At 47.1% G+C, this 60,948-nt stretch overlaps 2 protein-coding genes and 1 pseudogene across 2 annotated transcripts; 2 read left to right on the top strand and 1 right to left on the bottom strand.

Moving 5' to 3' along the window:
• The first annotated feature begins 13,388 nt into the window (after positions 1-13,388).
• LOC102717950 lies at positions 13,389-14,713 on the top strand. The gene is made up of 2 exons (XM_040529852.1): positions 13,389-14,171; positions 14,408-14,713. Exons 1-2 carry the CDS (start codon positions 13,389-13,391, stop codon positions 14,711-14,713), a joined length of 1,089 nt encoding a protein of 362 aa, XP_040385786.1.
• Positions 14,714-18,502: 3,789 nt separating this feature from the next.
• LOC102717670 lies at positions 18,503-19,749 on the top strand (annotated as a pseudogene).
• A 1,844-nt stretch (positions 19,750-21,593) lies between these two features.
• Positions 21,594-23,854, bottom strand: LOC121056015 (early nodulin-55-2-like). The gene is made up of 2 exons (XM_040529663.1): positions 23,580-23,854; positions 21,594-22,281 (listed from the first exon to the last, which is right to left on the bottom strand). Exons 1-2 carry the CDS (start codon positions 23,809-23,811, stop codon positions 21,818-21,820), a joined length of 696 nt encoding a protein of 231 aa, XP_040385597.1. The 5' UTR covers positions 23,812-23,854; the 3' UTR covers positions 21,594-21,817.
• Between the last annotated feature and the right edge of the window lie 37,094 nt (positions 23,855-60,948).

The following is a 60,948-nucleotide window of genomic DNA, read 5'->3' as shown; positions in this document are numbered from 1 at the left end:
GTAGTCTAGTTACAAAACAAATTTTAGATTCCGGCTGGAAACCGCGAGACGAATTTTTTTAGCCTAATTAATCCGTCATTAGCACATATTGGTTACTGTAGCACTTATGGCTAATCACTTTCTAATTAGGCTCAAAAGATACGTCTCAAGATTTCTTCCGTAACTATGCAATTAATTTTTTGATTTATCTATATTTAATGCTTTATTTAGATGTCCAAAAATTTGATGTGATGTTTTTGGAAAAAAAATTTGGGAACTAAATTGTGGTCATATTCATTCCCCCCTTGCACAATTTTCAAGCTGGCTCTTCTGGTTTATATAAGCCAATGTACCTATTGTTTAGTAGGAAGTTGCTCTACTTTTGGATGGCCGATGCATTCATTCCAGTGAAACTTTGTGGACTAGATATACTCCCTCCTTTCCAAAATGAAAAATTAAGAGATTTAAATCTTGTATTAAGATATGAAAATTTCTAGCACTATTTAAAGAACTACTTGCCTTACGAATCACTTTAATTCTAATTATTCTCAATTTATACCCACTCACCCTCTCACTCGTATGTATTTATAATTTATTAATGGGCACCATAGTCTTTTTTTCTTAATCCTAATCTCTGCCAAATAATCTATAAATACCTATATTTTAAAATGAAGGTAGTAAACCTTTTTTATTTCAAATTAAGTCACTCCTCTTGTATACAAATATTAAGAAGTTGAAAAAAAAATACTTGTCTCCAATCATTTAATTACGAGAGTGCTCATATTACTTCTCCTGGTTTAATAATACTTGTCTTTAAAATAACTTTTATTATTGTTTTCTATTACAATATATGCAGAAATATCAATAAACATATGTTTTATTGAATTATCTTTCAAGATTAATCTATACATATAAGTCCTACTGCCTCTAAAGTAAATATTTTAGAAGATATTGATAGTTAAAGTTTTAAAAGTTTGGTCTTAGCTTTGTCAAAAGAAACAAGTACTACCTCTGTTCCATAACGTAAAATGTTTGACTTTTTTAAGTTGCAGCGTTTGGTCATTCGTCTTATTCAAAAATTTAGTACAAATATAAAAATGATAAGTCGTGCTTAAAGTTCTTTTGATAATAAAGTAAGTCATAGGCAAAACAAATGATATTTCTATAACTTTTTGAATAAGATAAATGGTCAAACATTACAAGCAAAAAAGTTAGATAGCTTACATTATGAAACGAAGGAAGTGTAATGGAACTAGAGGGAATACAATGCAAATATGTTGAATTGAACATAAAAAATATGTAGGATCAAAACAGAGTTTAATACATCTATCAGAGATGGATGATGGATGGATGGTAGGTATATCACAACTCCAGATCATTTTGTGGAATTAAATGATTTACCTTGAATTAAAGACTCAACAGTTTGACCGTAGTTGATCGATCTTTCTGATAGCCGATTATGCACCAGTTGGATTGCCACTCACCCTCTGATCTGACTGTCCGCCTAATGCCGGTTAGACCATCGGGATCCTGTAAAACTGCTGGTTGATAAAACTCGAAGATATATATTGAAACTCTTTATTTTATTGCATCAACGATTGTTTACAAAGTGCACCAACAACACTTCTTTTAAAATTTTTGATCCAAATCAAAATCTAGGCTAACCCTATTTTTCTCTCATCAAAACTCATAAAAAGCACACTGGGGATATACCCCTCGGTATCTATTTATATTAAAAAGTCGATCACCAACAAGGAGTAGGACTCCTATCCTAATATGACTCAACTATCAATTTCCTAATCTAATACAATTTATCCAAACCAAATAACCATTTTTATCAAAAAAAAAATACAACCGTATCAACTTCTATGTCCAATACGGATTCTGCCGGCATGGATCACGTTGCCACCAATGTACGATGCGTACATGTGTATGTCTTCTTGCTACACAGTGATCGATGACACTGTAGCAACAATGAACTAACTAAATCTACTGTGCGGCTACAATGTCTTTTTGGCTGTTGGGTTGTCTAATGTCCTAGAGCTCATTAGGGTGCTTGTCCAGGGCACCACATCCCAAATACTATATTTAGTCCATTGCTTTGTTTAGTTTGTGGATTTTACTTAGATTAATTATGTCATCATAATTTTGCTGATAAATTGGTTTGTGAAACCCTAATTTTGAGTTCTTGATTAATCATTCATTTGTAATTGAGTTGATATCTTTGTTGTTCTTGCTTGTGTCAATTGGGTTTTGGCTCTTTTGATAACCAAATAATACGTGATGCTACCATTGCAGGGATCATTGCAGGGATCAGATCGTGTTGATCGAAAACCAGATTGCGTGTGTCAATTTTCCACCAAATTGATAGTTATCATCACCTAACGTAAGATTAGATACCTCGTTGCCATCAAAATATACTTTGAGAAGTGCTGTGGATTTGCATACATACACAAGGGCATGGCAGCCATAGTTGTTGCAGGTTTGGTTTGGAACAGCTGAGATGGGTTTTTTTTTAAAATAATAAACCTTGTGTTTTGTAGTACTAAAACTAAACCACTCAGAAATGTATTCCAAATCCCAACCATTAATTTAACCATGCTAACTAGACTGTCTCGGTGAGGGTTATACTATGCTAGCAAGATTGGGGTAGCAGAATATAATAATATCACCAAGCTCATTCTACATGACGTGGTAGTGTTGTTTGGCCATGCTACTTGCATTGTGACTGTTGATTTAGAGGTAGCTAGCAAGTCGTCACCTAGGTTGAGACGAAAGTGTGCGGCGCTAGGACACTGGTAGAAAGATCTGTCAGCAAAACACTATGAAATCCTACTCACTCTCTATCACGGTTAATTGTGTGGTTAACTGAAGAATTAAAACAGACGCGCTACAGGAGCTGACGAAACTGAATAACTGAACAATGTGAATATTGACAACCTGACGAAGGAAAACGGCACGTCTGATCATCGTCTAGAGTTAAGGAGCGTGCACGAGTCATGTCAAACTCGCTCCTCGTGTCCCAGAGAATTTGCCCAACTCATTTCTTTTTGGCTCGAGCAGCTTGATATCAACCAACATAAAATAATATTTCCGTCGTTCAATATTATAAAACTTTATGTCATTACCTATGATTCATATCCGTGATAATGAATCTAGACACACATTATATATATATATATTTTTTTTGATATTTCGATGAATCTAAGCAAATACAGAAAATCTTATAATGTAAAATGAAGACAGTACAGTTTATCACATGGCAAGCTAGCGCATTTTGTCAACGACGATATGTGACGAGCAGCCTTTTATTCATTACTGGGAATGGTTCCTAGCCTTACAAACACGGAGCAACAAAGCATTGCATCAAATGCATCAACTCATCGTCGATCGTCGATGCTACTAGCTAGCCACAGCTTGATGCACACACACACTGCACGTACGTACTATACGTCGCAGTGGGTGGTGCAGTAGTCGTGGCAGGACGTCAAGCACTCCTGACTCAACGCCCGCAGGCAGCTCTGGCACGCCTCCGGCGAGCAGCCGTCGCACTGGTGGGAGCACGCCGCGGTGACACTGGAGCTGCCGACGCAGGAACTGCATATGATATCGCAGTCGCCGCAGTGCATCTCCCCGGCCGCCGGCGCGACGGCGGACGACAGGACGAGCACCACGACGACGCAGACCGCTGCGGCGGCGGCGCCGGCAGCTGAAGCCATATTGTGTACGTGTTGTCTGCTGGTTGATATGTTCAGTTTTTGTTCATGGAAGGCTGGGAGAAAGCTAGAGTAAGGCGATCTCGATCGATATGATTCAGATCAGATGAGTAGCTAGTGTGAGTGATGACGATATTTATAGGAAAATTAAGCAGCGAATGCAACGCTACTACCGAGGTCATAATATGCATCTTCTATCACTCGCAATGCTATTGGAATTTGGAAGTAACATGCACCATCAATGCTAGAAGTTGGCTTTCAAAGGAAAGAATCTAATCGAAGCAACTAAATTGTGTGCTCGGTTCCCCATGTATTTGAATAAGCTAGCTAGATATATAGTATGATTTATTTAAGTCATTAAGCCCAAGTTTCGCAGGAACGATCGATGATCTGCTTAACTGCTTTTGAATGTGTCCATAAGTTCATTACGGTAAACTTGTCAATTAGTAAGTACCCACTCTACGTCAAATAAAAGTTGTTTGCACGTGACTATAAATAAAATTTAGCCTGATGGTGAGTTATGCGCATCCGGGATTGTAGCTAGCTAGCTTGATGTTTCCATAATTAAACAGCTGTGCTGTATACTCCTGTATTTTTCTATATTTTAATAAATGATGTCATTGACATTTTGTCACATGTTTAACCATCAGTCGTATTTAAAAATTTCATGCAAATATATAAAATTTTAAGCTGTAATTTAAATTCATTTGGTAACAATTTCAATCACACCAAATAAATAATACCGATATAAATTTTTTTTGAATAAGAGAAATGTTCAGACGTGTACAAAATCCATGGCGTCATCCATTAAAATACACATGTCTCAGGGATGCAGTGCTACACTATGGATAACGCCGCTAGCAAGAGTTGACTGATGGAGGCTTCCAATTAGACAGCGGCATTGCCGTCAGAGCAATGGTGGAAAGATCTGTTACAACAGATCAGAATGGTGAGTGAAAACTAGGGGTGAAATTGTTGGATATAATATTGACTTTAGTTACGCTCTGTTTAGATCCTTCAAAATGGCAAAAGTTTTGTTATGTTGGAGCACTTTTTGGCAAAATGGATCTAAACACTAGGGTAAGAAAATGACAACTTTCCATTTGACATTTGGCAGTCTAGAGTAGCAAATTTCGTCAAAAAACTCATAGGGATGCAGACCATCTCTCACTTTTACCAAAAAAAGGCATTTTTGCAATGTCTCTAAACACCAAGTTACAAAAATACAATGCCAAAACTTTTGTCACCAAAACTTTTATCATTCGCCATTTGGTATTTCAAATGGATCTAAACATGCCCTTAGTTGCTAAACGTTCTGTGTACGCTACCTGGCTAGCCATTTTCTTGATAATTGCATGAAGATAAGCTAGTGATTAGCCAACTATGTATGTGTTAACACCAAAATTTGGTAAATTTTCGTATTGGATTCGGATAAGGAAATGTGCAATTGCCAATAGATATTTTATCCGGAAGAGACCGAATTGAAGAAGGAATTGTGAAGACCAAGGCTTGACGGCGTAAATTATCTATTAATTAGAGTTAGTTAGGATTTTTATTATCAGTAAGGTTGTTAGAGTCCGATTGGGACATGTGTGTTCGAGATAGAATCAATCTAGAAGTTTGTTATTTCTTTTTATCTCTTAGGAGTTGTATGTCGTGTCCAACACGACCTAGCCTTAACCCGAGGGTATAAATATATATGCCCGGGGTCATTATTTTTTATCTACCAATCAATTAGATCAACTTCTTTCGACGCAGCGCTACCCTCCTAACTGAGGTTTCAACTCCGGCGGAACTTGGCACCTGACGTGGGGCTGCATCGTCTCGATCTCCGATGGAGGGGTAAGTCCTACGTTCCGCCGGGCCACGGTAATCGTTCGACTAGATTAGAACTGTCTCGGTTTAGTCTGATCTTCTAATCTAGTTGTGCGATTGCTAGTTATCGTATCAGTTTCAACTTAGATCACTTTCGTGTTTTGAATTGATCTGGTCGACCACTTTGGGCAATCTATGTTGGTTTGATATTCGCTATTTGACATATTCAATCTAGTACTGTCTCGGTTAGGTCCGATCTAGTAGATTGCGTTTATCAGATAGTTTATATCAGATTGATGTATAGTACTCATTGTTTTATTGGAGTACCAGCCGATAAGTTACCAGTCATCGGCTCATTGGCTTGATAGCAATCTAGATCTGTTCAGTATCTATCCTAACATTGCTAGGTATAATCTTGAACTGTCTCGGTTGGGTCCGATCTTCTATGATTATTCTTAGCAATCTGGGCTAGGTAGTTTATAGATCTTGGTTGTTTGTCCGCCATCTATAGCCGATGACTTTTGCCGATCTACATGCTTATCATATTTATATCAATAGAGTAGCCGATTGTTTTACTGCATTATTTTTATACCAATGGGCTTGATCTAGTTAGATCGGCAGTTGTTTATGTTGCATCGGCTTATGATAATTATATGCAAATTGGTTTTAGCCGATCGCAACACATGATTCATTGTTTATTCCAAGTAATTCATTAGTTTATTTGTTAGCCTTATCGATCTTCATGTTTCTTATAATCATATCGTGCCCGACTACATACTGTCTTGGTTAAGTCCAATCTCTTCACGTCTAGTTCGATCTGGTTATAGAGGCTTGTCCGATCGACTAAGATTAATAAGTAACTTGGCGGATTACGTTAGTCTAATATTTATTTCAAGTCTATTTCTATTGGTGTTTCTAGCCGATCCATGTTTTTTACAGCCGATCGTTTGTCCTATCGGCTAACCGTTGCAGTATCAACATTCAATCGGCTGGACTTATCGGCTCGATAGCCGATCGACTTGTTTTATTGTTTATCTTGTCAATTGTAGGATCAAACTGATTGGCACGCCCGCGCATTCTAAGATTTAGGTCCTGCACTGGAGTTGTCTAAGATTGACTCTTAGACATATGTATGTGACGTTTATTGTTATTTTCAACGTCAACAGTGTGCTAGTGTTATTCAATCATGCGGGCTGTATGCAGTGTATGCTGGAGTTAGTGCACAAAGAATAGGCTGCGGCAATGTAGTCATTTTGTGTATATAAGTGTTAGGGTTGGTTTTGTTTGCGCTGCTACTGTGTAGATTATTCATCAGCTTTTACGGGCCCACATTTTACAACCTACTGGTGTGTTATTTTTAAAATTTTCTATATAAGAGTTGATGAACTCGTATTTTCTAAGTAGATTTTTAGCTTTGTATTAATTAGTTTTATCGTTTATATGATTAAATAGCTATAAAAGACCAGATAATCTATCATCATTAAAATAATAGAACCTAGGTTGATGAATGAAAAACGGGTCTGCTTGACAAGAAAGCAAGTTGTAGTCTCATGCATGTGTTGGTGTTAATTGTCCGTTCCCAGCTCATTCCACCTTTTGTTTGTTGTGTTTTGTGTGAGACATAAACTATATAGAGAGAGAAGTTAGATGAGCCCATTGATTTGGCTCCAACAGGCTCGTTCTTGTCCGTTTAGAGATGTCGCTGTCAGATCTGGTAGGCTGTGCTTTTGGGTGAGAAAATGTTGTATGAAACGATAGCGTCCCCGGCAGCTGTAACAACTCATTGGCTTTCTTAAAAGATGGCCTTCGTCACAGCCTTAACTGAAAATATTAGTTGGGTCAAATCTTTTTAAATCGTGTGACAGAGTGAGTGTAATATTAATATATTCTCTTTATATTTTAAAAGATAACATTATTGACTTTCTGTTACATGCTTTGATAATTCAACTTATTCAAAAGATTTCTACAAATATCTAAAAATTTAAGTTGTAGTTAAAATATATTTGGTAATAAATCCATCCCAAAATAAATAATAATTATATATATTTTTAAATAAAGCGAATAACCAAGCACGTATCAAAAAGTCAATGACGTCATATATTAAAATACAAAGGGGGTATTTTTCATGATAGTATCCAAAACGAATAACAGAAACTTCCTTTTAATGTATGGAATCCAAATATGCATGCATTACAAAGTCTAGTAACATATCACAATCCACATACATATCGAATCATCCACACACACATATGCGGCTATAGAGGAAATACAGAGCGAGAGATCAAACGAAAATGCGGGCTGGGAAAATGACCAAACTGGTGTGATGTGTTCATGCAAATGGGCGAAATGACCATAGTTGTAGACATCAAAAGGAACGCTGCTAGCTCGATCGTTTTTGTTAGCTAGCTACCCTATCACTAAATTACATCTGCAAGTAACATGCACAATCAATGCTAGATGATGTCTTTGGAGGAAAGAATCTTGTTTGTTAACTAAATTGTGCTCTATTCCCCGTGAATCTCAACATGTAAGGTGGTGTTTAGATTGAGAAAATTTTTGGAAGAAGTGTCATGTCAAATGTTTGACCGGATGTCGGAAGGGGTTTTTGGACACGAATGAAAAAACGAATTTCACGGCTAGCCTAGAAACCACGAGACGAATCTTTTGAGCCTAATTAATCTGTCATTAGCACAAGTTGGTTACTGTAGCACTTATGGCTAATCATGGATTAGTTAGGCTCAAAAGATTCGTTTTAAGATTTCTTACATAACTGTGCAATTAGTTTTTTGGTTCATCTATGTTTAATGCTTTATTTAGGTGTCTAAAAATTCGATGTGATGTTTTTGGAAAAAAATTTTGGGAACTAAAGAAGGCCTAAATGTGCTACCCTAGTTTAACAGTTATTAATACTCTCTTCTAAATCTAAATCTATATGTGAGTAAGATTTTTATTAAAATAGATAAAAAATAAATAAATATTTGCTTTTATATAAATACATACTCTTTATAACTCATCTATAAATATTGTCCTAGTGTTTACAAGCTAAATATTTTAAAAGTTATTAATAGTCAAAATTATAGAACCGGAGGGATATTACTTATATATTCTTAGTTCTTTGAGCTGATTATGTGTGCATATGTTTGGTAGGAACGATGAATACTTTTGAATGGCCCAAGTCAAATACAGTGAAATTAATCACCTAATAAATTAATGCCTCGTCTGATTTTAATTGAGAAAAACAAAAAAAAGTCCACGTTCTTTCATCTAAACTACAAGGAAGAAACTGTGAGAACAATCACAACTAAAACAAATTTGCACACAGACACCCAAAATTATTTAGACAAATAAAATCAAAATTTTCAGACACCCAAACTCATTTACTCAGGTGGTTTGGAGCACCCCCCATGCAAAAACCATTTTTTGCAGGGCCCTACGAAGTGAAACGCCTGTGAAGATTGGTTGACGGAGACAGGTTGGTTGAGAAGCTTGTCCGAAAAAAAAATGGTGAAAAAAAAATCCAATTTTTCCCCCGAAACCCGAGCTTCCGGCATCGGTGAAGTTATCGTCCTCTGCCACATTGGAGGGAGGTTAACGCAGAGAAGCGTTGCCGTTGGATCCATGGCCTCGGTCGCGCGCCGCCCTTCGCACTCGGACCACTTACGGTTTGCTAATTTCCTCCTCCGGCCGGGGATCCACCTAATGCCTGGTTCGGTTAATTCTAACCATAAAAAGATTCAAAGGAATTAGATTTATTCCACACCTATTACGGTGTGGAATTATTCCTCCTCAATCCTCTCCAACCCCTTCCTCTTAGGAATAATCGAACAAGGTCTAATTGAGGTGCCCCTGGCCTAGGGTGGGAAAGATTTTCCCCTGTAGGGTCCCAAATTATATCGGCCCACTAAAATTTTAATTTTTAAACACAATCGGTCTATAGCCAAATTATTAGAGCATATACAAATATATAAACTGTCAAATCATAGCTAATCCTAGTTTCTCCGCTCCTTCCACTCAACTCACTGTCGCCGTCACCCCCTTGATTTGGCTCTTCATACATTATTTATGACCCTCGCGCACTTATCGGTCGTTAGTACAGTAGCCCCCCTCGTTTGTCGCATGCCGACCACCGCCACCGCCCTCTCCTTCACGCCGAGCATCATCAATCCATGGGGATCAGTCAAGGTCAGACGACCGTCAAGGTTAGGACCATTCTTAACCAACCTATCCCTAACTCTGTTGCCAACCGTAGGGCCATTGCTGTCTTTGCCCTAACCCAATGGGCCACCACCCTAGATCCGAGCCTCTATCGCCACTAGTGTTGGATCTAGGGCCCCAAGCCATTATTGATGTTGGCTTATTGCCCCTCCCCATCGTGCTAGATTCTGTGCCTCCTTCGCCATCTCCAGGGGAGGTAGTGAATAACCCGGTGAAACCTAGATTATTACCATTGGCCGGAGCATGGTAAAAGAACATGCATAATTACGAGTGGTGGTGAAACTATGCTACCAATGATATGAGAGTTTGTCTCAAAATTTAAATATTTTATATTTACTGGTGGGTTCATTAGGGAGTGTGTCCCAACGAAGGAAGTTCAAATTCAGTAGACAAATGTTCAAGTTTTAAATTTTTCAGAAACAAATTTATATTTTTGGAAATATTTTTTTTGAATTTTAGATCCTAAATGCATTTTCACGTTTCAAAATGTAACTATACAGTTATGTCTACTGGCTAGCAAATAGACTCTTCCTGATGGTGTAAAACCGTGAATAGCAATTTTCTGTCAGGAAAAGTCTGCCGTGACGGCCACCGTCACGAATACACCTCCATGTGTGGACTGTCAGGGATAGAGTATCTTAACGGTGGCAGAAAAGTGAGGACACTAATCCTGACGATGGTTGATTTTGCTGCTCCCTTGTCATCGGTGACAGTGAGTAGGCTCCAGGAATCATACAAATCACCAAATAAATTAATGCATCCTCTGATTTTAACTGAGAAAAAAATGAAAAAGGTCGAAGTCTCATTCGTTTAAACTGTAAAAAGATGTCAGTTGATTGTGAGAATAATACTCCCTCTGGCAATTAATAAAAATTCTAGATTTTACCAACAACACGGGACCGGTTCTACAAATTTCCATATGCACAAGGATTACACAAAACACAGTCACGATCTTGCACTAAATTAACGAGATAGGAAGACATAATTAAATTGGAATTTGTAAGACATCGGAGATCCGTATATATAGTATGCACGAGAAGCACGCGTACCAAGAATAATCATATATAACTACCACTATACGTATAGTCCACAGTATAGGTTTGCATGTAAACTTTAGTCAAATATTTGATATGTAAGGAAAAACAAGGACCAGATCTAGTCAAAATGCATTCAGATCTGCCGATCTCTATGTAGAAGTTATACTGTACTACTCATTTCGTATTTACATATTATGATAGATAACGTTACCGTGTTTTTACTAAACAATTAATCATTCGCCTGATTTAAAATCCATATGTTATAAATTATTTATTTTATTATGATCAGATTATTACCAAATATATTATAATTACAACTTAAAGTTTTACATATTACATAAAATTTTTAAATAATACGAATAATATGACACGCGGTCAACGATGTAAAAATATCATGTAGTCAGCGATATCACCTATATAAATATAAAGGAACGATGTCGTCTAATAATTGGATACGTGTCATTATAAATTTCATGGTTTTAAAAAATATCATTACTGTTCATATGCGTGCCACTAAAATTTTATCAAATTGTAACCATGCCACTCCCATCACTTTTTCCATTCACCAACTGTGCTTCCGTTTTCTTCCTTCACCCTAGGCCAACGCAACGGCGTCGTCGCACATGCAGAGGGGAAGCAGCGCCGGCGAGCGCGACATTGGCGTACATCCACACCATGCCGCTACCACCACTGCCTTCTCCTCCCATCGTTCGTACAACGGCGTGCACGCGAGTATCCCAGCCATTCCACCCACCAACGCAGCAGCTGGGGCCAGAGGGGAGACGAGGAGGCTGCTGCCACTCGGGGTCGATGTATATCCACCTGCCTCAGAGTTGATCTGTGAAGAAATATGTGGGAAAGCGATAAACCCTTCTTGGACCGAACTTTGTTAATACTATGTAGTGAGAACAACCCTCGCCGTGGCATGTACACGGATCGGCAGGGTTTGTTTGTTTCTAACAAAAACTCCAAGCCGTTACAATGGATAGGTGATATATCATCACATGTGATAACATACTCTATCTAGAGAACATATTGTCTAACACCCTCACTCAATCACAACTTTTCTAAGTTGAGATTGTATTTAAAATTCTCTAGTTGTGTAATAGGAAGGGGCTTAGTAAAGCCATATGCTATCTGATCTTTGGTGGACACATAATCAACTTGCAAAAGTTTCTGTGCTACTCTTTCTCGAACAAAATGATAGTCAATCTCAATATGTTTTGTTCTTGCATGAAACACTGGATTAAAAGATAAATACCTTTCTCCCATATTGTCACACCACAGTTGTGCAGTGGTAGACTATCAATGTGTAGTTCTTGCCGAAGTGTCTGAACCTACATGATTTCCGCTATTACATTAGCCAAAGCTTTGTATTCTGCTTCAATACTAGATCTAGAAACTACAGCCTGTTTCTTTGCATTCATGATACTAAGTTATTTCCCAGAAAGACAGAAAACTCACCTGTGGATCTTCTGTCATCTAGGCATTCTGCCTAACCTGCATCAGAGTAAGCGCTGACCTGCATAGACTTAGACTGGCATATCTTAAGTCCTAGCTTGGTACATTGCTTTAAATATCGCAGGATCCGTTTTGCTGCTTCCCAATGCACAGTAGTAGGGAGCTTGTAGAAACTGACATACGATGTTAACTGAAAATGCAATATCTAGCCTAGTTTTTTTTAATAAAACTACACCTTAGCAGTTAGGGAACCATGTGAGCAAAAGACGAGAACAAGCTAGGAAAGAACACAACCTAAATATAAAGTAGGGCATCACAAAGATAACCATTATGATTATTATGGACATTCTCATGTGAATGTGCAGAGAGATGATTGCATGTGTGCGATAGGCATATTGCGACATACGTGCTAGCTACTTTAATTAATAAGGCATGCCTTCTATCCATAGTTAGTGGTCAGAAGATATATGATATGTTCGAACTTTACTAATAATTCTGAAAAATGTCCGAATACGTAAATCAGAGAGACACGTGCCCACTACCCCAAGGTTCAATGTGAAGAAAAGTTTACAAAGTTTGAGTAATGTTTGCTATGTTCAAAATATCAAACTTTTCTCCCAAGTACAATTTCCTATCGCCGACCAAAATTTCTCTAAGTTTCTAAAATTCCAAACCAAAATGTTGCATCACACACTACCGTAGTGAGTGCTTTGGAGATGTAGGCTATGATGGAACTCTACTATCAAATAGTACATCGTCATCTAACATATCTTGGTGTATCTTTGGTCGGGTTAGCGCAGGAAAATGTTTTAAGTTTTTAAGAGGACGTTCCCTCGTCTATTACATATTATTTAAATAATTATTAAAAAACATGAAAAAAAACTAGTACGGTGGCCCGCGCATATTGCGCTAGTATCATTATAAATTTTATTTATATAGTATGTATTATTTTGATATTAATTACATTTTAATTGTTAATTTAAATTTAAAATTTTCTAAATTATATTTTTACATGAAACCTCGTTTACCTGTATTATAATGCATGACCAGCCGAACTGCACGCATATATACGGACGTAATCTAATCAAGAGCGACCGACCCGACGAGGTTTCCATGATGGACCAGCCGATTGCCACGTCGCCGGGCGCCGGCGATCTGGTCGGACATGCTCTTCGACCTCCTCGCCACCGTCTTCCACACCTTCCGCGATCCCGCCGACCTCATCCGCTGCGGCGCCGTCTGCCACTCCTGGCACGCCGCCGCCGCGCCCGTCCGCGACCGCCACCCTCTCCTGTCCGCCCGTCCGCCGTCGTCGTGCCTAGTGTACGCTGTCTCGGGGGAGGGCCAAGGCGACCGGTCCCGCGCCGCCACCATCTTCTCGCTCGACGGCGGCCGCACGTATGAGGTCACCCTGCCCGCTGAGCCCCCGATCCGCAACAGGTTCTGGCTGGGCAGCTCCCACGGCTGGATCGTCACCGCCGACGCCGACTCCGCCGAGCTGCACCTCGTCAACCCCGTCACCGGCCAGCAGATCGACTCTCTCCCGCCGGTGGACACCGTGGAGCACGTGAGGCGCTGCCACAACGACGACTACGACTACGAGATCGTCGAGTACAACTGGACCATGGAGCAGCGAGACGACGCTCCACCCACTGAGGTGAAGGCCGGTGAGCTCGCCGGTTACCTCCTCATGCGCGCCTTCCTCTCGTCGGACCCGGCAGCGGATGACGGCGACTGCATCGTCGTTCTGCTCCACACGCCGTGGTATCAGCTCTCGTTCGCGCGGGTGGGCGTCGACGAGCGCTGGGCCTGGGTCCACCTACCCGACTCGGACTTCTACACCGACGTCGTGTACAACGACGGCGACGGAATGTTCTACGCTCTGACGCACCAAGCCGCCATCCACGCCTACGACTTCTCCGGCGGGCCCTCCGCCGTGCGCCGAACGGTCGTTCTGGCCAACCAGATATATCATATATGGCATCATCGGCACCGAGACCAAGTACCTTGTCCGCGCCCCAGATGGCGGCGGGTGGCTGCAGGTGTGGAGGAGTCTGGAGCCGTGCGCGGGGGCACGGCTGCCCATGACGGCACGAGCACGACGCGGTCGACGAGACGACGACGACGGTGTATAGGAAGACGACGACCTGGATCAAGCTGTTCCGCGTCGACCTCGCGGCGTAGAGGCTGGAGGAGACAGCGACGCTGGGCGACGGTGGTGAGAGCCACGCTCTGTTCATCGGGTGCAACCCTCCCTTCTGGCTGCCCGCCGGAGCCGGCGTGCTTGCCAGCCATGTTTATCACTCAGATAACGAAGAGGATTACGCGCTGCTCTACCCGGAGGCGCCCAGGGACATCGACGTGTACAGCGTCGCCGACGGCAGCTTCTCGCCGTTCCGTCCAACCCAACCATGGCTAACTGGCCATTACCAACTTGGATTGTTCCTAGCCTTAGCTACTACGTACCATCAAGTTAGTTATAACAACTAAATTATCGAAGCAGTTCGCTATGATCTGTATAATTTGATTGTAATTCACTCGTACTATTTCGGTTGACAAACGCAATTGATTTTATCTCACAGTTTTATCAACACGAAAAAATTACAACCAATATCATGTTTGCTAGATTTTTGACATAATTAGTAGTACAAAATGTGAGTATAATTACAACCATAATTAGTAGTACAATTTTAATACGATCAAAAGGCGACTACATACGGCGTGAGTATTTTTAACATGGAGTGAATGCATGCTACAGTTAAAGAGTTCACCGGATGTTTGATCATACAGCTATTGTGAGAAATCATCATATGTATAGTGACGCTCTATCAATTAGCGCTATGCACCTATGCATCTAGAGTTGTTCGGCAATATTACAGAATATATCCAAGATATAGGGTTCAGTTTGATATATTTAAAGAACTAGAGCTACTGTGGTGAAGCTTTTTTACCATCTTTAAAAAATATTTTGAAGTAACACAAATTTTGGATTATTTTAAGGTATCCTCGGATGACTGTGAGCCATCTATTACATTGGATTCAATGGATCTGATTTTATTATATTGCATCGGTCCGGTGTATGTGTAGTATAAATTCTATAAAGATAAAAAATAAATTAAAATACATAACTTTTATAATAAATTTATATCTCATATATCATGTTAAAATAGATAATTATATTTTATCAAAGTTTTAAATAAAATATTTTAATATACTTATAAAATACATAGTTATGTCTAAATTTCTAAATTTTACTGTACTACTACCACGGTTAGCTAGTAAAAGGTACCATACGAGTACTGAGCAAAATTTAGTACCTTAAAGTATATTGGACCTCAATGAACTAAACTTTTACACTGCAAAATATACTGCATCGAGATTTTTTTAAGGACTAAGAAAAAAACTTATTGTGGTGATATTTAAGTGATATGCTTAGTCCAAGGACATGAAAAGCATCGGTGTTGATGCGTAGCTTCTTAAAAGTGCTACATCCTCCGTCTTAAAATATAAGAGTTTGAGAGTTGGACGTGTATTAGGGAAGTTGTTTGAAATTACGGTCCCGTTCAGTTTCCCAAATTTTTTTTTCAAAAACATCACATCAAATCTTTGGACAGAGCATTAAACATAGATAAAAGAAAAACTAACTACATAGTTAGGGGAAAAACCGTGAGATGATTCTTTTAAGCCTAATTAGTCCAGGATTAGCCAAAAATGCTATAGTAACCCACATGTGCTAATGACGGATTAATTAGGCTCAAAAGATTCGTCTCTCGGTTTCCAGACGAGCGATGATTTTTTCTTTTTTTCATTCGTATCTAAAACCCCTTTCAACATCGGGTTAAACATCCGATGTGACAAAAAAATTCATGAACTAAACCGCCCTAAACCGTTCTTCGAGAAGAGAAAGAAAACACGTTGGAAAAATTAGCTACGGATCTGGTGGTAAAATATTGTGATGGGATGAAACGAGAGGACAAGTGTAGAGGTTGTTAGATTTAGGGGACCGATGGAGTCAAAACAACAGGGCAGAAAATTCTTCATGTATGTCGGCAGTTGGCACGCAGCCGCACCTATATTTTTTTTCAGTTTTGCTATTGGGGCGCGGCTTTCCTATGCTCAACACATCTTCTTATACTTGCAATAAAAAGTATTACTTAAATATTAAAAAATAATCTAATATTAATTAAATAAGTAGAAGTGAGACTTTAATCACAGGCCGGCTAGCCCATCTTCTTATGGAGCTAGCCCCAAAACCGTTTAATGTTTCTCTTGTGGGCCTAAGCTAGCGCGTGTGTGTTTTTTTTGAATAAGTTCACTTTGGGTCGCTTAATTTGTCATGAAGTATTGAAATCGTCCCTCAACTACAATATCAGAAATGTTGGCCCTCGAAGTTATAAAAACCATCCAAGTCGGGTCCCTTGGTAGTATTGAAGGGTGGTTTGCTGACGTGGCATACTAGTCAGAAAAAAGAAAATTAAAAAATATATAGGGCCCACATGGCAGCTGCACATCTTTTTTTTCCTTCTCTTTACTTCTCCTCTCTCTCTTCTCTTCTTCAGTGATGGAGGTCGGCGGCGGGCGGAGAGCCGACGGGCCTAGGAGGCTGGCGGAAAGCGAGCGGCGGCGGTCGGCGGGTGGCGGGGGCGGAGGGGCAGAGCGGCGGTGGCGACACGGTAGCGGAGCGACGATGGCGAGCGCGGCGACGGGCAGAGCAGCGGTGGGGGGCTGGTGGGCTGAGGGCGGGCGACCAACGGTCACCGAGCTATGGCGCACAGGGCGGTGGGCGGCGACGGCAGGCAGCGCCCCCATCCCGGGTGCCTCGTCGTGTGCACGCGCCGATGGGTTCTGGCTTGGCCGCCCGGCGTCGGTGCTCGCCATCGAGGACCGGCGCCACCTACCTTGTCCTCCCCGTCGACCATCTCCCTCAGGGCCGAGACGTCGTCACCATAGCGTCGCTCGCGGCGCTCACCCATGACAGGGCACGCGGCTCCGCCTCCGGCGGCGGCGGCGGCGGAGTCCGTTGCTGGCCGGGGGTGCGAAGAGAGCGTTCGAGTACATCAAGGACGACGGCGGGCGGACAGTGACGAAGGTGTTCATCGAGAAGGCCTTCACGGGGAGGCGCCCCCTGGGTGCGGGACGGAGACCGAGCTCGTCGCTGCTGCCGCCGCCATCCCGCGCCTGAGCCGCCCCAAGTTCGCACCCACTGCTATCGCTGCCCCCACGGCCGAGCCACCGCGCGCCCACGCCTGCGCTTGCCACCACCGCCTGCGCCTGCTGCCACCGACCTCGATGGGGAGGGGAGAGAGGAGGATTTTTTTATTTTGTTATTAGGCTTACATGTGGGTCCCATATTTTGTTGAGAAACCTTTTTATGACTTGGCAACTGACAGGTAGGTCCCATGATTTTTTTAATATATTTTTTGCTCACTGAGATGTCATGTCAGCAAAACCAACTTTCAATACTGTCAAGGGACATGATTTGAACGGTTTTCGTAACTTCGAGGGCCAATATTTCTGGTATTATAGCTAAGAGACGATTTTGATACTTCATGTAAAGAGGGATCCAAAGTGAACTTATTCCTTTTTTTTCGTCCTAAATCGCGGCGCTACCACAGGCCCAGTTACACGGGGCGGTCTAATACGCACGAGCGCGCGGGCGATCAGTTTAGGCCCTATACGTATAGTATATCTACTCATATATATATATATATATATAAAATTTTCAGACATATAAACTTTATACACCTAAACTTTACGTGTATAAACTTTATTGTTCAAACTTTATACGCATAAATTTTAGACACACAAACTTTTATATATATATATATATATATGTATATATATATAAAATTTTTAGCCATATAAACTTTATACACGTAAACTTTATAGATGTAAGCTTTATATACATAAACTTTGTCCATGCAAACTTTTATATATATACATACATACAACATGCAAATAAAAATTACGTATACACAAAAATTATAGATATAAAATTAATATTTTATACATATAAATTTATACATGTAAACTTTATACGTATAAAGTAAAAAACTTTATAGGTATAAAGTTTTTAAAGTAAAGAAAAACCATATATACTGCAAATGAGCTTAATCACGGGCTTTTCATGGGCCTCAGTCAGCCCAGCATGCAGCTTACACGGGAGTGTTTGCGAGCGCGCGCGCGAATTAGTCTTTTCGCAGTTACACTCCGTCCTCCACGCCGATTGCCTCATCATCAGCTGAGCCGAAAAGCCGCCGATCACCGCGCATCACTGCCATGGACGAAACCCTCGCCGCCGTCCTGTCTTACCTCCCTGCTCCTACCCTCTCCACCATGGACTCCCAAACCAATTCCTCCTCCGACGCCGCTGTCGTCTTGCGCCACGGCGGCGATCGCCTCCCACCCGGGCCCTGTTGCCTACGCGCGGCTGTCCCCGGGGCAGCTCGCCTCCGTAGACGATCCTTACATCGTCACGTCCCGGTTCGACTCCCTCGCTGCGGAGGAAGTCGACGACCTCGCCGTCGTGAACGGCTCCTGGCCCATCGAGTGGCGCCCCCCATCCGCTCTCCTCGGCCGCGCCGCCTCCCTCCGCCGCCTCTGGCTCGGCCTGTGCCAGTTCCCGGACCAATCCAGCCTCCCTCGAGCCGCGTTCGTCAAACTGCGAGAGCTCGTCGTCGTCCACGTCTCCACGCAGGACAGCAAGCTCCACGCCATGATCCCGCGGTGCCCCAGGCTCGAGAGCCTCGCGCTCGCGCTAACGCAGGACGACCACCCAAGATACGTCCATGTCTGGTCGGGCAGCCTCCGGTGCTTGGTGCTATAGAGGTCCATGGCCAGGGAGGTGTACCTCGACGACGCCCCCAACATGGAGCGGCTGCTGATGCATTCTTGCGGCAGAAACCTTGCTACTTTTCATAATTATTTGAAATTGCACCATAAAACTGTTTTTATTTGTGTTTTAGGATGGGATAAATGTGCAGCAAAGTGCCATGGTTCAGAGTCTCAGGACATTGGCATTGAAGGTGCAGTTTGGAGTCGAGATGCAAGTGAAACTGGTTCCCTTGTTACTTAGATGCTTTCCATGCTTGGAAACACTCTATGTCATGGTACTAATCTTCCTCCACTATATTATTCACAGTGTAATCTCTGTGTGCATGCTGACTGAATTAATGATCTTGTTTGCCTAAAATGCAGTCGGTTCCTTTTGATGGACCGGTCGATGTCGGAGTGGAATTCTGGGATCATGTAGACTAAACTGAATGTGTCCATTCACATCTCACCAAGTTTGTGTTTCAAGCTGTCCGAGGCGAAGACAGTGAACTGGCATTTGTAAAGTTTGTCAGGGAAAGAGCCCAAATATTGGAGCAGATGCTTATTTTGTGGATGATGGCTGCTCTAGAGATGTTGTGCTGAGTCATTTGTTAATAGATGCTGCAGTAGTAGTGGACAGTCATGGCAAGTCTTATCCTTGGAACTTCCAAAAAGCCAGCGACATGTCGGAGAGTGACCCATTTGCTTGGTAAAATTCAAGGTATCATGTAATACCTCCCATCTGAGCATGTGTCTTGTTCTTACTTTCCAACCATACAGCATGGTTTGCCCCTTAGCAAAATCTGCATCTCAGAAAATACAGCAACATTGCTGGTTCTACGACCGCAATAAACACAACCAGGGTGCTCCGTCAGAAAAACATCTATCATGACTGACTGACGACAACGATGAGGAATTCCTTCCTGAGAGATGGAAGTGAGCTCTCTCAACTCTAACTAGGCAGGGCTTAGTTTACCATGGTCGGATGTGTATGGAAGGAAGCTAGCCTGTGTGCAGGATATGTTCCCAGATAAATAGTAGTGAACTCATAAGGCAACGATAAGAAACTCACAAATACCTTAGTTGAAAAGTCGTATGTAATCCTGGCTTCTTTTGCTAGCACGAGCTCTTCAACCGTTCTGTCCTCAACTACCCTGCCTTTGGCAATAGTGTCACCTGAATAAAGGATTTTCTTTTTCAACTTAACGTAATGTTAATTTCCGAGAAAAGCTTTGCATCGTAATGTTTTCATCTCTGCACATGTCGAGTATAAAATGCAACATCCACCTAACTATAATGATTTACGTACGTACAATGCGTTTTCCTGAACTCATGTATGCCTCGACTCCTCAGCTTCTCCGCCTCGCCACCGCTCGAGTAGGCTGTCGGTGTGTCGTGTGGTTGCGAGGAAAGCGGAAGCACGGCTGCTCCTCGTTAAGAGCAAGTTCAATAGGAGCAGGGATAATAGCAACAATAGCAGGCTACCAACCAGATGTAAATATATTTTAATGAGATAAGAGATAAGAGAGAAGAGCAGCGGACTACAGATTTATAGTTAGCTGCAGCACGGACTCCAATACGCAGTGTGTGTATGATAGGTGGGATATGTTAGTATATGGTTTGTAACTATAGTATGAATTGACTATTAGATTGGCTATAGAAGAATTGGAGCTAGTGGTTGGCTATACTATTGAACTTGCTCTAGTATAGCCAACTACTAGCTCTAAATCCGCTATAGCCAATATAATAACTAATTTATACAATAGTTACCTACAAAGCGTTAATACATGATCCCACATATCATACACACACTATGTCTTGGATCCGTGCTGCAGCTGACTACAAATTAATAGCACACTACTCTTCTCTCTCCTTTCTTACATCTTTAAAATATATTTATAGCTGGCTTATAGCCTGCTATTGTACTTGCTCTAAGGACTTTTAGTTGCGCAACCGAGGCTGGGACAGACCTACATTGGTTCCGAGGGTTGTCACCAATCTGGTCTACAAGAATTTTTGGCTACAGTTCATCTATTTTGTACAGCACTCTCAATCCAAAATGTTTGTCCTTTTAGGAAACTTTCGTTATTGGGTTAGTCATACGGTTCTCATATTGAGATTCCCACGGCATCGTCAAATGATAAAAGTTATAGATAAGAATATACAATGTACTCAGCCACAGTAGCAATTTAAATTCAAATCAAAACACCGAAAAGCAAATTAATGACACCCCTACATTTCATTGTAGCTTCATCCCCAACCAGATAGTGAATTGTATTATTAATATTCTTGCCGGCTGTACACACCTAAAATTATTAATATTGTTGTCAGCTGGTTGCTACCTAAGAGCAAGTTTAATAGTATAGCCAACCACTAGCTCTAGTTTATCTATAGTCAATCTAATAGCCAATTCATATAATAGTTACCTACAAAAACATATACTACCATGTCCCACATGTTATACACATGTGTCTTAGAGTCCGTACTAGGGCTGACTACAAATCCGTAACTTACTGCTCTTCTCTCTTATCTTCTTAAAATATGTTTATAGCTGGCTTATAGCCTGTTATTGTACCTGATATAATAATACCTATTAACAAAATAGTGAACTTAAAAAAATGTTCAGCTCGAATTGTCGACAAAACTGGATTGTATAAAACCCAAGTCCTATTAATTCTGCATGAACAAATGGAATGGAATGATCAGCTTATTGCTCCAACAAAATAATATTACAAAACAAATTTTCACGACTGTGACAACTGACAACGTGGGTCCACTCCCTCAGGCAGCGGCCAAAACTGCTAACCCCATCCCAATAGCTACCCCCAAGAAGCGGCCGCCCGCGCCAACCGCTCTGCTCCCGCCATTCTTGCCTCCCTCGGTCATGTCGCCGGCGATGCCGTTGCCGGCGCCGGCGACCGCGGGGTTCATGCTCGTCCCGGCAGGGGGCGGCGCCAGGACCCGCGGCTTGGGCGCCGGAGGCGGGTTCGCGAGGTCCGGCGGCAGGCCGCGGCCGTGGGCGACCTTGATCTCGAAGCGCATGCCCTGCTCGCACTGCGCGCCCTCGTCGGCGTCGGAGAAGAAGTAGTTGGCGCCCTCTACGGTGAGCGGGACGGCGATGGTGTGCGTCCGCTCGGCGCCACTGAAGCTGTAGATGAGGATGTCCGAGCCCTCGGCGTCGCAGAGCGAGTACGCGGTTTCGTTCGACGTCTGGACCACCGACGAGTTCTCGTCCGTCTTGAAGACTGGTAACCAGCAGTTTTCAGATTGACAAATTGCATTTTAATTGTTGTGACATTTGCTTTTAGAAGTTTTAATTTATTGGAAGAGGATGTTTAATACTAACTCTGTTCATAGTAATGTAAAAATTTCTAAAATTTTTTAAATTCATATGCATAAAAATAAATCTATATATATATATATATATATATATATATACACAGATAGCATTACTTAATCAATATCTAAAATATCTTATGAAATAGAGGCAATACTTTAAATCATGTGAAATGTTGCTGGATTTAGGACAACTGCATTTGCTATTTGTTTCCGAAAATAACATGAATTTTGTCTCCGTTGTACTGTGTATATTGTTTGTAGGATTTATTTTTCCGTGTGACAAGTCAAAATAATTAAATCCATTCTGTATAAAAACTGTTATAGCATAAAGATGTTTTTCGTAAAACAACAATGCATAAAAAAAATCTTTTTTATAAATTGAAAAGTGAGGGTAAACTGGATCCTAGCACCCAGTTCCATAGAGAAGAATGAATACCGGTTTAGTACGATGCAAAAGTATTCACAATTTCACAGTAAAAGCATTCGTGTTGAGCTTTAGTGTGAGTGTGTCACGGCACGTGCTAGTTGCCGTCGGTGATTTGTTTATGATATTTGCTTTGGTTCAAACAAAAAGTAACTTAAGTTAGATATGTCAAGATATCAAATTGTATCATAGCTAAGTAGTATGTGCACGGCTAGATCCAATAAAAAACGATTTGGTATCATGAGGTACCGGTAACTCGAGACACTTTTTATTGGACTGAATCAAATCTCTTAGTTTATTCTATAGAAAATATTCTGATTTGCTCCTACAGTCAGCTCGGGAGACTCTACGCTTTGCAGTATGCACAGATCTGGATCTGAACTCTGAAAATCCAGATTTGCTATGGAGTCAAGAGATGGCATTATTGGATAATGATACCATCCTGTCTTCCATGTTTGACCTGAACCCTTTAGCAATGCACTACTCTATGCTACTGTCATGATCTGAAACTCTAGATGCTGTGACCTCCAACAGTTTTTTTCCCGTGATTAAATTCTTTTTTAGAACACTTTTCAGTATTCTGGAGTAATTAAATTGATTGTAAAGCATTAAAATCCCCTACAAAAAGTTTAAATTGATTTTGTATAACACTTCTTCAGTTTTCCGGAGTACTCAAATTGATTGCAAAGCATGAAAATTCCCCACAAAAAACCGCAAGACTGCAACTGCTACTACGATGTAGGCAATGTCAAATTGGCAAGCAACGGCTAGAGGACATACTGAGGTAGTCGCCGAGGTAGAAGGCCTCGCCGGCGGCCCAGTCGGAGTAGTTCCCGGAGGTGGTGTTGCTCTTCGCGCTGAAGAACCACCCGTCGGCGCCGGCCACCGTGTGGTTCTTGTACGGCGGCGCCGGCGACCCCGCCGCCGGCGCGCCCTGGCCGGCCGCCGGGCTCGGCGCCATGGCGGCCACCACGGCCACGACGGCGGCGATCGCCGCCGTGGATCGCGCCATTGGGCTTTGGCGACGTAGGCAGGTGCGCGCGTGTGCTGCGTTGGGACAGGTGTGGGTGGTCGTGTTCTTGGGGAGTGTTTGGAGTGGGACAAATATATATATGAGCTGGATCGAGTCGCTGTGTTTTGTCTCCTGCCGCTGCAGTTTGATTTGCTGTCAGGCAGGCAAGCAATCAAGCTGTATTTTTTAAAAATTCAGATTTGTTTTATATGGAAATTCGGTGGATATTTTTATGTGTATTTGAACTTTGAATTTTTTAAAGAAGATGGAGTGTGTACCGTGTACTTATGGATGCAAACGAGTGGTGATTGTTGTTTTAGTTTTAAAAAGCAAAAAAATAAACAATAATAACAAATCATTAAAATAAATTTTAAATTTAAGAGTAAAAAGTAAATTATAGCTTATTAATATTCGACATGTATGTGCGAGCGGATCTCGAGGCAGATCAGATGGCGACGCAAGTCAAAATGCCAACGAGGAGGATATTTGACCATACAAGTATGACTGGTTTTGTATTGCTTCGAAATTAACATTTTTTTTATAGGCGAAAGCTAGTGTCGGTGGACCGGTCGCCAACGACCACGCATTTGCTGTTATCACGTTGTTATCTCCTCCTATTTTCTATTCTCTCTCGTTAGGCTCTCTCCATCTTATTTTTTAGGATTTCGGCCTTCTTAATAAACTTCTTCACGGGTTCACGACTGCAGAAGGTAAGTAACCAATCAAAGAGAAAATGACGCGCAAACAAACCGAACAAGCTAATTCAGCCACGTTTTGGGTTAGTTCTTTCCTCTGCTTAAATCGTAGTAATAGTAGGAGATCTTAATGTTTTGCTTAGAGTAAGTATAATAGCAGGCTATAAGCCAGCTAAATGCCGATGTAAAAGAGAGAAGGGAGGAGAGAGAGAAGAAGCTGGCTATAAGCTTATAGCCAGCTCAGGCACAAGAACCAAGATATCATGTGAGAGAGACATGTGAGTCCTGCATTAAAGATGAATAGCTAACCATTATATGAGTAAACTATAAAAAAATACAAAGAGTTTTATAGTTAGCTTGTTGGCTATATTATTAACCTTGCTCTTAGAGAAGAGATGAAGACGGATGTCTTGGCACAGTTCGATACTCCGTATTCAAGCTCCTTCTCCTTCGTTTTTCCTACTCATGCTTACTTAGGTAGTAAGCCATATGCTTTTCTAAGAAATGTATAAAAGAGTTCATTTCAATAATAATAATAATAATAATAATAATAATAATAATAATAATAAATTTTATAAGGTTTTTAATAGAACAATTTTACGGTCCTTGAAAAGTAGCAAGAGATATCAAAATTTTAGTTTAAAATAGATATCAGAGGTATCAAAATTTTATACTAAAATTATGGTACCTCTCATTATCTACCAAGTACTATAAAATTGCTCTTTTTACTAATATTCAATTAAGTATAATCTAACGAGTGGTTTGATGTATAGGCCAAGGGCTGGTCGCTTGATGTATGGGCCAAGAGAATGGGGACGGTTTGGAGGCCCTGCTGGAGTCTGGGCTACCAAGTACCCAAATTACACATCCATTAAGATTTAGAAAAAAAATCATACAAATGGATCATCAGTTCATTGCTGGACGATGATTTACTTGTAACATTTTGTTTGCTATTTTTAGTTTGGGAAATTTCCTGAAAACATATTGAGAAGGGTCTGCCTATTAAGCAGGTGACTGATTTTTTGGAATGTATCAGTCGATTCATTCTAGACCATGAAGATATGTATCCGACGTCATTCACCCCATGCGAGTTGATCCCTGGCCAAACTGATGGATATTAAATTTTTTGGCTCCGGTTTTGGGCTTTCCAATAGAGACTAGGATACTAAATTTTAATATGGATTAATGACTATATTAACATATTTGGATTTGTTACTAGGCTGGTTTGCTGTTAGGTACTGGATTTTTTTCTCAAAATTTGGATATATTTTTAGCTAGGTTGTATGTGTTCTATAGAATTCTTTCGTACTTTTTATACCTTGGCATTAATGTATGGGTCATGTTTATACAAGAAGTTGCACTTCATATATACTAAAGTTACACTTAATCTATAGTAAAAGTTGCGCTTTTCTATATTATGCAATTTTAGGATAAGCTACGTGCAAGTTTAGTGTATGAATTGTGCAAGCTCAAACAAAATACTTCTCAAACCTATTATTGCACTTAGTTTTTATTAAAGTTGCATATTGGTTATACTAAAGTTGCTTATTTTCATATCTTACAACTTATGTTAAACTAGGTGCAAGTTTGGTATAGATATTGAACAAGTATAGGTGACCGATGGCGAAGAATGAGAGCTAGTAAATAGCAAAATTAAGATCAAATTTTGAGGAAGCAAACAAATCTAAGATCAAATTTTGAGGGATAAAACAAAAGAATGTAATGCAGCAGCATCACAAAATTAGGGGGAAAAAGAGATTGAATAGACTATGCATGACAGTTTTAGTAAAGTATTTTTCTAAAAGAAGAAACAAACACATTTCTTGTTTACTCATATTTTCCCATTACGTGATCCACCTCCAGGATTAAACATGCTTGTAGGCATGGTCCAGCGAATGAAAAAAAAAAAAACTCAAGCAGCAACGCACGAATCTTGCCGTTTGATTGGACGGTCAACCAATTGACTGACGCACAACCAAAAAATCAATCGACTGCCAAATAGCAAAACTGTATTGAGAACTATTGACCGATAATCTGTAGAGTTTTTGGTGACAACTTATCCAATAGAATCAATCATTCGGGTGACGGAAAACTAGATTAGTCCTATTATTCCTCATCTGTATCCTGATATATCTTGTTAATCAGAGCAACCGCTACCTTTGATCTTTCTCACTTATCAACCATGCTTTGTTGCTTCACTCTATTATGTTTAATCATTTTTCTTTGAATGGTGAATCCTGACAAGGCTAAACCTCATCAGCCTGCCTCATTTTATCACTGTTCCCCAGACTAAACTTCCATCCCAATTCTGCAAATAAAATGAAAACCATTGCGCAACGGAAACAAATAAAATGAATCCAAGCCAGTCAGCACTATGCATTCATCATAAACATAATCAGCACCATGTATGTGAAGATATAGAGATACAAAACAACGGATACTAAAGTTGCAATCAAATTGCACTAAAGTTCTAGTTTCATGTATACTGTGACTTTACTTATTTCTCTAAACAACAAATAAAAACGCATTACTTGACTGACATAAAATAGATTGGTTAACACATGACAAAAATATATGTACTTCCGGTCAACAAACTGATCTACGGCTGAACTGTTTGGTTTTAGAAACCAAACCATCTTGGATGGCTGATTCATGCTGATATCATTTCGATCTCATGTTTGATGGAATAATTCTATTGCTCATTTTTCCCACTTGTCTATGCTTTTGAAGGATGAGGTACCGAAAGAGAAACCAATCCTATAAACCCATCACGTTAATGACATCTCGGTTGATTGCTAGTTTGATTGGAAGTTGAATAGATATGGGATTCAATACGCAACGAGGAGAGGAACAAGTAGATGATGGACGGTACAAGCAGTACATTGATTTGGTCGATTGATTGCTAGTTGTTTCAATCGGTCTTGGTCCCCTGCATTTATAGGAGGGTGGTATTCTGTTTTAAGGGCATTTTCCACATCCGATCGTAGTTTATAGTTCAGTCGGAGAGACCATACATCTACAACACTTAGCCCTAAAATCTGCATATATAGTTCGCTTTACATGTCCGGCGTACCCACGTTCATATAGCACTACAATTTTACTTATGTCATTACTTAATGTAAAATGATTAACCCGAACATAGAGGTATACGGATGTGGTACTTGTTTTATAGTGTTATATTTATGATACCTTATGACAACCCTCAGTTTGAACAATCTGAGAAATTCTACGGCTTCACAAATAAAAATGACGTGATATGTCTTAGTATCTGACAGTTAAAAAGAACACACGTCCCTTTACGTACTCAGGGATTAAAATTAACAATCCTGACTTGGCGGTAACTATTATAAATAGATGCATGCTTTCATGTATTGCACAGTGCAGTCGTTCTTATTAGGTGGGAAATGTGCTTGGCCACAAGCATGAAAGGATCGCTGTGCTGGAATTAATAGTCGAAAGAAAGTTTCAAACTTTCCACGCCATCCCATGCAGTTATAGCTAGAATTAATGTAAATTTTGATATACCTCCAGAGAAATCGCTGTCCCCAGAGCATCTTGTGATATAAAAGGTCGTACTGACGGAGAGAGCCCTGGAAAATCAATTAATGCACTGCTACATGATACAGCAGATTTTAGCTAATTTAGCTAGTATGCAACTCTGGGAACAAATTCAGATGACCGGTATTAGGTAATTCAGTGTGAGAGAGTACACCATCCAGATTGGGGTTCGACTGATAAAGGGGCTGTCTGCTTCAACAACGTCAACCTCAAGAATTAGGTGCTTGTTGTTGAATAGTACCATATTGATTGTGAAGGAAAAATAAAGCTAGAATATAAGTGGGGTAAGTGGGGGAGCGTCTCACCTCAATAACTAGCTTTTGAGGTGGGAAAGACCCTTTACGATCCTACGCTTGTCGCCGCTATACATCTTTGGGACTGGACCAAACCTGATTATATTCCAGCAATCGATGCGTTTCGTCGATCAATACTCCAAAACTTCACAGCAACGGTTTCTCGGAGACGCTAGTACACGCAGCAAGAAGGAAGGAAGGAAGGAAGAAAGAGATTACCAATAATCAAGAAAAGATGGAGATGGAGTTGGTCTGAGATCGATGCTCTCCGATGAGTACAATAATCTTCACAAGGGGTGTCATAAGTTTCTTATTCAGAAAGCCATCCCAACCGTGTAATAATAACAGATGAAGTGGAACAAAACTGATTACTCCAAACAAGCATTAATATTTAATTAAACGGCTGTGTCTTCCATTTCATTTCTGTGTTGCGTTGTAAAATTAAATATAATCTGGATGGACGGTGTAGCTAGCTACCATAGGGGAGGTCGAGTAATCCACTGATGGTGTAGCCGTAAGCACATAATTCAAGCTCGAAGTGTTTCAAGACGTTTTACTATATATGTGTGTGAATGTCAAATAATGTGACTGTAATAGAACATTCCCCAGTTGATTCATATATGACGATATGGATGCCCTAAATTGTCTTATTTTTGTGCATTTTGAATGTAGTTGTTCATCCCTCGGCATATTTGTCATGAAAAATGTGCTAGGCATGTACTTTATTTCTAATGGACTAAACTAGTCTTCCACAGCAATTAGGCTTAACGATGTTTTTCTTAACTGGATGCATTTTATTTGTTTGAGCAGCAAGACGGAACGCAGAGATTAAAGTATGAATCCTCCGCTTATATATAGTTAAATAACAGGTTAATTAACTAATTAGCTGCTAACTACGGTACTTAAGGATCACAAAGAAAATCTACCAGAGCTCCATATCGGGGATTCATGCGTTGGTTCAATAATTGTGTTAGGGCCCGTTTGGAGTGCTAGGAATGTCAGCATTTTCGAATAAATTTCCAGCTAAAACAATTTCAATTCGTTCACGAGCACTAGTCGGCGCCAGCAATATAGTCCAACCTATCTGATTTTTTTTAATTATAATCTTACGTATAAACGAGAGAATTAAGTACTTCAATGTTGAGAATCTAGTTTAAAAGGTCAGTAGTTAATTTCATTGTTTAAAGCATTAAATAGAGATAAAAAACGAAATAATCTTTAATCTGTCATCATTCATCGACAAAAGAACACATACTCGATCTTGTTATGCTCTGTCCATATCGACAGTTATTTCTAGGCCTGAATGGTTGAATAGCTAGGTTAATGGTTGAATGATACATGATATTTATTCGAGGCTACAGGCGACTGAATTAGTAATAAAGTTACAAAGAGTTAAAATAGTATTATAACAAATTTATATACATAAAGGTTCTATAAAACTCACACTATTTAAAATTTTGAAAAACATCTTGGTTCACTCTTTTGGTACATTCATTCATTGAAAATAGATAGTTGACTTTCTTTAAAAAATGAAGCCGGTTTTTTAACTACCTTATTAGCCACTACTATGAATATGATCTTCACAAGCTACCCTCCTGTAGATCCCATGCTGATCTATAAAGACCCCATCTTTAAAAATAAAGGGATGTATGGTAGATCAAGCTCCTCTTACGAAAATGGATTTTTTAGGTGGTTCTCTTATGAGGTCCGTATGTAAAAATAAGATACGATGACATTTAGCATCGTGTGCAGCATATCTAGTGAAATGTTGGCGATTATGGTACAACTGGCGAGGCGGCCATGCACAAGTACAGCAGGGCAGCAGCACCAGTGAGGTGGCCGTTCGTGTCGATGGCTGCGAAACCGGATCATCTGACGTAACTACTGTGTAGTTATACTACTTATAGGGCTAACGTCCCGGCAGCTCACCGTTTACACGGTAGAGGTCCAGAACCCCCTCTGGTATAGACCATGACCCAAAGCACATGTATCATACAACAGAGGTTTATGATCTGATACCAACTGTAACACCATATCTCCAAAATCCATATTAGTTCTTGTCACGCCCTGAGTTTTACCCTAGCTAAAACTCAATAAAATAATACATTAAAAATAATTTGTTTAATTAAAATTCAGGAGAAAAACAGTGTAAATTAATTTAAATTAATTAGAAGCTTTTCGGATGTTCTAAGATGTCCCGAAAAGTGTTTTAAATTATTAACAGGATTTAAACTTGAATTGCAGTCAATAAAATTTGCTTAAATAAACTTAATAAAAATCGGTAAAATTGGAGGCAATTTCTTTTTTCCCTCTTTCTTTTTTCTTTTCTTTTTTCTTCTTTCTTTCTTCCTTTTTCTTTTTTTTTCCCTTTCTGGCCGAACTCCCCTCTGCCTCTCCCCCTGTGTGCGGTCTCCACAATTCCTCCTCATGCCGCACATCCTCCTCCCCATCCAAGCCGTGAGCAGCCCCTCCTCCCCCCACGGTAAAACAATTCCTAATTAATTAGGACTCTAATTCTTATCGCTTTGAAACTTTATCTATTCCTTTTTAATAGGAGATGGATTCTTAGATTGATCTCTAGCTCTCTCCTATAAATAGACCCTCAAACCCCCACCTTTTCCCATCCTTTTTCAATCACGCTGCGCCCACATTGTCTCTCTGCTTCGTAGGCGCCGCCTCCTGTCCAGCAAGCCGCCGGCTGTCTCCTCTACACCGCTGCTGTCCCGTCCCTGTTCGCAGCAGCAGTCCGTCGCCAACTTCTCAATCGAATTTCAGGTTCGCATATATTTTATTCTTACGAATCAATCTAAATTTATCTACCGTTTAATTGTTTAGGTTTCTTAGCTGAACAGCGAGGAACAGGCCTAGGAACAGCAGCAATCCGTCACTGATGTCTCCACCAAATCTCAGGTTCACATATGTTTTGCTCATGCGAATCAATCTATCTTTGATCTATTGATTAATTGCTTAGATGTTCTAATCTATTAGTTAGGGTGAGATTGATCTACAGTGCGGAGTTTAATTTCGTACGTGGATTAGTTTTACGTTAAAGTCGTTTAGTTTCCAGTTTAGCGAGTCATTAAATCTTAATTCAACGGGTTGCTAACTCCTGTCGTTGTTCTGCTAATAGCTCATAGGTTCACGTTTCGGGTCTAATTCGTCATACGAATCTCTGATTCGTGCACGTTTTAATTCCGTTTTGCGATTGTGCGTTCTGTTCGTAACTTTCCCGAGCCGCGGCCCAATCCGCGCTCAAAGTCCCCATTGCCTCCCTCTCTTTCTGGCCAACAGGCCACCAGCCCAGCCAGCCGGCCCGCTCCCTCCCCTTCGGCTTGTCTCCCCTTCTCTTCTCTCCCCGCCTGGCCTGCTCTCCTCCTCTCTCCTTCCCTCTCTCCCGTTGGGTCGGCACAGGGGCCATGGCCTGCTCCGCTCGCCTCTCTCTCTTTTCCCTGCTGCGCCCGAAGTCCACTTCGGCTCCCTCTCCCTCGCTCGGGACACCGATAGGTGGGCCCCACCTGTTGGGCCCGTCTCCCTCCTCTGGCCGCACCTGCTCGTGCTGCTCGCTATCGCGCCGAGCTGCATCGCACCCTCGCTGTGCTGGCCGTATCCCTACTCGCCGCCGCACTGGTTGGGCCTCGGCATTGCGTTGCACCACTCTTCGCCCGCCTCCTCTCGCATGCAACTGTAAGATCATACTCATGATCTATATTTTGTGATGAACAATTGGCTTGTAAATTGATAGATTTAGTTGGTAAACAGTTATTGTGTTGGTGTGAGTGTGTGTGACTAATGCGGGTCAGGTTGCGATATCTGTGCCCAGAAACGGTTTGTTTGTCTCTGTGTGTGCAGGTGACTTGAGGTCAACTATGGTCAATGGCTGGTAAGGACCATGACTAGGTTCAGGGAAGAACTGAGGTCTGGATAGTCGGGATGCGGACCATGACTAAGTTCAGGGAGGAACCGAGGTCTGGATGGTCGGAATGCCATGTGACATGGTTGGAGTAGAGTCGTGATTCTCGGAGGTCAATACCGGTCACCGGCGGTGGGATCGTGACTAAGCTCAGGGAGGAGCTGAGGTCCGGACGATCAAGGATGCCGGGTGACAGTGTTGAATACGAGATGGCACATGATGGAGGAACACTGTGTGGGATGGAGTCGTAACGGGCTTCACATGTTGCATGTGTAAGCATCGGAAAAATCGCGAATTAAATCGGATCAAGATCGGATGAGAAAAAGCGAAAAGGAGTTGGTCGGGTACTGTAGCCATGCGGGTTACTGTAGCCGTGCGGGTTACTGTAGCGACCCGGATTACTGTAGCAGAGTCAGACTACTGTAGCGACCGCGCACTGTTCATGTTCGGACACTGTAGCGCGCGGGTACTGTAGCACCGAGGTTTGGTTTGGATTCTAATTAGAGATAATTTTGGAGATGAGTCCTAGTAGGATAAGGAGTCTGATTCCTAGTCAGAGATAGATTTTGTTGATATAAATAGGTACCGAGGGGTATGTGCTCGGTACGCTTTTTGGAGATTTAGAATTAGAAAATTAGAGTTGAATAGTTGTTGATTCTAGATCAACAATTTTGAGAGGAGTGCTGTTGTTGCACTTTGAAAATACTAGTTGAAGCAATAAAGTTGAGAGCATTCAATGTACAGATTCTGCTTTCATCTAACGGTATTTCTCTGGATCTCGACGATCTGATTGACGGCACAGGAGCAACGCGATCAAGTTAATTTCAGGAGCGGCGTAACCAGATTGGCGGCATAGGACGGCGTTACCAGAGGTAATCGCAGGAGCGGCTAACCAGAGGTAATCTTTTATTCCGCGAAAGATTTTTGGTTTTGGTTTTCTCTACCATTCACCCCCTCTGGTAGGTCTGTTTAACTCTGTTTCGATCCTACAGCAACCGCATTGCCTTGCTCGATGCGCCAGCGGCTCATCGCGCCGGTCTTGCCCTCGTCGTGGCTGCCGCCTCGACTCACGCCGGCGCAACCATCCCTCGCTTTTCCTAGCCGCCGCTCGCTTCCATTTGCCTGCTCGAGCGGCCGTCGCCCTTCTCCGCCTCTCCCGTGCTCGCCACCACCTCTGTCCGCCGCTCGGCCTTGGTGCTGCGCTGGCACACTCCGCCATCGGCGTTCCGCGTGCGTCTCGCCATCCGGCGCCGCGCCGCGCCTCATTGCTCACCGCGTCACTCTGCCTCACGCCCGCCTTGTCGCATAAGCGCCACGTTGCTGAGCCCCACGTCGCGCAGCGCCGCCGCGTTAGCATGTCCGCTCGCCCGCGCCATGCGCGTCCCCTCCTGCAAACACCGCCGCCCGCGCCGACGCAACGGTCGACGCCGATTTCCACGCAACCGCCGGCCGCAATTGACGCCGCCCATCCCACTTAGAATGGCCGCCGCCAATCTCTCACCGCCGCCAACCGCCTCCCGCATTCGCCGCACCGCGTCTGCCCCACGGGCGCTAGCCACCTCACCGTCCTACGCGCCGGCTGCCACCGATAAATCCCCTCCGCCCGGCGCCGTCACTCCCCTTCGCTCCTCTCTCGGGATCGCCTCGCGCCGCCGCCGAGCTCCTCCACCGCTCGTCGTGGCTGAGCGCCGCCCTAATCACTCCAACTCCTCGCCGCCGGTCGTCGTTGCTGGCCGTCGTTTGCAACCCTCCATCGGATGCAGCCGCTGGCAGCCGGCATTGCCACCTCCCCGCGCTGGCCGAGTAAGACTCCACCGTGCCACCGCCGCCATGCCCAAGTTTCGACGCCGCCGATCGATCTCGCGTGCCGCCGCCACTCTCGCTCACCGCCGACCGTCACCACGTGTGCCACCGCCTCGCCGACGTGCCCTGCCTTCGCCAACACCGGTTAGTAACTCTTCTTTCCTCTCCGTGCCCTTGCTGTGATCGCCGTATCTCGCCTCGCCACCGCGCTGGCTGCGCCTCGGCATTGCGTTGCGCCACTCTTTGCCTACCTCCTCTCGCACGCAACCGCATCGCCTTGCTCGATGCGCTAGCGCCTCGTCGCGCCGGTCTTGCCCTCGCTGTGGCTATCGCCTCGACTCGTGCCGGCGCCACCATTCCTCGCTTTTCCCAGCCACCGCTCACTTCCATTTGCCTGCTCGAGCCGCCGTCGCCCTTCTACGCCTCTCCCGTGCTCGCCACCACCTCTGTCCGCCACTCGGCCTTGAATTTGCGCCGGCACACCCCGCCGTCGGCATGCCGCGTGCGTCTCGCCACCTGGTGCCGCGCCGCGCCTTACCGCTCACCGTCTCGCTCTGCCTCGTGTCTGCCACATAGCATAAGAGCCTCGTCGCCGAGCCCCACGTTGTGCAGCGTCGCCGCGTCAGCGCGTCCGCTCGCCCGCGCCATGCGCGTCGCCTCCTGCAAACACAGCCGCCCACGCCGGCGCAACGGCCGACGCCGATTTCCCGCCCGTCTACCCCGTGATCACCGTCGCATTTCCACGCAACTGCCGGCCACATTTCCACGCAACTACCGGCAGCAATTGACGCCGCCCATCCTGCCTAGAATGGCCGCCGCCAATCTCTCACCGCCGCCAACCGCCTCCCGCATTCGTCGCGCCGCATCTGCCTCACGCGCGCTAGCCACCTCCCCGCCCTACACGTCGGCCGCCACCAATAAATCCCGTCTGCCCGGCGCCGTCACTCCCCTTCGCTCCTCTCTCACGATCGCCCCGTGCCGCCGCCGAGCTCCTCCACCGCTCATCGCGGTTGAGCACCGCCCTCATCACTCCACCTCATCGCCGCCGGTCGTCGTCACCTGACGTCGTTCTCTACCCTCCATCGGATGCAGCCGTCGTCAGCCGGCATTGCCACCTTCCCATGCCGGCCGAGTAAGACTCCACCGTGCCGCCACCGCCATGCCCATGTTTCGACACCACCGATCGATCTCTCTTGCTGCCGCCGCTCTCGCTTACCGCGACCGTCACCACGTGTGGTGTCACGCCCAGAAATTCCTCACACGAATTTCTGAACTTAATTGTGTATTAAATCCCTGTCCAGGACCAGCCAGGGTACACAAAAAGACAATGTTGATTACATAACCATCGTTCTTAGAAACAACTGAAAATTACACTTATTCTAGCGGAAATGCAGCGGAAAGAAAAACAAAGGGGTAGACTAGCTCCAGCGGGTACGGCTCCAGTCCACAGGCAACACTTCGACGGCGGAACAGCTCACTCCTGAGAGGCACCTCCATCGAACTCTGCTTCTAGCTCTGGGTTGGGAAAGTTAAGCAAGGCTGAGTACAAACCACCGTACTCAACAAGTAACACGGACAAGGGGGAAAATAAATGATGCAACGGGATTTACAAGGACAGGCTAGGGTCAGTTGCGATAAAGCAGCAGTTTTAAACAAATAACAGAGCTTAAAGAATAAAGGTAATTAAGAACAGTAAAGCATAAATAAAATAAGCAGTTGTAAAGTACCACAACACTGTCCAACGTTACACCACGTTGCAACAGGCCCAACCACTACTCAACGTTACACCACGTTGCAGTAGTCCCAACCACTACTCAACGTTACACCACGTTGCAGTAGTCCCAAGTGATAACCAATTTACTCAAGTTATTAGGGTTCACTAATCACAGTGAAGCTGGGAGTTCGCCCGTAACCGTGGGCACGGCTATTCGAATAGTTTATACTCTGATCAGAGGTGTACTACTATACCCACAAGACACGACTCCACTACACTTGAACGTGCGTTGACATACCACCACGGCATACCGGAAAGGAGACCGTGATAGGACCCGTTACACAACTCTCCCTATTTAATCACACCACACTTCAGATTTCACCCCCTCCTTTACACCAAGTCGGGCAGTCCCCTCTTGTGCCTTGGTAGATCCGGAAGCAGGAGAAGCTTTCGTTACACCACGATTGCCCGTCCATACTCCATCACGCCTACCCTTGCCTGGGTACGTCAAATAGTTCGAAGTCATGCTCCAAATCCCACCTTACCCATTTCGGCATGTGGTTAGCACTTAATTACTTCCAGGGTTTCCCGTGAACCGGTCCTTAATCACCATGGGTGCGACTCTCAAAACCATGCACCCACAGCCCACCATTATCAATATTTTAGTTGACATTAACCCGAACCGGGTAGTGAATCATTATCTCAGTTATTCAGAACTAAGCATATTTATATGTGATCCCATGAGCTATTTGTTCTAAGCATGGCTAAGCATTAACCTAGGCCTGACTCTAATCAAGTTACCCTTGGTCCAGCAATGAATAAAGTTGGATAAACAACGGCATAATAATAAGGTTTACCCGAAAATAGCATAAGGTGAGTACTTTAATTAAAACAATGCATATTTGAAATAAACAAGCGGGGAATTTGCAATAATGGGTTCAATATGTTCAAGGATGAGTGTCACTTGCCTTGCTCTGGCCCTTGGGGAACTTCGGCGATGATCTCGAAGTAAACCGGCTCTTCGGCGGGGTCCGAATCTAAGCGACAAAGCACAAAACTAAATAAAACAGGCACAAACTCTACTGAAACAGCAAAAGAAACTATTTTTAATAGATTCTTGATAAATTTATGAATTTAATGAAATTTGAATGGGCCTAAACGGAGACTAGATGAATTACTTATGAATTTTAGAAGTTTTTTGGGTTTTTTAACTAAACAGAAAAGTCCTAAATCAATTATTGCGCAATTAATGGGGCTGCTGACGTCAGCGAGGAGAGAGGAAGCTGACGGCTGACAGGTGGGGACCACCTGTCGGTGAGAGAGAGGGGGAGGAAGAGACTGACACGCGGGCCCCACGGGAGAAGAGAGAGGAAGAGAGGCGGGGTGACTGACGGGTGGGCCCCATCGGTCAGCGAGAGGGGAGTAGAGAGGGGAGCAGCGAGCGCGGCGGCGGCGGCGCATGGCGACGGCGACGACGGCACGACGGCGACGGTGACGACCGGCGACCGGCGACGATGGCGACGACCGGCGTCCGGCGACAACACGAGGTGCGGGACCGAGCGCGGCGCACGGCGACGATGGCACGCGACGGCGGCGACGACGGGCGGGCGCGGGAAGCGGCCACGCGGGAAGGCGCGGGTGGCGCGAGGACAGCGTGACGACGACGGAGCTGGGCGATGGTCTGGCAGGGGCTGCCGGCGACCGACGGAGTCCCACGACGACGGCGCGGGGGAGAGCTCGGCGGCGATGATGGAGGGAACGGGAGAGGGAGAGGGGAAACGCTCACCGGCGGTGACAGGGACGACGGCGCGTCGGCGAGGGCGAGGCGGAGGTGATGACGCAGACGCGCGGTGGCTGGCGACGCGTGGTGACGAGATCGGCGAACGGTGGCGAGGCGGTGCGGTGGAGGGGTCGGAGGGGCGGCGACGGGCGCGAGGCGTCCACTGGCGGCGACAGAGCCGGGGAAAGGTTGGCGACACCGAGGCAGAGACGATGACGCGGCTGGACGACGACGTCCGGCGGCTGGCGGCGAGATCAACCGGCGGCGGCGAACGACGACAGCGCGGCGGCGGCTCGGGCGGAGGCGGAAGTGGGCGACGGCGCGCGGCGGCTCGGAATTTATAGGGTGGCGGCACCGGCTAGGGCGGGCGGAGGTTGGAGACCGAGTCAGCGACGACACGGTCTCGACGGCGGCGGTTGCGGCGGCGGCGGTTGCGGCGCGGCGGTGGACTCGGACTCGGCCGGCGCGGCGCGGGCGCGGGCGGCCGAAACGGTCACTGACAGGTGGGCCCCACCTGTCAGTGGCGCGCGAGAGAGGAGGGAGGCGGCGCGGACTCGCGGCGCGGGCGACGCGGCGAGCTGGGCCGAGCGGCGGCCCAGGCGGGGCGCGCTGGCGGGCGGAGGGGAGCGGCCGGTCGGCTGGGCCGGCCGAGGGGGAGTAGGCCGGCTCGGCTGGGCCGGCCCGGGAAGAAAAAGAAAAAGAAAATGAAAAGGAAAAAGAGAGAGGGAGGAAAATTGGACTTCGGCCCAATTTGAGAAGGAAGGGAAAAAAAGGAAAAAGGAGGGAAAAAGGAAAACCCCACTTTTGCCGAGTTTTAAATTAATTTGTTTGGTCAAATTTTATACTTCTGCAGTTTAAATTTAAATCCTGTTAGTCGATTTGCGAGCCTCGATTTAGTTGAATTAATTCCTTTTAGAGGGATTTTTTCTGAGTTAATTAAGCCAATTGTTATTTACGGATTTCTTTTTACAATTTAGGCTTAGGACGAAACTCCGGGTGTGACATGTGGCACTGCCTCACCGACGCACCCCGCCTTCACCGACGCCGGTTAGCAACTCCTCTCCCCTCTCCATGCCCTCGCTGTGCTGGTCGTATCTCGCCTCGCCGCCGCACTGGCTGCGCCTCGGCATTGCGTTGCGCCACTCTTCGCCCGCCTCCTCTCGCACACAACCGCATCGCCTTGCTCGATGCGCCAACGCCTCGTTGCGCCGGTCTTGCCCTCACCATGGCTGTCGCCTCGACTCGTGCCGGCGCAACCATCCCTCGCTTTTACCAGCCACCGCTTGCTTCTATTTGCCTCCGGTGCTGGACTGGTCGGTGTCGCGGTTGCCGTGGCGGGTGTTCACCATCCGCGGGAGCGGGAGGAACAGAAAGAGAAAGAAGGAAAAGAAACGGCTAAGCAAACAGGGGCTTTATTTAATTAATGAACTGTAATTGTCTTGCTTAGGAAACACACTTAAAACCACACAACTCCTGGCGGTACAACCATAACCCCACTACTGCTATGGTTCACCACTAGCCCCAAGCGAAGCAAACCTAACACACCAAAACTAGCACACAACGACTAAGAACGAAGCTAAAGGCGACGTCTAGGGCATGGGAGGAGAGCGGTGATCGATGACAGGGGACGGATCTTCTTCCCCGTCTTCAGAACGGCTCCTAGAGTTGCTGGGGAGACCATCTTCATCTTCACCAGAAGCGGACTCACTGCTGCTAGAGACTGTGACGGTGCCGTTGCGGTTCCTTGCGGCGTTGAAAGGGGAGACACCTTCCTCGGGCACTGGGGTCGGAGAGGTTGGCACCATCTGCATCAGAGGTCTTGGTTCGTCCGGAGCACCGGGGTAAGACTGAACTCTTGGCGGTCCGCGGGTTCACTTCCTTGCCGTGGTGAGAAGCCTTGCACCTCCGGGCTCTGGGAGTCCTTTAAGCCTGGCGTTCTCCTTCTTCAAACGATCGATCTCATCCTGCAGTCGGACGATATGAGTGAGCTTGGCGTTGTTCAAGGCCTTGGACGCTTCATGGAGGTCGTGATGCATCTGGTCGAGGCCCTGCAGCACCGTGCACATCCTACCGAAGGTAGGGTCTTGCTCACTTCGGGTAGACCGAAACCTACTGACCATGGAATTGGGTCCACGACCAGGGTGATACCGGTAAGCCGAATGCCGAAACGTCAGGTCGTGCCTAGCCCTGAGCGTTGTCATCAGACTGTAAGCAGCTTCCTGGCAGGCATGCTCATGCGAGCCTCCGGCTCCTTCTGCTTCCAAGTTAGGGAGGAAACCGGGGATTCCATGTAGCTCCAATCTGACTCGGTGGGGAAACTCGCCTTCAAGAGGGTGGATCGTGGTGTACTCTGGCTCATAGGGGTATCCTGCCGTGAACGAGACTTTTCCCAACTCTCCCACGAATCCAGCCATTCCGTTTCCATGATGATACAAGGGGTGGTCAGCCATCTAAAGAACACAAGGATTTGGAATCAATAGATGCAAAATTTTGTTTCAAGATAAATAAATCATAAAAGAAACAAAATAAATAAAGTTTTACCCATAAATCGATTTACTCACGCTTTTCAACCAAAGGGGTTTTGTCTTCTTAAATCACTCACGCTTTCGAAAAGCACTAACCCATTTTCAAAACACTCTAACTTTCGCAAACTATGCACAAACATGAAAAGCAGAGGGCTCTTAGGGTTTCCATTGGGCTGATCCTACGGTCAAAGGAGGCTCTGATACCAACTTGTCACGCCCAGAAATTCCTCACACGAATTTCTGAACTTAATTGTGTATTAAAATCCCTGTCCAGGACCAGCCAGGGTACACAAAAAGACAATATTGATTACATAACCATCGTTCTTAGAAACAACTGAAAATTACACTTATTCTAGCAGAAATGCAGCGGAAAGAAAAAGGTAGACTAGCTCCAGCGGGTACGGCTCCAGTCCACAGGCAAAGCTTCGACGGTAGATCAGCTCACTCCTGAGAGACACCTCCATCGGACTCAACTTCTAGCTCTGAAGGGGGAAAAAGTTGGGCAAAGCTGAGTACAAACCACCGTACTCAACAAGTGACACGGAAAAGAGGGAATAAATGATGCATAAGGATTATCAAGGGCAGGCTAGGGATAGTTGCAATAAAGCAGCAGTTAAAAAAATAACAGAGAGTAGAAAGAATAAAGGTAATTGAATACAGTAAAGGATAAGTAAATAACAGTTGTAAAACACCACAACACTGTCCAACGTTACACCACGTTGCAACAGGCCCAACCGCTACTCAACGTTACATCATGTTGCAGTAGTCCCGAGTGAAACACCAGTTTACTCAAGTTATTAGAGGTTCACTAATCACAGTGAAGCTGGGAGCTCGCCCGTAACCGTGGGCACGGCTCTTCGAATAGATTATACTTTGATCAGAGGTGTACTACTGTACCCACAAGACACGACTCCACTACACTTGAACGTGCGCCGACATACCACCATGGTATACCGGAAAGGAGACCGTGATAGGACCCGTCACATAACCCTCCCTATTTAATCGCACCACACTTCAGGTTTCACCCCCTCCTTTACACCAAGTCGGGCAGTCCCCTCTTGTGCCTTGGTAGATCCGGAAGCAGCAGAGGCTTTCGTTACACCACGATTGCCCGTCCATACTCCATCACGCCTACCCTTGCCTCGGTACGTCAAATAGTTCGAAGTCATGCTCCAAATCCCACCTTACCCATTTCGGCATGTGGTTAGCACTTAATTACTTCCAGGGTTTCCCGTGAACCGGTCCTTAATTGCCATGGGTGCGACTCTCAAAACTATACACCCACAGCCAACCATTATCAATATTTTAGTTGACATTAACCCGAACCGGGTGATGAATCGTTATCTCAGCTATTCAGAACTAAGCATGATTAAATGTGATCCCATGAGCTACTTGTTCTAAGCACGGCTAAGCATTGACCTAGGCCTAACTCTAATCAAGTTACCCTTGGTCCATCATGAATAAAGTTGGATAAACAACGGCATAATAATATGGTTTACCCAAAAAATACAATCAGTAAATACTTTAATTAAAACAATGCATATTTGAATAAAGAAAGCAGGGAATTTGCAACAATGGGTTCAATATGATCAAAGATGAGTGTCACTTGCCTTGCTCTGGCCCCTGGGGGACTTCGGCGACGATCTCAAAGTAAACCGGCTCTTCGGCGGGGTCCGAATCTAAGCGACAAAGCACAAAAATAAATAAAACAGGCACAAACTCTACTAAAACAGCAAAAGAAAGTATTTTTAATGGATTCTTGACAATTTTATGAATTTAATGAAATTTGAATGGACCTAAACGGAGACTAGATGAATTACTTATGAATTTTAGAAGTTTTCTGGTTTTTTAGCTAAACAGAAAAGTCCTAAATCAATTATTGCGCAATTAATGGTGCTGCTGACGTCAGCGAGGAGAGAGGAGGCTGACGGCTGATAGGTGGGGAGCCACCTGTCGGTGGGAGAGAGGGGAGAGGAGAGGCTGACGAGTGGGTCCCACGGGAGGAGAGAGGGAGGAGGGCGCGGTGGCGGCTGACGGGTGGGACCCGTCGGTTGGCGACCCGGGAACAGAGGAGGGGAGCGGGGTCCGGCCGGGAGAGGGAGAGGGGCCGCAACGCCCGGGCGGCGGCGGACGGCGACCGGCGGAGGGCGGCGCCCGGCGACGAGCGGCGCGAACCGGCGGGCGGCGGCGAACGGCGACGGCGGGCGGGCGCGGGAAGCGGCCACGCGGGAAGGCGCGGGTGGCGCGATGACAGCGTGACGACGGCGGAGCTGGGCGACGGTCTGGCAGGGACTGCCGGCGACCGGCGGAGTCCGACGACGACAGCGCGGGGAGAGCTCGGCGACGGTGATGGAGGGAACGGGAGAGGGAGAGGGGAAAGCGCTCACCAGCGGCGACGGAGATGGCGGCGCGTCGGCGAGGGCGAGGCGAAGGTGGGATGCAGACGCGCGGCGGCTGGCGATGCGCGGTGACGAGATCGGCGAATGATGGCGAGGCGACGAGGCGCCGCGGTGGAGAGGATGGAGGAGCAGCGAAGGGCGCGAGGCGTCCACCGGCGGCGACGGGAGTCGGAGGAGGGTTGGCGATGCCGAGGCGGAGGCGATGACGTGGCTGGACGACGACGGCGAGCGACCGGCAGCGAGATTGAACGGCGGCGACGAACAGCGACGGCGCGACGGCGACTTGGGCGGAGAGGGAAGGTGGGCGACGGCGCGCGGTGACTCGGGATTTATAGGGTGGCGGCGCCGGCTAAGGCGGGGCGGAGGTTGGAGACCGAGTTGGGCGCGACGCGGTCTCGGCGGCGACCATTGCAGCGGCGGCGGCGCGGACTCGGACTCGGCGCGGCACGGGCTGGCGGAGCTCGGTCGCTGACTGGTGGGCCCCACCTGTGAGTGGCCGAGGGAGGAGGGAGCGGCGACGGACTTCGCGGCGCGGGCGAGCGAGCGAGCTGGGCCGAGGCAGCGGCCCAGGCGGAGGCGCGCGTGGGGAGGAGGCCGGAGGCCGGTCGGCTGGGCCGGCCGAGGGGAGATGGGCCGGCTCGGCTGGGCCGGCCCGGGAAGGAGGAGAGGAAAAAAGAAAAAGAAAAAGAAGGGACGAAAATTGGACTTCGGCCCAATTTGAGAAGGAAGGGAAAAAGAAAGGAAAAAGGAGGGAAAAAGGAAAGCCCCACTTTTGCCGAGTTTTAAATTAATTTGATTGGCCAAATTTTATACTTCTGCAATTTGAATTTAAATCCAGTTAGTTGATTTGCGAGCCTTGATTTAATTAAATTAGGTTCTTTTAGAGGGATTCTTCCTGAGTTAATTAAGCCAATTGTTATTTACAGATTTCTTTTTACGATTTAAGGCTTAGGACAAAACTCCGGGTGTGACAAACCTACCCCCCTTAAATGGAATCTCGACCCCGAGATTCGGACGCACTGGCGAAGAGGTGCGGATGGGCGGCCTTGAGCTCATCTTCTCTTTCCCATGTCGCTTCTTCTTCTGAGTGGTGACTCTACTGAACTTTGCAGAATCTGATCACACGGTTCCGAGTCTTCCTTTCACTGGTTTCTAGAATCTGTGCTGGTTTCTCCACATACGTTAGATCTTCCTATAGATCGATGTGCTCGGAGTTGGTCTGTTCTTCAGGCACGCGGAGACACTTTTTGAGCTGCGACACATGGAACACGTCATGGATTCCGGCCATGTTAGTAGGGAGTTCTAACTGATACGCAACTTCTCCCCTACGTTCCACTATTCGGTATGGTCCCACGAAACGTGGTGCCAACTTTCCTTTGGTCTGAAACCGGTGTACTCCTCGCAAAGGTGTGACGCGGAGGTACACATAGTCTCCTGCTTCGAAGGCTAAGTCACTTCGACGATTATCTGCATAACTCTTCTGTCTGGTTTGGCCGTTTTCAACCTTTCACGGATTATTCTGACTTTTTCCTCTGCCTGACTTAAAACTTCAGTCCCGAAAACCTGACGTTCTCCTGTTTGATCCTAGAAGAGGGGTGTACGACACTTTCGCCCATACAATGCTTCAAAAGGTGCCATCTGCAAACTGGCTTGATAACTGTTGTTGTATGAGAACTCTGCGTACGGTAAATTCTTATCCCAAGTTCCACCAAAGTCGAGAGCGCAAGCTCTGAGCATGTCTTCAAGGATCTGATTTACCCTTTCTGTCTGACCATCTGTCTGTGGATGATAAGCCGTACTGAAATTCAATCGGGTTCCCAATTCTTCCTGTAACTTCTGCCAAAACTTTGAAGTAAACTGACTTCCTCGGTCCGAAACGATCTTTTTAGGTACTCCATGTAGACACATGATCTTAGCCAAGTAAATCTCAGCTAATCTTTTCCCCGAGTAGGTAGAGTGAACTGGTATGAAATGGGCGACCTTCGTCAATCGATCAACGATTACCCAAATCGAGTCATGATCGGCAGCGGTCCTTGGTAAACCAGTGATGAAATCCATCCCGATTTCTTCCCATTTCCATTTCGGAATCTAAAGAGGTTGCAACAGTCCTGCTGGCCTTTGGTGTTCTGCTTTGACTCATTGACAAACATCGCATAAGGCGACATACTCTGCAATTTCCCTCTTCATACTAACCCACCAGAACTTTTCTTTGAGGTCTTGATACATCTTGGTACTCCCGGGGTGAATAGAGTATTGGGTTTGATGGGCTTCTTGGAGTATCAACTCCTTTAATTCCTTGTTATCTGGTACACACAACCTGTTTCCCATCCAGATTGTCCCATGTTCATCTTCTGAAAAATCTTGAGCTTTACAGACTCGCATATTTTTCTTTAGCTCGGCTATCTCCGGATCATTTTCTTGGGATTGGCAAACTTGATCCACCAAAGTGGGTTGTGCTTCTAGGGCTGCCACAAAACCTTCTTCGACTAAACCCAAATTTAGTCGTTCAAACTCCTGCTGTAACTGCTCACAAACTTCTGTTGATACCGCAGCATTGTAGTAATTCTTCCGGCTTAAAGCATCTGCAACTACATTTTGCTTTGCCTGGGTGGTAATGGATACTTAAATCATAATCCTTGATCAATTCCAACCATCTTCGCTGGCGGAGGTTCAAATCCGGTTACGTAAAGATATACTTTAAACTCTTATGATCCGTATACACTTCACACTTGTTACCGATTAAGTAGTGTCGCCAAATTTTTAGGGCATGCACCACATCTGCTAGTTCCAAATCATGAGTCGGGTAGTTACTCTCATGTGGTCTCAACTGACGAGAGGCATAAGCAACCACCTTCCCTTCTTGCATTAGCACACATCCAAGTCCTGATCTGGATGCATCACAGTAAACCTGGAAGTCTTTCATTTGATCTGGCAAAATCAACACGGGTGCTGAAACCAACCTTTGCTTGAGCTCTTCAAAACTCTTATCGCACTCACTTGACCATTTGAATTTCTCTTCCTTTTTCAACAGCTGTGTCATTGGCTTGGCTATCTTCGAAAAATTCTCAATGAACCGGCGGTAATAGCCCGCAAGTCCTAAGAAACTTCTGACCTGGGAAACCGTCTTAGGCGGGGTCCACTTTGTTACTGACTCCACATTACTGGGGTCCACTGCTACACCTTGCACATTGATCACATGCCCAAGGAACTTCACTTCACGCAGCCAGAAATCACACTTGCTGAACTTGGCGTACAGCTGATGCTCTCTTAGCGTCTCTAGCACGATTCGCAAATGTTGCTCATGCTCTTCTTTTGACTTGGAGTAGATAAGAATGTCATCAATGAAGACAACCACAAACTTATCTAGGTATTCCATGAACACCTTATTCATGAGATTCATGAAGAATGCCGGGGCATTAGTAAGTCCAAACGACATTACCGTACACTCATACAAGCCGTAGCGAGTGGTGAATGCCGTCTTGGGAATATCCTCTTCCTGAATTCTCAACTGGTGATACCCCGATCTCAAATCGATCTTGGAGAAAACTTTGGCTCCCTTCAACTGATCAAACAGATCATCGATCCTTGGCAGAGGATACTTATTCTTGATGGTGACATCGTTCAAAGCACGATAGTCCACACACATTCTCTTGGTTTTATCCTTCTTCTCAACAAAAATAACCGGGGCACCCCAAGGCGAGGTACTCGGTCGGATGTAACCTTTCTGAAGCTGTTCATCTACTTGCTTCTTTACTTCTGCCATCTCATTAGCTGCCATCCTGTAAGGTCTCTTATAGATCGGTGCAGTCCCTGATACCAAATCGATACGGAACTCGATCTCTCTTTCTGGCGGCATTGTTGTGAGATCATCTGGAAACACCTCCGGATACTCACAAACCGCTGGTATGTCCTCCAACTTCTTCGGATCTTTGACTGTTTCCGAGGGTTGCTCTTCGGCTTCCATCTGATTCAAACAAGTCCCGATTGTTACTGACTCCGGTGACTGATAAGTCACCACCTCGCCACCTTCACTGGTCAAGGTGACTGTACGCTTGACACAATCAATCACTCCTTGATGCTTGGTAAGCCAGTCCATTCCCAAGATGACATCTAGGTCTTTGGATTCGAGAAGGATGAGATTGGCTAGAAAGGGTGTCCCTTGGATTTCTATGGGCACATTAGGGCTATAAAGGTCCGAAAACATACTATGCCCTGGAGTACTAACCCGCATCGGGTTTCTTAACTTTTTCCTTCTTAACCCAAGCATTCCCACAAACTTTCTTGAAATAAAAGAGTGTGTAGCACCAGAATCAAAAAGTACTGTAGCAGGTACGGAGTTGACAGGAAACGTACCCAGTATTACTTCTGGCGCAGCCTGTGCTTCTTCTGCAGTGACGTGATTCACACGAGCTTGCACAAACCTCTGCCCGTTGCGCTTCGGCTTCGGGCACTTGTCGGCAAAGTGACCTGGGTCGCCACAGTTGTAGCACACTCCAGGCTTTGCACCTGCATCCTTCCTGGCTGGAGGAGGTTGAGCTGTCGGTGGACGAGCGTTCTGTTGTCGGGGAGCTGGTGCAGGGAGAGCACGTTGAGGTGGAGCACGCTGGGACGAGCCACCACTGTAGAAGTTGTTGGGGTTGTAGGGACGATGTTGGCAGACAATAAACGTCGATTGCCCGTGCTGCTGATTCTGAGGATGGGGGCCGGTGTGGAATCGGGGCTTCTGAGGAGGCGGCTGGTTAGATCTGAACTGCGAGGCCTTCCTCTTCCTATCCATCTGGAGGTGCTGGTCCTCCTGACGGATGGCCTTGTCCACTAGTCTTTCGAAGTCAGCATAGTCGCCCGAAAGCAACTGCTTCTTCAACTCATCATCCAAACCTCCGAGGAATTTTTCTTGTCTTTCGGCATCAGTGCGAACATCCTCGGGGGCATATCGCGCTAGGCGATTAAATTCATGAAGGTACTCTGTCACCGTCTTGGTACCTTGCTGCAAAGCGCGGAACTCACGCTTCTTCTAGGTGACTATCCCATCAGGGATATGGGCCTTGCGGAAGTTAAGACAGAACTCCGCCCATGTTACTTCTGTGGTAGCGGTGCGGGTAACCAGGAAATTATCCCACCAAGCAGAGGCGGGACCCATCAGTTGATGTGCGGCGAAGGAGACTTTCTCTTGGTCGGTGCACTGCAGTAAATTGAGCTTCTTCTCGATAGCATGGAGCCAATCACTTGCCTCCATGGGGTTGGTAGTGCTTGAGAAGGTCGGGGGTCGAACACGGAGAAACTTTGGTAACTTGGACTGCACTGGGGGTGGTCCATGCTGTTGTTGGTTGTTCTGATTCTGGTTTAAGAGCTGTTGTAGCACTTGCTGGTGTTGCTGCTGCTGTTCTTGCATCTGCTGCATCATCCAAGCGAGCATCTGTGTCTGGCTAGCAAGAATCTGGGCGAGTGACGGGTTCTCTGGTGGAGGCGGTGGGGGCGGTCCTCCGGTGCTAGACTGGTCGGTGTCGCGGTTGCCGTGGCGGGTGTTCACCATCTGCGGGAGCGGGAGGGAACAGAAAGAGAAAGAAGGAAAACAAACGACTAAGCAAATGTGGGCTTTGTTTAATTAACGAACTGTAATTGTCTTGCTTAGGAAACACACTTAAAACCACACAACTCCTGGCGGTACAACCATAACCCCACTACTGCTATGGTTCACCACTAGCCCCAAGCAAAGGAAACCTAACACACCAAAACTAGCACACAACGACTAAGAACGAAGCAAAAGGCGACCTCTAGGGCACGGGAGGAGAGCGGCGATCGACGACAGGGGACGGATCTTCTTCCTCATCTTTAGAACGGCTCCTAGAGTTGCTGGGGAGACCATCTTCATCTTCACCAGAAGCGGACTCACTGCTGCTAGAGACTGTGACGGTGCCGTTGCGGTTCCTTGCGGCGTTGAAAGGGGAGACACCTTCCTCGGGCACTGGGGTCGGAGAGGTTGGCACCATCTGCATCAGAGGTCGTGATGCATCTGGTCGAGGCCCTGCAGCAACGTGCACATCCTACCGAAGGTAGGGTCTTGCTCACTTCGGGCAGACTGAAATCTACTGACCATGGAATTGGGTCCACGACCAGGGTGATACCGGTAAGCCGAATGCCGAAACGTCAGGTCGTGCCTAGCCCTGAGCGTTGTCATCAGACTGTAAGCAGCTTCCTAGCAGGCATGCTCATGCGAGCCTCCGGCTCCTTCTGCTTCCAAGTTAGGGAGGAAACCGGGGATTCCATGTAGCTCCAATCTGACTCGGTGGGGAAACTCGCCTTCAAGAGGGTGGATCGTGGTGTACTCTGGCTCATAGGGGTATCCTGCCGTGAACGAGACTCTTGTCAACTCTGCCACGAATCCAGCCATTTCGTTTCCACGATGATACAAGGGGTGGTCAGCCATCTAAAGAACACAAGGATTTGGAATCAATAGATGCAAAATTTTGTTTCAAGATAAATAAATCATAAAAGAAACAAAGTAAATAAAGTTTTACCCGTAAATCGATTTACTCACGCTTTTCAACCAAAGGGGTTTTGTCTTCTTAAATCACTCACGCTTTCGAAAAGCACTAACCCATTTTCAAAACACTCTAACTTTCGCAAACTATGCACAAACATGAAAAGCAGAGGGCTCTTAGGATTTCCATTGGGCTGATCCTACGGTCAAAGTAGGCTCTGATACCAACTTGTCACGCCTAGAAATTCCTCACACGAATTTCTGAACTTAATTGTGTATTAAAATCCCTGTTCAGGACCAGCCAGGGTACACAAAAAGACAATGTTGATTACATAACAATCGTTCTTAGAAACAACTGAAAATTACACTTATTCTAGCGGAAATGCAGCGGAAAGAAAAAGGTAGATTAGCTCCAGCGGGTACGGCTCTAGTACACAGGCAAAGCTTCGACGGTAGATCAGCTCACTCCTGAGAGACACCTCCATCGGACTCAACTTCTAGCTCTGAAGGGGGAAAAAGTTGGGCAAGGCTAAGTACAAACCACCGTACTCAACACGTGACACGGAAAAGAGGGAATAAATGATGCATAAGGATTATCAAGGGCAGGCTAGGGATAGTTGCAATAAAGCAGCAGTTAAACAAATAATAGAGAGTAGAAAGAATAAAGGTAATTGAATACAGAGCTAAGCATTAACCTAGGCCTAACTCTAATCAAGTTACCCTTGGTCCATCATGAATAAGGTTGGATAAACAACGGCATAATAATATGGTTTACCCGAAAAATACAATCAGTAAATACTTTAATTAAAACAATGCATATTTGAATAAAGAAAGCAGGGAATTTGCAACAATGGGTTCAATATGATCAAAGATGAGTGTCACTTGCCTTGCTCTGGCCCCTGGGGGACTTCGGCGACGATCTCAAAGTAAACCGGCTCTTCGGCGGGGTCCGAATCTAAGCGACAAAGCACAAAAATAAATAAAACAGGCACAAACTCTACTGAAACAGCAAAAGAAAGTATTTTTAATGGATTCTTGACAATTTTATGAATTTAATGAAATTTGAATGGACCTAAACGGAGACTAGATGAATTACTTATGAATTTTAGAAGTTTTCTGGGTTTTTTAGTTAAACAGAAAAGTCCTAAATCAATTATTGCGCAATTAATGGGGCTGCTGACGTCAGCGAGGAGAGAGGAGGCTGACGGCTGACAGGTGGGGGCCACCTGTCGGTGGGAGAGAGGGGAGAGGAGAGGCTGATGAGTGGGTCCCACGGGAGGAGAGAGGGAGGAGGGCACGATGGCGGCTGACGGGTGGGACCCGTCGGTCGTCGACCCTGGAACAGAGGAGGGGAGCGGGGTCCGGCCGGGAGAGGGAGAGGGGCGACAACGCCCGGGCGGCGGGCGGCGGCGAACGGCGACGGTGGCCGGGAAGCGGGAACATCGGCGGCGCGAGCAGCGGCGGCCGAGCGCGGCGCACGGCGACGACGGCACGGCGACGGCGGGTGGGCGCGGGAAGCGGCCACGCGGGAAGGCACGGGTGGCGCGATGACAGCGTGACGACGGTGGAGCTGGGCGACGGTCTGGCAGGGACTGCCGGCGACCGGCGGAGTCCGACGACGACAGCGCGGGGAGAGCTCGGCGGCGGTGATGGAGGGAACGGGAGAGGGAGAGGGGAAAGCGCTCACCGACGGCGACGGAGATGGCGGCGCGTCGGCGAGGGCGAGGCGAAGGTGGGACGCAGACGCGCGGCGGCTGGCAATGCGCGGTGACGAGATCGGCGAATGTCACGCCCAGAAATTTACACCAAATTTCTGAACAATAGCATGTATTAAATCTCGGTCCAGGCATCAGCCCGAGTACACACTATGACAAATTAATAAAAACAATTATCTATCGAAATGCAGCGGAAAAGGAAAACAAACTAAACCATCTAATCTTCAGCTTCAGCTAGCGAAGACGGCTCCACACCACAGGCACTCTCGACGGCGGACTGAACCTTACTTCAACCTTCGGAACAACCTTCTTCTGACACAGGCTCTGGCACTTGCTCTGGTGGGGGAAAATTAAGCAAGGCTGAGTACAAACCACCGTACTCAACAAGTAACACTCGAGAGAGGAAGAATAATGAATGCAACAGGTTATCAAGGATAGGCTAAGGTTAAATTGCACAAAGCTGCAGTAATTTAGCAAAACAGTAAATAAAATAGACTGAAATAAAAGTAAAGTAAACCTTTAAAATAAACATCCAGTGTCCAACGTTACACCACGTTGCAACAGGCCCAAACCACTGTCGAACGTTACACCACGTAGCGACAGGGTCAACCCTCTGCCCAACGTTAAACCACGTTGCGACAGACCTAAACCACTGCCAACGTTACACCACGTTGCGCAGGGTCAAACCAGTTCCAAGATTAATAAAATTATTAAAGAGGTTCAACTAATCCCAGTGAGTCTGTCAGTTCGCCCAATAACCGCGGGCACGGCTATTCGAATAGTTTTACTCTGCAGAGGTGTACAACTTTACCCACAAGACATGGCTGCCAAGCATGTTACCATGCCCCAACGTATCACCACGATACCTCAGTACGGAAACCATGATAAGACCTTTCACCTACCCCTCCCTAGACAATCGTACCACACTTCAGGTTTCACCCCCTCCTTTACACCAAGTCGGGCAGTCCCCTCTTGTGCCTTGGTAGATCCAGAAGCAGGAGAAGCTTTCGTTACACCACGATTGCCCGTCCATACTCCATCACGCCTACCCTTGCCTGGGTACGTCGAATAGGGACAAGCTAGATTACGAGTCTCACCGTTGCCTATTCTGGCTTGTGGTTAGTACGTGTAAGACCTTCAGGGTTTCCTGAGAACCGGTCCTTAATTGCCATGGGCACGACTCTCAAAACCAAGCACCCACAGCCCACCATAAGCAATATTTTAGTTGTATTAACCCACCTCGGGAAATGAATAATGATAACAACCACTGAAGGTGTACCAAAGTGCAACAATAATTAAATAATAATTGGTGAGATAGTTGAACTAAGCATGGCTAAGCATTGACTAACCCTAATTCTAGTCAAATTAACCCTGGGATGACAATAATAATTGGGAATCAACGGATATATTGGTAAATTCCCAATAGATAAATACAATAAATAGATTTGCATAAAACAATGCATGTTTGAATGTAAAAGCGGGGGATTTTATAATCATAGGTTCAATATGATCAAAGAAGGGTGCCACTTGCCTTGCTTAGACCCACGAGGAACTTCGGCGACGACTTCGAGAACGAACGGCGCTTCGACGGGGTCAAAACCTACGACAAACAAGGCAAAACAAGAAAAACAGGCTAAAAAACTACTGAAACAGAGAAAGAAACTATTTTTAATGGATTCTTGGCATTTTTCTGGATTTAATGAAACTTGAATGGACCTAAACGGAGACTAGATGAATTACTTATGAATTTTAGAAGATTATCTGTGTTTTTAAACTAAACAGAAAACCTTATTGATTTATTGCGCAATTAATCGGAGGCATGACGTCAGCACAGGAGAGAGAGGAGGCTGACGGCTGGGACCCACATGGCGGTGAGAGAGAGAGGGGGAGGAGAGGCTGACCGGCTGACGAGTGGGGCCCGCTCATCAGTGGCCCAGAACAGAGGAGGACGGGGTGGCCTCGGCCAACAGGGGGAGGGGCGGCGCCGGCTGGGCAGGCGGCGGAGGGCGGTGACCGACGGACGGCGGCGTGGACAAGCGGGCGGCAACAGGCGGCGGTGATCCGTCGGACGGCGATGCGAGAACAGGCAGCGGCGCTGAGAGCGGCGGCGCTAAAGGAGGACGGTGGCAGCTCGGGGAGAGCGACGGCAGTGACGCGACGAGCGCGGCGGTGCTTCTATGGTGGCGGGGTCGCGTTGGCGACAGCAAGGCGAGGGTGGCGGCTGGCGGACGGGTGACGGAGACGGCCGAAGCGCGCAAGAATGCGGCGGCGGCGTCGGCTGCGGTGACCACGGGCGGAGAGGAAAAGAAATGGCGGCGGTGGGCAAGGAGGCGAATTTTATAGGGGCGGCCGGCTAGGGCGGAGGCGGCGGTTAGAGACCACGTTGCACACGCGGGCGCGGCGGCCGGCGGCCGTTGCGGGCGTGGGAGATGGAGTCAGCGGCGGATTCGGCGCGGAAAATCCGGAGAGCGCGGCGGCGCGAGGCGGCGGCTGGCGGCCGGGAGAAGCGGGGCGGTGGTTACTCCGGGCAATGGATTTGGCGGCGACCGGGGAAAGCAGAGTGGTGGTTGCGCCGGCGTGAGGGAGCGGGGCGGCGGTGCACGGCGAGGCGTGGCAGCAGCGCAGCACGATGGTGCCGGCGCGGTGGCAAGCAGAGGAGGTTGGACGGACGCAGCGCAGCGGCGCGAGCGCGAGGGCGACGTGGCAACGGGCGACACATCGTGGGTACTCGGCTTGTGCCGTGGCGGTGAGGGATGCAGGCAGAGGAGGGCGGCGGCATCCGGCGCGGAGGGCGGCGAAGGACGGCGGTTCCGCGGCGGCGATGGCGAGGCGATGGAGACGGCCCCGAGAGGGTGCGTCGGCGGCGGCAAACGGCGCGCGCGCGACGGCGACACATCCGTCGACGACGGCGGCCGAAGTGAAAAAGAGGGAGGAAGAGAGAAAGGGAGAGGCTCACCGGTGATGAGAACGGCGGCAACGGGTCGCCGTGGACGAGGCGGAGGTGGCGTGCGGCTCGGAGCGGCGGCGTGCGACGGAATCGGGTGGCGGCGGCATCGGCCGAGCGGCACGACGTCGAGCAACCAAGGCGAGCCGGAGGGGGGGCGAGCGGCGGACGAGGGTTGGATTTGTTAGGGAGCCGATGCGGCGGCGGCACGCTTAGGGCGGAGCGGTGGTTAGCGCGGCCGGGTGGACGCGGTGCGGCGAAAGCGGGAGGTGGTTGGCGGCGGCGCGGGTCATGGCCGGGAAAAGCGGCACAGTGGCTGCGCGCGGCCGGTGCAGGACGAGGGCGGGGCAAGGTGGCACGGCGCGGACAAGCGGGCGGCGCGGATTGCGGCTGGTGATGACGCCCGGCAGTTGCGGCGCAGCCGTTGGGCCGGCGCGGGCGGAGAGGCGGCTCGACCGACGACGCGGCGGCACGGGCGAGGCACAACCGGCGAGGCGAGGGGCAATGCAGCTCAGCGCGACGGCGGGGTGCGCGGACGCAGGGCGGTGACCAACAGTGCGAGCGGCAACGCGGTCGGCACAGCGAGGTGACGCGGTGATGACGGCGAGCGGCGGCCAAGCACGGGCGCAAGGCGCACGCACCGCGTGGCACGGTGGGGACGCGTCGCGGCGAGGCAGAGCGGAAGCGTGCGCAGGTGGAGCGGCGCAACGCGGACGGCGTGGCGGCTAGGCGCGGCGACACGACGTCGGGCGGCGCGGAGCGACGCGACGGCGGGCGCCGAGGGAGAGATTGAGGAGGAAGGGGAGAGTTCACCGGGTGGACCACGACGACGGTGGGGCGGCGAACGACCGACGATGGCCGTTGACCGGCGGGCGAAGGCGCAAAGGTGGAGACCGGCAAAGATGGCGGCGCGGCGATGCAGTCACGGGCGCGACGCGCGCGGGCGCACGCGCCGACTGGAGGTGGAAGATGGGGCTGACTGGTGGGGGCCACCTGTCAGCGTCCCAGGAGGAGAGGGGAGGCGGCCTGGACTTGGCGCGCGCGTGGTGGCTATGGGCCGTGGCCCGGCCCACGCACGGGAGAGAGGAGAGGCGGATGGGAGAGAGGCTGAGGCGAGCTGAGCGGGCCGGCTGGCTGGGCCGGTGGCCTGCTGGCCGGGAGGAGAGGGAGGAGGAGTGGGCCGAGGGAGGCGATGCAGACTTTGAGCGCCGGTTGGGAGACGACTCGGGAAATTGCAGACAGTACACGCATTCACACGACAGAACCAAATCATGCACGAATTAGAGATCCGTATGACAAATTAGATCTGATACGTGGACCCGTGAACTGTTAGCGGAACAACGGCAGGAGTTAACGACCCGTTAAATTGAGATTTAACGACTCGCTAAACTAGAATTAGATGACTTTAACGTTAAACCAATCTACGTTTACGAAATTGAATTCCGCACCGTAGATCAACCTCACGCTAGCTAATAGATTGGAAAACCTAAGCAATTACACGGTAGATTAATTTAGATTGATTCGCAAGAATAAAATAGATGCGAACCTGAGATTTGGTGAAGAGAGACCAGCTGGCGACGTGCTGCGAACAAGGATGCAGCAGGGCTGCTAGCGGCTTGCTGCGCAGCTGCTGGGATAGGGGCGGCACAGCTGTAGCGGAGGCGGAAGGGGCGACTGGAGATGCACGGGAGAGGGAGACGGGGAAAAGAGGCAAGGGTGTAGGGGGTATTTATAGGGGGAAGCTAGAGATAGATCTTGTTATCCATCTCCTATTAACAAGGAATAGATAATGTTTCAAGGGGATAAGATTTAGAATTAATTGGAATTGGAGATAGAGATGAGGCTGCATGGCTTGGAGAGGAGGAGGAGGTGCGACCAGGAGAGAAAAAAAGGAAAAGAGAAAAGAAAAAAGGAAAAGGGGAAAAAGGGAGAAGGGAAAAAGAAAAAGGAAGGAGGGAAAAAAAAAGAAATTGCCTCCAATTTTGCCGATTTTTGTTAAGTTTATTAGAGAAAATTTTACTGACTGCAATTCAAATATAAATCCTGTTAATAATTTAAAATGCTTTCGGGACATTTTAGAATATCCGAAAAGCTTCCAATTAATTAAATTAATTTATTACACTGGGTTTCTCCTGAACTTTAATTAATAAATTATTTTTAATGCACTATTTATTTAATTCTTGGCTTGGGTAAAACTTAGGGCGTGATAGCGAATGACGGCGAGGCGACGAGGCGCGGCGGTGGAGAGGATGGAGGAGCAGCGAAGGGCGCGAGGCGTCCACCGGCGGCGACGGGAGCCGGAGGAGGGTTGGCGAAGCCGAGGCGGAGGCGATGACGCGGCTGGACGGCGACGGCGAGCGACCGGCAGCGAGATTGAACGGCGGCGACGAACAGCGACAGCGCGACGGCGACTTGGGCGGAGAGGAAAGGTGGGCGACGGCGCGCGGTGACTCGGGATTTATAGGGTGGCGGCGCCGGCTAGGGCGGGGCGGAGTTGGAGACCGAGTCGGGCGCGACGCAGTCTCGGCGGCGGCCGTTGCGGCGGCGGCGGCGGCGGGCGCGGCGGCGGCGCGGACTCGGACTCGGCGCGGCGTGAGCTGGCGAAGCTCGGTCGCTGACTGGTGGGCCCCACCTGTCAGTGGCCGAGGGAGGAGGGAGCGGCGACGGACTTCGCGGCGCGGGCGAGCGAGCGAGCTGGGCCGAGGCAGCGGCCCAGGCGGAGGCGCGCGCGGGGAGGAGGCCGGAGGCCGGTCGGCTGGGCCGGCCGAGGGGAGATGGGCCGGCTCGGCTGGGCCAGCCCGGGAAAGAGGAGAGGAAAAAAGAAAAAGAAGGGAGGAAAATTGGACTTCGGTCCAATTTGAGAAGGAATGGAAAAAGAAAGGAAAAAGGAGGGAAAAAGGAAAGCCCCCACTTTTGCCGAGTTTTAAATTAATTTGATTGGCCAAATTTTATACTTCTGTAATTTGAATTTAAATCCAGTTAGTCGATTTGCGAGCCTCGATTTAATTAAATTAGGTTCTTTTAGAGAGATTCTTCCTGAGTTAATTAAGCCAATTGTTATTTACGGATTTCTTTTTACGATTTAAGGCTTAGGACAAAACTCCGGGTATGACAGTCGCTCTGCCTCGTGCCCGCCGCGTCGCGTAAGCGCCACGTCGCCGAGCCCCACGTCACGCAGCATCGCCGCGTCAGCGCGTCCGCTCACCCGCGCCATGCGCGTTGCCTCGTGCAAACACCGTCGCCCGCGCCGGTGCAACGGCCGACGCCGATTTCCCCCCGTCTGCCCCGTGATCGCCGCCGCATTTCCATGCAACTGCCGGCCGCATTTCCATGCAACCGCCGGCCATAATTGACGACGCTCATCCCACCTGCAATGGCCGCCGCCAATCTCTCACCGCCGCCAACCGCCTCCCGCATTCGTCGGGCCGCGTCTGCCCCACGCGCGCTAGCCACCTCCCCGCCCTACACGCCGGCCGCCACCAATAAATCCCCTCTACCCAGCGCCGTCGCTCCCCTTCGCTCCTCTCTCACGATCACCCCATGCCGCCGCCGAGCTCCTCCACCGCTCGTCGTGGCCGAGCGCCGCCCTCATCACTCCACCTCCTCGCCACTGGTCATCGTCGTCGGCCATCGTTCGCAACCCTCCATCGGATGCCGCGGCCGTCAGCCGGCATTGCCACCTGCCTACGCCTGCCGAGTAAGACTCCATCGTGCCACCGCCGCCGTGCGCAAGTTTCGACGCTGCCGATCGATCTCGCATGCCGCCGCGGCTCTTGCTCACCGCCGACTGTCACCACGTGTGCCACCGCCTCGCCGACGCGCCCGCTTTCACCGATGCCGGTTAGCAACTCCTCTCTCCTCTCCCCCTCTCTTTCCTCTTCGCTGCCGCCACTGGGCTCCCCGTTACGTCGGCCGGCGCCAGGGGCCACGCGCCGCCAGCCACCGGGTCACCACTCGACGTCGTCGTCGTCACGCTGTCGTTTTGCCGCCCTCGCCTTCCCGCGCCGCTACCCCGCTGCTTCCCCCTCCTCTTCCTCCGTGCGCACGCTAACCGGCCGTTGCCGCCGTGCGCCTCGTTCGGTCGCCGCCGCCCCGGCCGTCGTCGTTCCCACCGCCGGCCTTCGCCGTGTGCCGCTCCCCTTCACCTCCATCGTTCGTCGCCATCGCCCGTCGCCGCGATGCGCCGTCGCCGCCTCCCCGGTGGAACGCTGCATCCCATTTCCCTCCCTCTCTGCTTCCTCTCTCTGACCGGCGGGACCCACCCATCGACCTCCCTCTCTCTCGCCTCCTCGTGGCCCTACCTGGTAGCAGCCCGCCACCCCTCCTCTCTCTCCTCCCGTTGGGCCCACCTGTCACCCTTCCATCTCCCTCCTCTTTCACTGCCCCGTGGATCCCACCTGTCAGCGCCAGCTTTTCCTCTGCTGACGTCATCGCCTCCATTAATTGCGTAATAAATTAATTTAAGGTTTTTCTGTTTATTTTAAAAACACAGCCAAACTTCTAAAATTCATAACTAATTCATCTAGTCTCCGTTTTAGTCTATTCAAATTTCATTAAATCTAGAAAAATGCCAAGAATCGATTAAAAATAGTTTCTTTGTCTGTTTTAGTAGTGTTATAGTCTGTTTTTGCTTGTTTTTCTTTGGTTGTCGTAGGTTTTGACCCCGTTGAAGCGCCGATCGTCCTCGAAGTCATTGCCGAAGTTCCTCGTGTGTCAGAGCAAGGCAAGTGACACCCTCCTTTGATCATATTGACCAGATGATTATAAAATTCCCCCGCTTTACATTCGAACTTGCATTGTTTTGTGCAAATTTACTTTATTTTATTTATCTATTGGACTATTATCTTTATTTATATCCGTCGATTCCCACTTATTATTATTGTCATCCCAGGGTTAATTTGACTAGAAATAGCTTAGGCAATGCTTAGCCATGCTTATTTCAACTAGCTCACCAATTCTTATTTAATTATCTGCTAGACTTGATAGACCTTTAGTGGTTGTGATCATTATTAATCTCCCGATGTGGATTAATATAACTAAAATATTGCTTATGGTGGGCTATGGGTCCATGGTTTTAAGAGTCGCACCCATGACAATTAAGGACCGGTTCTTGGGAAACCCTGCAAGTCTTACTCGTACTAACCACAAGCCGAAATGGGTAAGGTGGGATTTGAAGCATGACTTAGAACTATTTGAGGTACCAAGGCAAGGGTGAGCATGATGGAGTATAAACGAGCAATCGTGGTGTAACGAAAGCCTCTGCTGCTTCCGAATTCACCAAGGCATAAGAGGGGACTACCGGACTTGGTTTAAAGTAGGGGTGACACCTTAAGTGCGGTGTGATTAAATATGGAGGGTTATGTGACGGGTCCTATCATAGTTTTCATTCCGTGGTATCATGTTGGTACACCGGCGCATGTTCAAGTGTAGTGGAACTGTGTCTTATGAGTAAAGTTGTACACCTCTGCAGAGTAAAACTATTTGAATAGCCATGCCCGCGGTTATGGGCGAACTTACAGATTCACTGGGATTAGTGAACCTTTTAATAACTCAATGAACTTGGAACTAGTTTGACCCTGTCAACGTGGTGTAACGTTGACAGTGGTTTGGTGTGTCGCAACGTGGTGTAACGTTGGGCAGAGGGTTGACCCTGTCGCTAAATAAATGCTGATTTGTGCAATTTAACCTTAGCCTATTCTTGATACCCTATTGTATTCATTATTCCCCTCTTGGGCGTTACTTGTTGAGTACGGTGGTTTGTTCTCAGTATTGCTTAACTTTTCCCCACCAGAGCAAGTGCCAGAGTCTTTGTCAGAAGAAGGTTGTTCCGAAGGTTGAAATGAGGTTCAGTCCGCCGTCAAGAATGCCTGTGGTGTGGAGCCGTCATCGCCAGCTGAAGCTGAAGATTAGATGGTTTAGTTTGTTTTCTTTTTTCGCTGCATTTCGATAGATAATTGCTTTTATTTGTTTTAAGTCGTGGAACTGTGTATTAATTTGTCATAGTGTGTACTCGGGCTGATTCCTGGGCTTATCATTGTGTGTACTCGGGCTGATTCCTGGACTGAGATTCAATACATGCTATTATTTAGAAATTGGTGTAAATTTCTTGGCGTGATAGTTCTCTCTACACGTTGAGCAGACCCACGTTCGGCATGGTATTCCCTTATACTTTCGTCTTCGCTTTGTGTAAAAAGATTAACATGGGGATACCATGGTTGGAGCACCAAGGCTTATAAGTAGACCCTAACCCACCTAAGCTTCAAGATGGTACTAAACAAACACTATATTTCCACTTTTGAACCAAAAAGACCAAACATATACTACTAACAGATTTTCAAACGGACTGAAGTGTTACGCCCTAAGTCCGGCATCTACGAAAGCTCGTCTTCAATAAAGTGACGTCAACCCAGCTGCTTCGTTTGGGTGCAGGGTTGCGCAGCCCCTGGCTCCTGTCATGGCCATTGTTCCCATGGCCGACAAGCCGGTGACTGACGGGCCAACTGGTCCTATCTCGGAGCCGGCTACCAAGTTGATTGAAGCTGCTCCCATCGCTAGGCCACCAACAGACCCGAGCATCGCCCTGGCATCAAGTCAGGCGCCCAAAACTCCCGAGCCCCCGAGGGCAGTCACCGACACGCCACGAATGACTGCTGCGGTTGAGGAGGCAGACACCGGGGTACCTGGCCGAGTAATTGCGCCATCAGCACTTGTGGTGGTTTGCACCGAACTCAGGTATGCCACTTTCATCTAGTGTTCTTCAGGCTTTAATTGTAACTCCATTGCTGACCTCGACCTGTTTGTCCCATAGCCCTCAGCCACTGCTCTCCACTCCAACCCCGGGTGCTCTGCAGATTACTTAGGTGAAGGAGGGTCGAACCGATAGCATCAAGCTCGATCCATCGGACGACTTACGGGAAATAGCTCAGATCAAGGACCACATCGAGCACTCCATCAAGCTTATGAAGGTGTGCTTCTTCGCTATTGATTCTCGTGCTCTCTTCATCTGCTGACCCATCCTTCAACTTTCAGGTAATTCAGGCTCGTTCCGTAGCTAAATCCGAGGCCCTGCGTTCCTTGGGCCCATAGCTAGAAAACCTCGCCGCCATTCATTGTGACTGTGATGAAATCTTGGAGCGCATGAAGGCTATGGAGAGCCACCTGCAAGGTGAGATTGCCGTTCTCTGAATGGAGGATGTCTCGAACCATGCCTGGATCAAAGGTGTGGCAGCTTTGCTGATTTTGGTCATCGCGCCTCCATTGGTGCCTATTTCTGAGTTTTGATCTTTTCAGATCAAGCCACGGCACTGGAGGAATCAGAGA

Source organism: Oryza brachyantha, chromosome 12 (assembly GCF_000231095.2).
Source record: "Oryza brachyantha chromosome 12, ObraRS2, whole genome shotgun sequence".
Taxonomy (NCBI): Eukaryota; Viridiplantae; Streptophyta; class Magnoliopsida; order Poales; family Poaceae; genus Oryza; species Oryza brachyantha.
This window is presented reverse-complemented; position numbering and strand designations above follow the sequence as displayed.

Excerpts from the sequence above, each read along its gene's own strand:
- LOC102717950 (XM_040529852.1), top strand. The coding sequence starts at position 13,389 with ATGCTCTTCGACCTCCTCGCCACCGTCTTCCACACCTTCCGCGATCCC. Across the intron at positions 14,172-14,407 it reads CCTCCGCCGTGCGCCGAACG|AGGCTGGAGGAGACAGCGAC; the intron begins GTCGTTCTGGCC and ends CTCGCGGCGTAG.
- LOC121056015 (XM_040529663.1), bottom strand. The coding sequence starts at position 23,811 with ATGGCGCGATCCACGGCGGCGATCGCCGCCGTCGTGGCCGTGGTGGCC. Across the intron at positions 22,282-23,579 it reads CTACCTCGGCGACTACCTCA|TCTTCAAGACGGACGAGAAC; the intron begins GTATGTCCTCTA and ends GCTGGTTACCAG.